Source organism: Dendropsophus ebraccatus, unplaced genomic scaffold (assembly GCF_027789765.1).
Source record: "Dendropsophus ebraccatus isolate aDenEbr1 unplaced genomic scaffold, aDenEbr1.pat pat_scaffold_188_ctg1, whole genome shotgun sequence".
NCBI classification, from domain to species: domain Eukaryota; kingdom Metazoa; phylum Chordata; class Amphibia; order Anura; family Hylidae; genus Dendropsophus; species Dendropsophus ebraccatus.
Genome location: NW_027209324.1, coordinates 9,165 through 81,253, shown reverse-complemented (window position 1 = coordinate 81,253; position 72,089 = coordinate 9,165).

Genomic DNA, 72,089 nt, shown 5'->3' with positions numbered 1-72,089 from the left:
TCCCCAGGGTGCCTGTCATCCAATCCGCACTGAATTTCATTTCTAGCACATAGCCAAAAAATCGCCCCATTGACTTACATTGGAGTGCAGAAAAGGTCATTTTTTCTCGGTCCCTTTAAGAGGTAGGAGTTAAACAAGCTTAGGTCTGCGGTGCCCAGGGGGACCCCATCCAGCCCGCACTGAGTTTCATTCCTACCACCTTAGGAAAAAAAGTCATTATTTTGAGGCTTAGAAGTCATTTCTGCAATTCCCATAGAAAATCAACGGCGTCTCTATTCAATTGTGTGGAGCGCATATCAGGTGGGTTTTCTCTGCCGGCTTAAGAGATACACATGAAACTAAAGCCGATCCTGGGTCCCCAGGGTGCCTGTCATCCAATCCGCACTGAATTTCATTTCTAGCACATAGCCAAAAAATCGCCCCATTGACTTACATTGGAGTGCAGAAAAGGTCATTTTTTCTCGGTCCCTTTAAGAGGTAGGAGTTAAACAAGCTTAGGTCTGCGGTGCCCAGGGGGAACCCCATCCAGCCCGCACTGAGTTTCATTCCTACCACCTTAGGAAAAAAAGTCATTATTTTGAGGCTTAGAAGTCATTTCTGCAATTCCCATAGAAAATCAACGGCGTCTCTATTCAATTGTGTGGAGCGCATATCAGGTGGGTTTTCTCTGCCGGCTTAAGTGATACACTTGAAACTAAAGCCGATCCTGGGTCCCCAGGGTGCCTGTCATCCAATCCGCACTGAATTTCATTTCTAGCACATAGCCAAAAAATCGCCCCATTGACTTACATTGGAGTGCAGAAAAGGTCATTTTTTCTCGGTCCCTTTAAGAGGTAGGAGTTAAACAAGCTTAGGTCTGCGGTGCCCAGGGGGGACCCCATCCAGCCCGCACTGAGTTTCATTCCTACCACCTTAGGAAAAAAAGTCATTATTTTGAGGCTTAGAAGTCATTTCTGCAATTCCCATAGAAAATCAACGGCGTCTCTATTCAATTGTGTGGAGCGCATATCAGGTGGGTTTTCTCTGCCGGCTTAAGAGATACACATGAAACTAAAGCCGATCCTGGGTCCCCAGGGTGCCTGTCATCCAATCCGCACTGAATTTCATTTCTAGCACATAGCCAAAAAATCGCCCCATTGACTTACATTGGAGTGCAGAAAAGGTCATTTTTTCTCGGTCCCTTTAAGAGGTAGGAGTTAAACAAGCTTAGGTCTGCGGTGCCCAGGGGGGACCCCATCCAGCCCGCACTGAGTTTCATTCCTACCACCTTAGGAAAAAAAGTCATTATTTTGAGGCTTAGAAGTCATTTCTGCAATTCCCATAGAAAATCAACGGCGTCTCTATTCAATTGTGTGGAGCGCATATCAGGTGGGTTTTCTCTGCCGGCTTAAGAGATACACATGAAACTAAAGCCGATCCTGGGTCCCCAGGGTGCCTGTCATCCAATCCGCACTGAATTTCATTTCTAGCACATAGCCAAAAAATCGCCCCATTGACTTACATTGGAGTGCAGAAAAGGTCATTTTTTCTCGGTCCCTTTAAGAGGTAGGAGTTAAACAAGCTTAGGTCTGCGGTGCCCAGGGGGGACCCCATCCAGCCCGCACTGAGTTTCATTCCTACCACCTTAGGAAAAAAAGTCATTATTTTGAGGCTTAGAAGTCATTTCTGCAATTCCCATAGAAAATCAACGGCGTCTCTATTCAATTGTGTGGAGCGCATATCAGGTGGGTTTTCTCTGCCGGCTTAAGAGATACACATGAAACTAAAGCCGATCCTGGGTCCCCAGGGTGCCTGTCATCCAATCCGCACTGAATTTCATTTCTAGCACATAGCCAAAAAATCGCCCCATTGACTTACATTGGAGTGCAGAAAAGGTCATTTTTTCTCGGTCCCTTTAAGAGGTAGGAGTTAAACAAGCTTAGGTCTGCGGTGCCCAGGGGGGACCCCATCCAGCCCGCACTGAGTTTCATTCCTACCACCTTAGGAAAAAAAGTCATTATTTTGAGGCTTAGAAGTCATTTCTGCAATTCCCATAGAAAATCAACGGCGTCTCTATTCAATTGTGTGGAGCGCATATTCAGGTGGGTTTTCTCTGCCGGCTTAAGAGATACACATGAAACTAAAGCCGATCCTGGGTCCCCAGGGTGCCTGTCATCCAATCCGCACTGAATTTCATTTCTAGCACATAGCCAAAAAATCGCCCCATTGACTTACATTGGAGTGCAGAAAAGGTCATTTTTTCTCGGTCCCTTTAAGAGGTAGGAGTTAAACAAGCTTAGGTCTGCGGTGCCCAGGGGGGACCCCATCCAGCCCGCACTGAGTTTCATTCCTACCACCTTAGGAAAAAAAGTCATTATTTTGAGGCTTAGAAGTCATTTCTGCAATTCCCATAGAAAATCAACGGCGTCTCTATTCAATTGTGTGGAGCGCATATCAGGTGGGTTTTCTCTGCCGGCTTAAGAGATACACATGAAACTAAAGCCGATCCTGGGTCCCCAGGGTGCCTGTCATCCAATCCGCACTGAATTTCATTTCTAGCACATAGCCAAAAAATCGCCCCATTGACTTACATTGGAGTGCAGAAAAGGTCATTTTTTCTCGGTCCCTTTAAGAGGTAGGAGTTAAACAAGCTTAGGTCTGCGGTGCCCAGGGGGAACCCCATCCAGCCCGCACTGAGTTTCATTCCTACCACCTTAGGAAAAAAAGTCATTATTTTGAGGCTTAGAAGTCATTTCTGCAATTCCCATAGAAAATCAACGGCGTCTCTATTCAATTGTGTGGAGCGCATTTCAGGTGGGTTTTCTCTGCCGGCTTAAGAGATACACATGAAACTAAAGCCGATCCTGGGTCCCCAGGGTGCCTGTCATCCAATCCGCACTGAATTTCATTTCTAGCACATAGCCAAAAAATCGCCCCATTGACTTACATTGGAGTGCAGAAAAGGTCATTTTTTCTCGGTCCCTTTAAGAGGTAGGAGTTAAACAAGCTTAGGTCTGCGGTGCCCAGGGGGGACCCCATCCAGCCCGCACTGAGTTTCATTCCTACCACCTTAGGAAAAAAAGTCATTATTTTGAGGCTTAGAAGTCATTTCTGCAATTCCCATAGAAAATCAACGGCGTCTCTATTCAATTGTGTGGAGCGCATATCAGGTGGGTTTTCTCTGCCGGCTTAAGAGATACACTGAAACTAAAGCCGATCCTGGGTCCCCAGGGTGCCTGTCATCCAATCCGCACTGAATTTCATTTCTAGCACATAGCCAAAAAATCGCCCCATTGACTTACATTGGAGTGCAGAAAAGGTCATTTTTTCTCGGTCCCTTTAAGAGGTAGGAGTTAAACAAGCTTAGGTCTGCGGTGCCCAGGGGGGACCCCATCCAGCCCGCACTGAGTTTCATTCCTACCACCTTAGGAAAAAAAGTCATTATTTTGAGGCTTAGAAGTCATTTCTGCAATTCCCATAGAAAATCAACGGCGTCTCTATTCAATTGTGTGGAGCGCATATCAGGTGGGTTTTCTCTGCCGGCTTAAGAGATACACTTGAAACTAAAGCCGATCCTGGGTCCCCAGGGTGCCTGTCATCCAATCCGCACTGAATTTCATTTCTAGCACATAGCCAAAAAATCGCCCCATTGACTTACATTGGAGTGCAGAAAAGGTCATTTTTTCTCGGTCCCTTTAAGAGGTAGGAGTTAAACAAGCTTAGGTCTGCGGTGCCCAGGGGGGACCCCATCCAGCCCACACTGAGTTTCATTCCTACCACCTTAGGAAAAAAAGTCATTATTTTGAGGCTTAGAAGTCATTTCTGCAATTCCCATAGAAAATCAACGGCGTCTCTATTCAATTGTGTGGAGCGCATATCAGGTGGGTTTTCTCTGCCGGCTTAAGAGATACACGTGAAACTAAAGCCGATCCTGGGTGCCTAGGGTGCCTGTCATCCAATCCGCACTGAATTTCATTTCTAGCACATAGCCAAAAAATCGCCCCATTGACTTACATTGGAGTGCAGAAAAGGTCATTTTTTCTCGTCCCTTTAAGAGGTAGGAGTTAAACAAGCTTAGGTCTGCGGTGCCCAGGGGGGACCCCATCCAGCCCGCACTGAGTTTCATTCCTACCACCTTAGGAAAAAAAGTCATTATTTTGAGGCTTAGAAGTCATTTCTGCAATTCCCATAGAAAATTCAACGGCGTCTCTAATTCAATTGTGTGGAGCGCATATCAGGTGGGTTTTCTCTGCCGGCTTAAGAGATACACGTGAAACTAAAGCCGATCCTGGGTGCCTAGGGTGCCTGTCATCCAATCCGCACTGAATTTCATTTCTAGCACATAGCCAAAAAATCGCCCCATTGACTTACATTGGAGTGGCGGAAAAGGTCATTTTTTCTCGGTCCCTTTAAGAGGTAAGGAGTTAAACAAGCTTAGGTCTGCGGTGCCCAGGGGGGACCCCATCCAGCCCCACACTGAGTTTCATTCCTACCACCTTAGGAAAAAAAGTCCTATTTTGAGGCTTAGAAGTCATTTCTGCAATTCCCATAGAAAATCAACGGCGTCTCTATTCAATTGTGTGGAGCGCATATCAGGTGGGTTTTCTCTGCCGGCTTAAAGAGATACACGTGAAACTAAAGCCGATCCTGGGTGCCTAGGGTGCCTGTCATCCAATCCGGCACTGAATTTCATTTCTAGCACATAGCAAAAAAATCGCCCCATTGACTTACATTGGAGTGCAGAAAAGGGTCATTTTTTCTCGGTCCCTTTAAGAGGTAGGAGTTAAACAAGCTTAGGTCTGCGGTGCCCAGGGGGGACCCCATCCAGCCCGCACTGAGATTCATTCCTACCACCTTAGGAAAAAAAAGTCATTATTTTGAGGCTTAGAAGTCATTTCTGCAATTCCCATAGAAAATCAACGGCGTCTCTAATTCAATTGTGTGGAGCGCATATCAGGTGGGTTTTCTCTGCCGGCTTAAGAGATACACGTGAAACTAAAGCCGATCCTGGGTGCCTAGGGTGCCTGTCATCCAATCCGCACTGAATTTCATTTCTAGCACATAGCCAAAAAAATCGCCCCATTGACTTACATTGGAGTGCAGAAAAGGTCATTTTTTCTCGGTCCCTTTAAGAGGTAGGAGTTAAACAAGCTTAGGTCTGCGGTGCCCAGGGGGGACCCCATCCAGCCCGCACTGAGTTTCATTCCTACCACCTTAGGAAAAAAAGTCATTATTTTGAGGCTTAGAAGTCATTTTCTGCAATTCCCATAGAAAATCAACGGCGTCTCTAATTCAATTGTGTGGAGCGCATATCAGGTGGGGTTTTCTCTGCCGGCTTAAGAGATACACGTGAAACTAAAGCCGATCCTGGGTGCCTAGGGTGCCTGTCATCCAATCCGCACTGAATTTCATTTCTAGCACATAGCCAAAAAATCGCCCCATTGACTTACATTGGAGTGCAGAAAAGGTCATTTTTTTCCCGGTCCCTTTAAGAGGTAGGAGTTAAACAAGCTTAGGTCTGCTGGTGCCCAGGGGGGACCCCATCCAGCCCACACTGAGTTTCATTCCTACCACCTTAGGAAAAAAAGTCATTATTTTGAGGCTTAGAAGTCATTTCTGCAATTCCCATAGAAAATCAACTGGCGTCTCTATTCAATTGTGTGGAGCGCATATCAGGTGGAGTTTTCTCTGCCGGCTTAAGAGATACACCGTGAAACTAAAGCCGATCCTGGGTGCCTAGGGTGCCTGTCATCCAATCCGCACTGAATTTCATTTTCTAGCACATAGCCAAAAAATCGCCCCATTGACTTACATTGGAGTGCAGAAAAGGTCATTTTTTCTCGGTCCCTTTTAAGAGGTAGGAGTTAAACAAGCTTAGGTCTGCGGTGCCCAGGGGGGACCCCATCCAGCCCGCACTGAGTTTCATTCCTACCACCTTAGAAAAAAAAGTCATTATTTTGAGGCTTAGAAGTCATTTCTGCAATTCCCATAGAAAATCAACGGCGTCTCTAATTCAATTGTGTGGAGCGCATATCAGGTGGGTTTCTCTGCCGGCTTAAGAGATACACGTGAAACTAAAGCCGATCCTGGGTGCCTAGGGTGCCTGTCATCCAATCCGCACTGAATTTCATTTCTAGCACATAGCCAAAAAATCGCCCCATTGACTTACATTGGAGTGCAGAAAAGGTCATTTTTTTCTCGGTCCCTTTAAGAGGTAGGAGTTAAACAAGCTTAGGTCTGCGGTGCCCAGGGGGACCCCATCCAGCCCGCACTGAGTTTCATTCCTACCACCTTAGGAAAAAAAGTCATTATTTTGAGGCTTAGAAGTCATTTCTGCAATTCCCATAGAAAATCATTGGCGTCTCTAATTCAATTGTGTGGAGCGCATATCAGGTGGGTTTTCTCTGCCGGCTTAAGAGATACACGTGAAACTAAAGCCGATCCTGGGTGCCTAGGGTGCCTGTCATCCAATCCGCACTGAATTTCATTTCTAGCACATAGCCAAAAATCGCCCCCATTGACTTACATTGGAGTGCAGAAAAGGTCATTTTTTTCCTCGGTCCCTTTAAGAGGTAGGAGTTAAACAAAGCTTAGGTCTGCGGTGCCCAGGGGGGACCCCATCCAGCCCGCACTGAGTTTCATTCCTACCACCTTAGGAAAAAAGTCATTATTTTGCTGCTTAGCAGTCATTTCTGCAATTCCCATAGAAAATCAACGGCGTTCCTAATTCAATTGTGTGGAGCGCATATCAGGTGGGTTTTCTCTGCCGGCTTAAGAGATACAAGGTGAAACTAAAGCCGATCCTGGGTGCCTAGGGTGCCTGTCATCCAATCCGCACTGAATTTCATTTCTAGCACATAGCCAAAAAATCGCCCCATTGACTTACATTGGAGTGCAGAAAAGGTCATTTTTTCTCGGTCCCTTTAAGAGGTAGGAGTTAAACAAGCTTAGGTCTGCGGTGCCCAGGGGGGACCCCATCCAGCCCGCACTGAGTTTCATTCCTACCACCTTAGGAAAAAAAAGTCATTATTTTGAGGCTTAGAAGTCATTTCTGCAAGTTCCCATAGAAAATCAACGGCGTCTCTAATTCAATTGTGTGGAGCGCATATCAGGTGGGCTTTTCTCTGCGGCTTAAGAGATACACGTGAAACTAAAAGCCGATTACTAGGGTGCCTAGGGTGCCTGTCATCAATCCGCACTGAATTTCATTTCTAGCACATAGCCAAAAAGTCGCCCCATTGACTTACATTGGAGTGCAGAAAAGGTCATTTTTTCTCTCGGTCCTTTAAGAGGTAGAGTTAAACAAGCTTAGGTCTGCGGTGCCCAGGGGGGACCCCATCCAGCCCGCACTGAGTTTCACTTCCTACCACCTTAGGAAAAAAAGTCATTATTTTGAGGCTTAGAAGTCATTTCTGCAATTCCCATAGAAATTCAACGGCGTCTCTAATTCAATTGTGTGGAGCGCATATCAGGTGGGTTTTCTCTGCCGGCTTAAGAGATACACGTGAAACTAAAGCCGATCCTGGGTGCCTAGGGTGCCTGTCATCCAATCCGCACTGAATTTCATTTCTAGCACATAGCCAAAAAATCGCCCCATTGACTTACATTGGAGTGCAGAAAAGGTCATTTTTTCTCGGTCCCTTTAAGAGGTAGGAGTTAAACAAGCTTAGGTCTGCGGTGCCCAGGGGGGACCCCATCCAGCCCGCACTGAGTTTCATTCCTACCACCTTAGGAAAAAAAGTCATTATTTTGAGGCTTAGAAGTCATTTCTGCAATTCCCATAGAAAATCAACGGCGTCTCTATTCAATTGTGTGGAGCGCATATCAGGTGGGTTTTCTCTGCCGGCTTAAGAGATACACGTGAAACTAAAGCCGATCCTGGGTGCCTAGGGTGCCTGTCATCCAATCCGCACTGAATTTCATTTCTAGCACATAGCCAAAAAATCGCCCCATTGACTTACATTGGAGTGCAGAAAAGGTCATTTTTTCTCGGTCCCTTTAAGAGGTAGGAGTTAAACAAGCTTAGGTCTGCGGTGCCCAGGGGGGACCCCATCCAGCCCGCACTGAGTTTCATTCCTACCACCTTAGGAAAAAAAGTCATTATTTTGAGGCTTAGAAGTCATTTCTGCAATTCCCATAGAAAATCAACGGCGTCTCTATTCAATTGTGTGGAGCGCATATCAGGTGGGTTTTCTCTGCCGGCTTAAGAGATACACGTGAAACTAAAGCCGATCCTGGGTGCCTAGGGTGCCTGTCATCCAATCCGCACTGAATTTCATTTCTAGCACATAGCCAAAAAATCGCCCCATTGACTTACATTGGAGTGCAGAAAAGGTCATTTTTTCTCGGTCCCTTTAAGAGGTAGGAGTTAAACAAGCTTAGGTCTGCGGTGCCCAGGGGGGACCCCATCCAGCCCGCACTGAGTTTCATTCCTACCACCTTAGGAAAAAAAGTCATTATTTTGAGGCTTAGAAGTCATTTCTGCAATTCCCATAGAAAATCAACGGCGTCTCTATTCAATTGTGTGGAGCGCATATCAGGTGGGTTTTCTCTGCCGGCTTAAGAGATACACGTGAAACTAAAGCCGATCCTGGGTGCCTAGGGTGCCTGTCATCCAATCCGCACTGAATTTCATTTCTAGCACATAGCCAAAAAATCGCCCCATTGACTTACATTGGAGTGCAGAAAAGGTCATTTTTTCTCGGTCCCTTTAAGAGGTAGGAGTTAAACAAGCTTAGGTCTGCGGTGCCCAGGGGGGACCCCATCCAGCCCGCACTGAGTTTCATTCCTACCACCTTAGGAAAAAAAGTCATTATTTTGAGGCTTAGAAGTCATTTCTGCAATTCCCATAGAAAATCAACGGCGTCTCTATTCAATTGTGTGGAGCGCATATCAGGTGGGTTTTCTCTGCCGGCTTAAGAGATACACGTGAAACTAAAGCCGATCCTGGGTGCCTAGGGTGCCTGTCATCCAATCCGCACTGAATTTCATTTCTAGCACATAGCCAAAAAATCGCCCCATTGACTTACATTGGAGTGCAGAAAAGGTCATTTTTTCTCGGTCCCTTTAAGAGGTAGGAGTTAAACAAGCTTAGGTCTGCGGTGCCCAGGGGGACCCCATCCAGCCCGCACTGAGTTTCATTCCTACCACCTTAGGAAAAAAAGTCATTATTTTGAGGCTTAGAAGTCATTTCTGCAATTCCCATAGAAAATCAACGGCGTCTCTATTCAATTGTGTGGAGCGCATATCAGGTGGGTTTTCTCTGCCGGCTTAAGAGATACACGTGAAACTAAAGCCGATCCTGGGTGCCTAGGGTGCCTGTCATCCAATCCGCACTGAATTTCATTTCTAGCACATAGCCAAAAAATCGCCCCATTGACTTACATTGGAGTGCAGAAAAGGTCATTTTTTCTCGGTCCCTTTAAGAGGTAGGAGTTAAACAAGCTTAGGTCTGCGGTGCCCAGGGGGGACCCCATCCAGCCCGCACTGAGTTTCATTCCTACCACCTTAGGAAAAAAAGTCATTATTTTGAGGCTTAGAAGTCATTTCTGCAATTCCCATAGAAAATCAACGGCGTCTCTATTCAATTGTGTGGAGCGCATATCAGGTGGGTTTTCTCTGCCGGCTTAAGAGATACACGTGAAACTAAAGCCGATCCTGGGTGCCTAGGGTGCCTGTCATCCAATCCGCACTGAATTTCATTTCTAGCACATAGCCAAAAAATCGCCCCATTGACTTACATTGGAGTGCAGAAAAGGTCATTTTTTCTCGGTCCCTTTAAGAGGTAGGAGTTAAACAAGCTTAGGTCTGCGGTGCCCAGGGGGACCCCATCCAGCCCGCACTGAGTTTCATTCCTACCACCTTAGGAAAAAAAGTCATTATTTTGAGGCTTAGAAGTCATTTCTGCAATTCCCATAGAAAATCAACGGCGTCTCTATTCAATTGTGTGGAGCGCATATCAGGTGGGTTTTCTCTGCCGGCTTAAGAGATACACGTGAAACTAAAGCCGATCCTGGGTGCCTAGGGTGCCTGTCATCCAATCCGCACTGAATTTCATTTCTAGCACATAGCCAAAAAATCGCCCCATTGACTTACATTGGAGTGCAGAAAAGGTCATTTTTTCTCGGTCCCTTTAAGAGGTAGGAGTTAAACAAGCTTAGGTCTGCGGTGCCCAGGGGGGACCCCATCCAGCCCGCACTGAGTTTCATTCCTACCACCTTAGGAAAAAAAGTCATTATTTTGAGGCTTAGAAGTCATTTCTGCAATTCCCATAGAAAATCAACGGCGTCTCTATTCAATTGTGTGGAGCGCATATCAGGTGGGTTTTCTCTGCCGGCTTAAGAGATACACGTGAAACTAAAGCCGATCCTGGGTGCCTAGGGTGCCTGTCATCCAATCCGCACTGAATTTCATTTCTAGCACATAGCCAAAAAATCGCCCCATTGACTTACATTGGAGTGCAGAAAAGGTCATTTTTTCTCGGTCCCTTTAAGAGGTAGGAGTTAAACAAGCTTAGGTCTGCGGTGCCCAGGGGGACCCCATCCAGCCCGCACTGAGTTTCATTCCTACCACCTTAGGAAAAAAAGTCATTATTTTGAGGCTTAGAAGTCATTTCTGCAATTCCCATAGAAAATCAACGGCGTCTCTATTCAATTGTGTGGAGCGCATATCAGGTGGGTTTTCTCTGCCGGCTTAAGAGATACACGTGAAACTAAAGCCGATCCTGGGTGCCTAGGGTGCCTGTCATCCAATCCGCACTGAATTTCATTTCTAGCACATAGCCAAAAAATCGCCCCATTGACTTACATTGGAGTGCAGAAAAGGTCATTTTTTCTCGGTCCCTTTAAGAGGTAGGAGTTAAACAAGCTTAGGTCTGCGGTGCCCAGGGGGGACCCCATCCAGCCCGCACTGAGTTTCATTCCTACCACCTTAGGAAAAAAAGTCATTATTTTGAGGCTTAGAAGTCATTTCTGCAATTCCCATAGAAAATCAACGGCGTCTCTATTCAATTGTGTGGAGCGCATATCAGGTGGGTTTTCTCTGCCGGCTTAAGAGATACACGTGAAACTAAAGCCGATCCTGGGTGCCTAGGGTGCCTGTCATCCAATCCGCACTGAATTTCATTTCTAGCACATAGCCAAAAAATCGCCCCATTGACTTACATTGGAGTGCAGAAAAGGTCATTTTTTCTCGGTCCCTTTAAGAGGTAGGAGTTAAACAAGCTTAGGTCTGCGGTGCCCAGGGGGGACCCCATCCAGCCCGCACTGAGTTTCATTCCTACCACCTTAGGAAAAAAAGTCATTATTTTGAGGCTTAGAAGTCATTTCTGCAATTCCCATAGAAAATCAACGGCGTCTCTATTCAATTGTGTGGAGCGCATATCAGGTGGGTTTTCTCTGCCGGCTTAAGAGATACACGTGAAACTAAAGCCGATCCTGGGTGCCTAGGGTGCCTGTCATCCAATCCGCACTGAATTTCATTTCTAGCACATAGCCAAAAAATCGCCCCATTGACTTACATTGGAGTGCAGAAAAGGTCATTTTTTCTCGGTCCCTTTAAGAGGTAGGAGTTAAACAAGCTTAGGTCTGCGGTGCCCAGGGGGGACCCCATCCAGCCCGCACTGAGTTTCATTCCTACCACCTTAGGAAAAAAAGTCATTATTTTGAGGCTTAGAAGTCATTTCTGCAATTCCCATAGAAAATCAACGGCGTCTCTATTCAATTGTGTGGAGCGCATATCAGGTGGGTTTTCTCTGCCGGCTTAAGAGATACACGTGAAACTAAAGCCGATCCTGGGTGCCTAGGGTGCCTGTCATCCAATCCGCACTGAATTTCATTTCTAGCACATAGCCAAAAAATCGCCCCATTGACTTACATTGGAGTGCAGAAAAGGTCATTTTTTCTCGGTCCCTTTAAGAGGTAGGAGTTAAACAAGCTTAGGTCTGCGGTGCCCAGGGGGACCCCATCCAGCCCGCACTGAGTTTCATTCCTACCACCTTAGGAAAAAAAGTCATTATTTTGAGGCTTAGAAGTCATTTCTGCAATTCCCATAGAAAATCAACGGCGTCTCTATTCAATTGTGTGGAGCGCATATCAGGTGGGTTTTCTCTGCCGGCTTAAGAGATACACGTGAAACTAAAGCCGATCCTGGGTGCCTAGGGTGCCTGTCATCCAATCCGCACTGAATTTCATTTCTAGCACATAGCCAAAAAATCGCCCCATTGACTTACATTGGAGTGCAGAAAAGGTCATTTTTTCTCGGTCCCTTTAAGAGGTAGGAGTTAAACAAGCTTAGGTCTGCGGTGCCCAGGGGGGACCCCATCCAGCCCGCACTGAGTTTCATTCCTACCACCTTAGGAAAAAAAGTCATTATTTTGAGGCTTAGAAGTCATTTCTGCAATTCCCATAGAAAATCAACGGCGTCTCTATTCAATTGTGTGGAGCGCATATCAGGTGGGTTTTCTCTGCCGGCTTAAGAGATACACGTGAAACTAAAGCCGATCCTGGGTGCCTAGGGTGCCTGTCATCCAATCCGCACTGAATTTCATTTCTAGCACATAGCCAAAAAATCGCCCCATTGACTTCCATTGGAGTGCAGAAAAGGTCATTTTTTCTCGGTCCCTTTAAGAGGTAGGAGTTAAACAAGCTTAGGTCTGCGGTGCCCAGGGGGGACCCCATCCAGCCCGCACTGAGTTTCATTCCTACCACCTTAGGAAAAAAAGTCATTATTTTGAGGCTTAGAAGTCATTTCTGCAATTCCCATAGAAAATCAACGGCGTCTCTATTCAATTGTGTGGAGCGCATATCAGGTGGGTTTTCTCTGCCGGCTTAAGAGATACACGTGAAACTAAAGCCGATCCTGGGTGCCTAGGGTGCCTGTCATCCAATCCGCACTGAATTTCATTTCTAGCACATAGCCAAAAAATCGCCCCATTGACTTACATTGGAGTGCAGAAAAGGTCATTTTTTCTCGGTCCCTTTAAGAGGTAGGAGTTAAACAAGCTTAGGTCTGCGGTGCCCAGGGGGGACCCCATCCAGCCCGCACTGAGTTTCATTCCTACCACCTTAGGAAAAAAAGTCATTATTTTGAGGCTTAGAAGTCATTTCTGCAATTCCCATAGAAAATCAACGGCGTCTCTATTCAATTGTGTGGAGCGCATATCTGGTGGGTTTTCTCTGCCGGCTTAAGAGATACACGTGAAACTAAAGCCGATCCTGGGTGCCTAGGGTGCCTGTCATCCAATCCGCACTGAATTTCATTTCTAGCACATAGCCAAAAAATCGCCCCATTGACTTACATTGGAGTGCAGAAAAGGTCATTTTTTCTCGGTCCCTTTAAGAGGTAGGAGTTAAACAAGCTTAGGTCTGCGGTGCCCAGGGGGGACCCCATCCAGCCCGCACTGAGTTTCATTCCTACCACCTTAGGAAAAAAAGTCATTATTTTGAGGCTTAGAAGTCATTTCTGCAATTCCCATAGAAAATCAACGGCGTCTCTATTCAATTGTGTGGAGCGCATATCAGGTGGGTTTTCTCTGCCGGCTTAAGAGATACACGTGAAACTAAAGCCGATCCTGGGTGCCTAGGGTGCCTGTCATCCAATCCGCACTGAATTTCATTTCTAGCACATAGCCAAAAAATCGCCCCATTGACTTACATTGGAGTGCAGAAAAGGTCATTTTTTCTCGGTCCCTTTAAGAGGTAGGAGTTAAACAAGCTTAGGTCTGCGGTGCCCAGGGGGGACCCCATCCAGCCCGCACTGAGTTTCATTCCTACCACCTTAGGAAAAAAAGTCATTATTTTGAGGCTTAGAAGTCATTTCTGCAATTCCCATAGAAAATCAACGGCGTCTCTATTCAATTGTGTGGAGCGCATATCAGGTGGGTTTTCTCTGCCGGCTTAAGAGATACACGTGAAACTAAAGCCGATCCTGGGTGCCTAGGGTGCCTGTCATCCAATCCGCACTGAATTTCATTTCTAGCACATAGCCAAAAAATCGCCCCATTGACTTACATTGGAGTGCAGAAAAGGTCATTTTTTCTCGGTCCCTTTAAGAGGTAGGAGTTAAACAAGCTTAGGTCTGCGGTGCCCAGGGGGGACCCCATCCAGCCCGCACTGAGTTTCATTCCTACCACCTTAGGAAAAAAAGTCATTATTTTGAGGCTTAGAAGTCATTTCTGCAATTCCCATAGAAAATCAACGGCGTCTCTATTCAATTGTGTGGAGCGCATATCAGGTGGGTTTTCTCTGCCGGCTTAAGAGATACACGTGAAACTAAAGCCGATCCTGGGTGCCTAGGGTGCCTGTCATCCAATCCGCACTGAATTTCATTACTAGCACATAGCCAAAAAATCGCCCCATTGACTTACATTGGAGTGCAGAAAAGGTCATTTTTTCTCGGTCCCTTTAAGAGGTAGGAGTTAAACAAGCTTAGGTCTGCGGTGCCCAGGGGGGACCCCATCCAGCCCGCACTGAGTTTCATTCCTACCACCTTAGGAAAAAAAGTCATTATTTTGAGGCTTAGAAGTCATTTCTGCAATTCCCATAGAAAATCAATGGCGTCTCTATTCAATTGTGTGGAGCGCATATCAGGTGGGTTTTCTCTGCCGGCTTAAGAGATACACGTGAAACTAAAGCCGATCCTGGGTGCCTAGGGTGCCTGTCATCCAATCCGCACTGCATTTCATTTCTAGCACATAGCCAAAAAATCGCCCCATTGACTTACATTGGAGTGCAGAAAAGGTCATTTTTTCTCGGTCCCTTTAAGAGGTAGGAGTTAAACAAGCTTAGGTCTGCGGTGCCCAGGGGGGACCCCATCCAGCCCGCACTGAGTTTCATTCCTACCACCTTAGGAAAAAAAGTCATTATTTTGAGGCTTAGAAGTCATTTCTGCAATTCCCATAGAAAATCAACGGCGTCTCTATTCAATTGTGTGGAGCGCATATCAGGTGGGTTTTCTCTGCCGGCTTAAGAGATACACGTGAAACTAAAGCCGATCCTGGGTGCCTAGGGTGCCTGTCATCCAATCCGCACTGAATTTCATTTCTAGCACATAGCCAAAAAATCGCCCCATTGACTTACATTGGAGTGCAGAAAAGGTCATTTTTTCTCGGTCCCTTTAAGAGGTAGGAGTTAAACAAGCTTAGGTCTGCGGTGCCCAGGGGGGACCCCATCCAGCCCGCACTGAGTTTCATTCCTACCACCTTAGGAAAAAAAGTCATTATTTTGAGGCTTAGAAGTCATTTCTGCAATTCCCATAGAAAATCAACGGCGTCTCTATTCAATTGTGTGGAGCGCATATCAGGTGGGTTTTCTCTGCCGGCTTAAGAGATACACGTGAAACTAAAGCCGATCCTGGGTGCCTAGGGTGCCTGTCATCCAATCCGCACTGAATTTCATTTCTAGCACATAGCCAAAAAATCGCCCCATTGACTTACATTGGAGTGCAGAAAAGGTCATTTTTTCTCGGTCCCTTTAAGAGGTAGGAGTTAAACAAGCTTAGGTCTGCGGTGCCCAGGGGGGACCCCATCCAGCCCGCACTGAGTTTCATTCCTACCACCTTAGGAAAAAAAGTCATTATTTTGAGGCTTAGAAGTCATTTCTGCAATTCCCATAGAAAATCAACGGCGTCTCTATTCAATTGTGTGGAGCGCATATCAGGTGGGTTTTCTCTGCCGGCTTAAGAGATACACGTGAAACTAAAGCCGATCCTGGGTGCCTAGGGTGCCTGTCATCCAATCCGCACTGAATTTCATTTCTAGCACATAGCCAAAAAATCGCCCCATTGACTTACATTGGAGTGCAGAAAAGGTCATTTTTTCTCGGTCCCTTTAAGAGGTAGGAGTTAAACAAGCTTAGGTCTGCGGTGCCCAGGGGGACCCCATCCAGCCCGCACTGAGTTTCATTCCTACCACCTTAGGAAAAAAAGTCATTATTTTGAGGCTTAGAAGTCATTTCTGCAATTCCCATAGAAAATCAACGGCGTCTCTATTCAATTGTGTGGAGCGCATATCAGGTGGGTTTTCTCTGCCGGCTTAAGAGATACACGTGAAACTAAAGCCGATCCTGGGTGCCTAGGGTGCCTGTCATCCAATCCGCACTGAATTTCATTTCTAGCACATAGCCAAAAAATCGCCCCATTGACTTACATTGGAGTGCAGAAAAGGTCATTTTTTCTCGGTCCCTTTAAGAGGTAGGAGTTAAACAAGCTTAGGTCTGCGGTGCCCAGGGGGACCCCATCCAGCCCGCACTGAGTTTCATTCCTACCACCTTAGGAAAAAAAGTCATTATTTTGAGGCTTAGAAGTCATTTCTGCAATTCCCATAGAAAATCAACGGCGTCTCTATTCAATTGTGTGGAGCGCATATCAGGTGGGTTTTCTCTGCCGGCTTAAGAGATACACGTGAAACTAAAGCCGATCCTGGGTGCCTAGGGTGCCTGTCATCCAATCCGCACTGAATTTCATTTCTAGCACATAGCCAAAAAATCTCCCCATTGACTTACATTGGAGTGCAGAAAAGGTCATTTTTTCTCGGTCCCTTTAAGAGGTAGGAGTTAAACAAGCTTAGGTCTGCGGTGCCCAGGGGGGACCCCATCCAGCCCGCACTGAGTTTCATTCCTACCACCTTAGGAAAAAAAGTCATTATTTTGAGGCTTAGAAGTCATTTCTGCAATTCCCATAGAAAATCAACGGCGTCTCTATTCAATTGTGTGGAGCGCATATCAGGTGGGTTTTCTCTGCCGGCTTAAGAGATACACGTGAAACTAAAGCCGATCCTGGGTGCCTAGGGTGCCTGTCATCCAATCCGCACTGAATTTCATTTCTAGCACATAGCCAAAAAATCGCCCCATTGACTTACATTGGAGTGCAGAAAAGGTCATTTTTTCTCGGTCCCTTTAAGAGGTAGGAGTTAAACAAGCTTAGGTCTGCGGTGCCCAGGGGGGACCCCATCCAGCCCGCACTGAGTTTCATTCCTACCACCTTAGGAAAAAAAGTCATTATTTTGAGGCTTAGAAGTCATTTCTGCAATTCCCATAGAAAATCAACGGCGTCTCTATTCAATTGTGTGGAGCGCATATCAGGTGGGTTTTCTCTGCCGGCTTAAGAGATACACGTGAAACTAAAGCCGATCCTGGGTGCCTAGGGTGCCTGTCATCCAATCCGCACTGAATTTCATTTCTAGCACATAGCCAAAAAATCGCCCCATTGACTTACATTGGAGTGCAGAAAAGGTCATTTTTTCTCGGTCCCTTTAAGAGGTAGGAGTTAAACAAGCTTAGGTCTGCGGTGCCCAGGGGGGACCCCATCCAGCCCGCACTGAGTTTCATTCCTACCACCTTAGGAAAAAAAGTCATTATTTTGAGGCTTAGAAGTCATTTCTGCAATTCCCATAGAAAATCAACGGCGTCTCTATTCAATTGTGTGGAGCGCATATCAGGTGGGTTTTCTCTGCCGGCTTAAGAGATACACGTGAAACTAAAGCCGATCCTGGGTGCCTAGGGTGCCTGTCATCCAATCCGCACTGAATTTCATTTCTAGCACATAGCCAAAAAATCGCCCCATTGACTTACATTGGAGTGCAGAAAAGGTCATTTTTTCTCGGTCCCTTTAAGAGGTAGGAGTTAAACAAGCTTAGGTCTGCGGTGCCCAGGGGGGACCCCATCCAGCCCGCACTGAGTTTCATTCCTACCACCTTAGGAAAAAAAGTCATTATTTTGAGGCTTAGAAGTCATTTCTGCAATTCCCATAGAAAATCAACGGCGTCTCTATTCAATTGTGTGGAGCGCATATCAGGTGGGTTTTCTCTGCCGGCTTAAGAGATACACGTGAAACTAAAGCCGATCCTGGGTGCCTAGGGTGCCTGTCATCCAATCCGCACTGAATTTCATTTCTAGCACATAGCCAAAAAATCGCCCCATTGACTTACATTGGAGTGCAGAAAAGGTCATTTTATCTCGGTCCCTTTAAGAGGTAGGAGTTAAACAAGCTTAGGTCTGCGGTGCCCAGGGGGGACCCCATCCAGCCCGCACTGAGTTTCATTCCTACCACCTTAGGAAAAAAAGTCATTATTTTGAGGCTTAGAAGTCATTTCTGCAATTCCCATAGAAAATCAACGGCGTCTCTATTCAATTGTGTGGAGCGCATATCAGGTGGGTTTTCTCTGCCGGCTTAAGAGATACACGTGAAACTAAAGCCGATCCTGGGTGCCTAGGGTGCCTGTCATCCAATCCGCACTGAATTTCATTTCTAGCACATAGCCAAAAAATCGCCCCATTGACTTACATTGGAGTGCAGAAAAGGTCATTTTTTCTCGGTCCCTTTAAGAGGTAGGAGTTAAACAAGCTTAGGTCTGCGGTGCCCAGGGGGGACCCCATCCAGCCCGCACTGAGTTTCATTCCTACCACCTTAGGAAAAAAAGTCATTATTTTGAGGCTTAGAAGTCATTTCTGCAATTCCCATAGAAAATCAACGGCGTCTCTATTCAATTGTGTGGAGCGCATATCAGGTGGGTTTTCTCTGCCGGCTTAAGAGATACACGTGAAACTAAAGCCGATCCTGGGTGCCTAGGGTGCCTGTCATCCAATCCGCACTGAATTTCATTTCTAGCACATAGCCAAAAAATCGCCCCATTGACTTACATTGGAGTGCAGAAAAGGTCATTTTTTCTCGGTCCCTTTAAGAGGTAGGAGTTAAACAAGCTTAGGTCTGCGGTGCCCAGGGGGGACCCCATCCAGCCCGCACTGAGTTTCATTCCTACCACCTTAGGAAAAAAAGTCATTATTTTGAGGCTTAGAAGTCATTTCTGCAATTCCCATAGAAAATCAACGGCGTCTCTATTCAATTGTGTGGAGCGCATATCAGGTGGGTTTTCTCTGCCGGCTTAAGAGATACACGTGAAACTAAAGCCGATCCTGGGTGCCTAGGGTGCCTGTCATCCAATCCGCACTGAATTTCATTTCTAGCACATAGCCAAAAAATCGCCCCATTGACTTACATTGGAGTGCAGAAAAGGTCATTTTTTCTCGGTCCCTTTAAGAGGTAGGAGTTAAACAAGCTTAGGTCTGCGGTGCCCAGGGGGGACCCCATCCAGCCCGCACTGAGTTTCATTCCTACCACCTTAGGAAAAAAAGTCATTATTTTGAGGCTTAGAAGTCATTTCTGCAATTCCCATAGAAAATCAACGGCGTCTCTATTCAATTGTGTGGAGCGCATATCAGGTGGGTTTTCTCTGCCGGCTTAAGAGATACACGTGAAACTAAAGCCGATCCTGGGTGCCTAGGGTGCCTGTCATCCAATCCGCACTGAATTTCATTTCTAGCACATAGCCAAAAAATCGCCCCATTGACTTACATTGGAGTGCAGAAAAGGTCATTTTTTCTCGGTCCCTTTAAGAGGTAGGAGTTAAACAAGCTTAGGTCTGCGGTGCCCAGGGGGGACCCCATCCAGCCCGCACTGAGTTTCATTCCTACCACCTTAGGAAAAAAAGTCATTATTTTGAGGCTTAGAAGTCATTTCTGCAATTCCCATAGAAAATCAACGGCGTCTCTATTCAATTGTGTGGAGCGCATATCAGGTGGGTTTTCTCTGCCGGCTTAAGAGATACACGTGAAACTAAAGCCGATCCTGGGTGCCTAGGGTGCCTGTCATCCAATCCGCACTGAATTTCATTTCTAGCACATAGCCAAAAAATCGCCCCATTGACTTACATTGGAGTGCAGAAAAGGTCATTTTTTCTCGGTCCCTTTAAGAGGTAGGAGTTAAACAAGCTTAGGTCTGCGGTGCCCAGGGGGGACCCCATCCAGCCCGCACTGAGTTTCATTCCTACCACCTTAGGAAAAAAAGTCATTATTTTGAGGCTTAGAAGTCATTTCTGCAATTCCCATAGAAAATCAACGGCGTCTCTATTCAATTGTGTGGAGCGCATATCAGGTGGGTTTTCTCTGCCGGCTTAAGAGATACACGTGAAACTAAAGCCGATCCTGGGTGCCTAGGGTGCCTGTCATCCAATCCGCACTGAATTTCATTTCTAGCACATAGCCAAAAAATCGCCCCATTGACTTACATTGGAGTGCAGAAAAGGTCATTTTTTCTCGGTCCCTTTAAGAGGTAGGAGTTAAACAAGCTTAGGTCTGCGGTGCCCAGGGGGGACCCCATCCAGCCCGCACTGAGTTTCATTCCTACCACCTTAGGAAAAAAAGTCATTATTTTGAGGCTTAGAAGTCATTTCTGCAATTCCCATAGAAAATCAACGGCGTCTCTATTCAATTGTGTGGAGCGCATATCAGGTGGGTTTTCTCTGCCGGCTTAAGAGATACACGTGAAACTAAAGCCGATCCTGGGTGCCTAGGGTGCCTGTCATCCAATCCGCACTGAATTTCATTTCTAGCACATAGCCAAAAAATCGCCCCATTGACTTACATTGGAGTGCAGAAAAGGTCATTTTTTCTCGGTCCCTTTAAGAGGTAGGAGTTAAACAAGCTTAGGTCTGCGGTGCCCAGGGGGGACCCCATCCAGCCCGCACTGAGTTTCATTCCTACCACCTTAGGAAAAAAAGTCATTATTTTGAGGCTTAGAAGTCATTTCTGCAATTCCCATAGAAAATCAACGGCGTCTCTATTCAATTGTGTGGAGCGCATATCAGGTGGGTTTTCTCTGCCGGCTTAAGAGATACACGTGAAACTAAAGCCGATCCTGGGTGCCTAGGGTGCCTGTCATCCAATCCGCACTGAATTTCATTTCTAGCACATAGCCAAAAAATCGCCCCATTGACTTACATTGGAGTGCAGAAAAGGTCATTTTTTCTCGGTCCCTTTAAGAGGTAGGAGTTAAACAAGCTTAGGTCTGCGGTGCCCAGGGGGGACCCCATCCAGCCCGCACTGAGTTTCATTCCTACCACCTTAGGAAAAAAAGTCATTATTTTGAGGCTTAGAAGTCATTTCTGCAATTCCCATAGAAAATCAACGGCGTCTCTATTCAATTGTGTGGAGCGCATATCAGGTGGGTTTTCTCTGCCGGCTTAAGAGATACACGTGAAACTAAAGCCGATCCTGGGTGCCTAGGGTGCCTGTCATCCAATCCGCACTGAATTTCATTTCTAGCACATAGCCAAAAAATCGCCCCATTGACTTACATTGGAGTGCAGAAAAGGTCATTTTTTCTCGGTCCCTTTAAGAGGTAGGAGTTAAACAAGCTTAGGTCTGCGGTGCCCAGGGGGGACCCCATCCAGCCCGCACTGAGTTTCATTCCTACCACCTTAGGAAAAAAAGTCATTATTTTGAGGCTTAGAAGTCATTTCTGCAATTCCCATAGAAAATCAACGGCGTCTCTATTCAATTGTGTGGAGCGCATATCAGGTGGGTTTTCTCTGCCGGCTTAAGAGATACACGTGAAACTAAAGCCGATCCTGGGTGCCTAGGGTGCCTGTCATCCAATCCGCACTGAATTTCATTTCTAGCACATAGCCAAAAAATCGCCCCATTGACTTACATTGGAGTGCAGAAAAGGTCATTTTTTCTCGGTCCCTTTAAGAGGTAGGAGTTAAACAAGCTTAGGTCTGCGGTGCCCAGGGGGGACCCCATCCAGCCCGCACTGAGTTTCATTCCTACCACCTTAGGAAAAAAAGTCATTATTTTGAGGCTTAGAAGTCATTTCTGCAATTCCCATAGAAAATCAACGGCGTCTCTATTCAATTGTGTGGAGCGCATATCAGGTGGGTTTTCTCTGCCGGCTTAAGAGATACACGTGAAACTAAAGCCGATCCTGGGTGCCTAGGGTGCCTGTCATCCAATCCGCACTGAATTTCATTTCTAGCACATAGCCAAAAAATCGCCCCATTGACTTACATTGGAGTGCAGAAAAGGTCATTTTTTCTCGGTCCCTTTAAGAGGTAGGAGTTAAACAAGCTTAGGTCTGCGGTGCCCAGGGGGGACCCCATCCAGCCCGCACTGAGTTTCATTCCTACCACCTTAGGAAAAAAAGTCATTATTTTGAGGCTTAGAAGTCATTTCTGCAATTCCCATAGAAAATCAACGGCGTCTCTATTCAATTGTGTGGAGCGCATATCAGGTGGGTTTTCTCTGCCGGCTTAAGAGATACACGTGAAACTAAAGCCGATCCTGGGTGCCTAGGGTGCCTGTCATCCAATCCGCACTGAATTTCATTTCTAGCACATAGCCAAAAAATCGCCCCATTGACTTACATTGGAGTGCAGAAAAGGTCATTTTTTCTCGGTCCCTTTAAGAGGTAGGAGTTAAACAAGCTTAGGTCTGCGGTGCCCAGGGGGGACCCCATCCAGCCCGCACTGAGTTTCATTCCTACCACCTTAGGAAAAAAAGTCATTATTTTGAGGCTTAGAAGTCATTTCTGCAATTCCCATAGAAAATCAACGGCGTCTCTATTCAATTGTGTGGAGCGCATATCAGGTGGGTTTTCTCTGCCGGCTTAAGAGATACACGTGAAACTAAAGCCGATCCTGGGTGCCTAGGGTGCCTGTCATCCAATCCGCACTGAATTTCATTTCTAGCACATAGCCAAAAAATCGCCCCATTGACTTACATTGGAGTGCAGAAAAGGTCATTTTTTCTCGGTCCCTTTAAGAGGTAGGAGTTAAACAAGCTTAGGTCTGCGGTGCCCAGGGGGGACCCCATCCAGCCCGCACTGAGTTTCATTCCTACCACCTTAGGAAAAAAAGTCATTATTTTGAGGCTTAGAAGTCATTTCTGCAATTCCCATAGAAAATCAACGGCGTCTCTATTCAATTGTGTGGAGCGCATATCAGGTGGGTTTTCTCTGCCGGCTTAAGAGATACACGTGAAACTAAAGCCGATCCTGGGTGCCTAGGGTGCCTGTCATCCAATCCGCACTGAATTTCATTTCTAGCACATAGCCAAAAAATCGCCCCATTGACTTACATTGGAGTGCAGAAAAGGTCATTTTTTCTCGGTCCCTTTAAGAGGTAGGAGTTAAACAAGCTTAGGTCTGCGGTGCCCAGGGGGGACCCCATCCAGCCCGCACTGAGTTTCATTCCTACCACCTTAGGAAAAAAAGTCATTATTTTGAGGCTTAGAAGTCATTTCTGCAATTCCCATAGAAAATCAACGGCGTCTCTATTCAATTGTGTGGAGCGCATATCAGGTGGGTTTTCTCTGCCGGCTTAAGAGATACACGTGAAACTAAAGCCGATCCTGGGTGCCTAGGGTGCCTGTCATCCAATCCGCACTGAATTTCATTTCTAGCACATAGCCAAAAAATCGCCCCATTGACTTACATTGGAGTGCAGAAAAGGTCATTTTTTCTCGGTCCCTTTAAGAGGTAGGAGTTAAACAAGCTTAGGTCTGCGGTGCCCAGGGGGGACCCCATCCAGCCCGCACTGAGTTTCATTCCTACCACCTTAGGAAAAAAAGTCATTATTTTGAGGCTTAGAAGTCATTTCTGCAATTCCCATAGAAAATCAACGGCGTCTCTATTCAATTGTGTGGAGCGCATATCAGGTGGGTTTTCTCTGCCGGCTTAAGAGATACACGTGAAACTAAAGCCGATCCTGGGTGCCTAGGGTGCCTGTCATCCAATCCGCACTGAATTTCATTTCTAGCACATAGCCAAAAAATCGCCCCATTGACTTACATTGGAGTGCAGAAAAGGTCATTTTTTCTCGGTCCCTTTAAGAGGTAGGAGTTAAACAAGCTTAGGTCTGCGGTGCCCAGGGGGACCCCATCCAGCCCGCACTGAGTTTCATTCCTACCACCTTAGGAAAAAAAGTCATTATTTTGAGGCTTAGAAGTCATTTCTGCAATTCCCATAGAAAATCAACGGCGTCTCTATTCAATTGTGTGGAGCGCATATCAGGTGGGTTTTCTCTGCCGGCTTAAGAGATACACGTGAAACTAAAGCCGATCCTGGGTGCCTAGGGTGCCTGTCATCCAATCCGCACTGAATTTCATTTCTAGCACATAGCCAAAAAATCGCCCCATTGACTTACATTGGAGTGCAGAAAAGGTCATTTTTTCTCGGTCCCTTTAAGAGGTAGGAGTTAAACAAGCTTAGGTCTGCGGTGCCCAGGGGGACCCCATCCAGCCCGCACTGAGTTTCATTCCTACCACCTTAGGAAAAAAAGTCATTATTTTGAGGCTTAGAAGTCATTTCTGCAATTCCCATAGAAAATCAACGGCGTCTCTATTCAATTGTGTGGAGCGCATATCAGGTGGGTTTTCTCTGCCGGCTTAAGAGATACACGTGAAACTAAAGCCGATCCTGGGTGCCTAGGGTGCCTGTCATCCAATCCGCACTGAATTTCATTTCTAGCACATAGCCAAAAAATCGCCCCATTGACTTACATTGGAGTGCAGAAAAGGTCATTTTTTCTCGGTCCCTTTAAGAGGTAGGAGTTAAACAAGCTTAGGTCTGCGGTGCCCAGGGGGGACCCCATCCAGCCCGCACTGAGTTTCATTCCTACCACCTTAGGAAAAAAAGTCATTATTTTGAGGCTTAGAAGTCATTTCTGCAATTCCCATAGAAAATCAACGGCGTCTCTATTCAATTGTGTGGAGCGCATATCAGGTGGGTTTTCTCTGCCGGCTTAAGAGATACACGTGAAACTAAAGCCGATCCTGGGTGCCTAGGGTGCCTGTCATCCAATCCGCACTGAATTTCATTTCTAGCACATAGCCAAAAAATCGCCCCATTGACTTACATTGGAGTGCAGAAAAGGTCATTTTTTCTCGGTCCCTTTAAGAGGTAGGAGTTAAACAAGCTTAGGTCTGCGGTGCCCAGGGGGGACCCCATCCAGCCCGCACTGAGTTTCATTCCTACCACCTTAGGAAAAAAAGTCATTATTTTGAGGCTTAGAAGTCATTTCTGCAATTCCCATAGAAAATCAACGGCGTCTCTATTCAATTGTGTGGAGCGCATATCAGGTGGGTTTTCTCTGCCGGCTTAAGAGATACACGTGAAACTAAAGCCGATCCTGGGTGCCTAGGGTGCCTGTCATCCAATCCGCACTGAATTTCATTTCTAGCACATAGCCAAAAAATCGCCCCATTGACTTACATTGGAGTGCAGAAAAGGTCATTTTTTCTCGGTCCCTTTAAGAGGTAGGAGTTAAACAAGCTTAGGTCTGCGGTGCCCAGGGGGGACCCCATCCAGCCCGCACTGAGTTTCATTCCTACCACCTTAGGAAAAAAAGTCATTATTTTGAGGCTTAGAAGTCATTTCTGCAATTCCCATAGAAAATCAACGGCGTCTCTATTCAATTGTGTGGAGCGCATATCAGGTGGGTTTTCTCTGCCGGCTTAAGAGATACACGTGAAACTAAAGCCGATCCTGGGTGCCTAGGGTGCCTGTCATCCAATCCGCACTGAATTTCATTTCTAGCACATAGCCAAAAAATCGCCCCATTGACTTACATTGGAGTGCAGAAAAGGTCATTTTTTCTCGGTCCCTTTAAGAGGTAGGAGTTAAACAAGCTTAGGTCTGCGGTGCCCAGGGGGACCCCATCCAGCCCGCACTGAGTTTCATTCCTACCACCTTAGGAAAAAAAGTCATTATTTTGAGGCTTAGAAGTCATTTCTGCAATTCCCATAGAAAATCAACGGCGTCTCTATTCAATTGTGTGGAGCGCATATCAGGTGGGTTTTCTCTGCCGGCTTAAGAGATACACGTGAAACTAAAGCCGATCCTGGGTGCCTAGGGTGCCTGTCATCCAATCCGCACTGAATTTCATTTCTAGCACATAGCCAAAAAATCGCCCCATTGACTTACATTGGAGTGCAGAAAAGGTCATTTTTTCTCGGTCCCTTTAAGAGGTAGGAGTTAAACAAGCTTAGGTCTGCGGTGCCCAGGGGGGACCCCATCCAGCCCGCACTGAGTTTCATTCCTACCACCTTAGGAAAAAAAGTCATTATTTTGAGGCTTAGAAGTCATTTCTGCAATTCCCATAGAAAATCAACGGCGTCTCTATTCAATTGTGTGGAGCGCATATCAGGTGGGTTTTCTCTGCCGGCTTAAGAGATACACGTGAAACTAAAGCCGATCCTGGGTGCCTAGGGTGCCTGTCATCCAATCCGCACTGAATTTCATTTCTAGCACATAGCCAAAAAATCGCCCCATTGACTTACATTGGAGTGCAGAAAAGGTCATTTTTTCTCGGTCCCTTTAAGAGGTAGGAGTTAAACAAGCTTAGGTCTGCGGTGCCCAGGGGGGACCCCATCCAGCCCGCACTGAGTTTCATTCCTACCACCTTAGGAAAAAAAGTCATTATTTTGAGGCTTAGAAGTCATTTCTGCAATTCCCATAGAAAATCAACGGCGTCTCTATTCAATTGTGTGGAGCGCATATCAGGTGGGTTTTCTCTGCCGGCTTAAGAGATACACGTGAAACTAAAGCCGATCCTGGGTGCCTAGGGTGCCTGTCATCCAATCCGCACTGAATTTCATTTCTAGCACATAGCCAAAAAATCGCCCCATTGACTTACATTGGAGTGCAGAAAAGGTCATTTTTTCTCGGTCCCTTTAAGAGGTAGGAGTTAAACAAGCTTAGGTCTGCGGTGCCCAGGGGGGACCCCATCCAGCCCGCACTGAGTTTCATTCCTACCACCTTAGGAAAAAAAGTCATTATTTTGAGGCTTAGAAGTCATTTCTGCAATTCCCATAGAAAATCAACGGCGTCTCTATTCAATTGTGTGGAGCGCATATCAGGTGGGTTTTCTCTGCCGGCTTAAGAGATACACGTGAAACTAAAGCCGATCCTGGGTGCCTAGGGTGCCTGTCATCCAATCCGCACTGAATTTCATTTCTAGCACATAGCCAAAAAATCGCCCCATTGACTTACATTGGAGTGCAGAAAAGGTCATTTTTTCTCGGTCCCTTTAAGAGGTAGGAGTTAAACAAGCTTAGGTCTGCGGTGCCCAGGGGGGACCCCATCCAGCCCGCACTGAGTTTCATTCCTACCACCTTAGGAAAAAAAGTCATTATTTTGAGGCTTAGAAGTCATTTCTGCAATTCCCATAGAAAATCAACGGCGTCTCTATTCAATTGTGTGGAGCGCATATCAGGTGGGTTTTCTCTGCCGGCTTAAGAGATACACGTGAAACTAAAGCCGATCCTGGGTGCCTAGGGTGCCTGTCATCCAATCCGCACTGAATTTCATTTCTAGCACATAGCCAAAAAATCGCCCCATTGACTTACATTGGAGTGCAGAAAAGGTCATTTTTTCTCGGTCCCTTTAAGAGGTAGGAGTTAAACAAGCTTAGGTCTGCGGTGCCCAGGGGGGACCCCATCCAGCCCGCACTGAGTTTCATTCCTACCACCTTAGGAAAAAAAGTCATTATTTTGAGGCTTAGAAGTCATTTCTGCAATTCCCATAGAAAATCAACGGCGTCTCTATTCAATTGTGTGGAGCGCATATCAGGTGGGTTTTCTCTGCCGGCTTAAGAGATACACGTGAAACTAAAGCCGATCCTGGGTGCCTAGGGTGCCTGTCATCCAATCCGCACTGAATTTCATTTCTAGCACATAGCCAAAAAATCGCCCCATTGACTTACATTGGAGTGCAGAAAAGGTCATTTTTTCTCGGTCCCTTTAAGAGGTAGGAGTTAAACAAGCTTAGGTCTGCGGTGCCCAGGGGGGACCCCATCCAGCCCGCACTGAGTTTCATTCCTACCACCTTAGGAAAAAAAGTCATTATTTTGAGGCTTAGAAGTCATTTCTGCAATTCCCATAGAAAATCAACGGCGTCTCTATTCAATTGTGTGGAGCGCATATCAGGTGGGTTTTCTCTGCCGGCTTAAGAGATACACGTGAAACTAAAGCCGATCCTGGGTGCCTAGGGTGCCTGTCATCCAATCCGCACTGAATTTCATTTCTAGCACATAGCCAAAAAATCGCCCCATTGACTTACATTGGAGTGCAGAAAAGGTCATTTTTTCTCGGTCCCTTTAAGAGGTAGGAGTTAAACAAGCTTAGGTCTGCGGTGCCCAGGGGGGACCCCATCCAGCCCGCACTGAGTTTCATTCCTACCACCTTAGGAAAAAAAGTCATTATTTTGAGGCTTAGAAGTCATTTCTGCAATTCCCATAGAAAATCAACGGCGTCTCTATTCAATTGTGTGGAGCGCATATCAGGTGGGTTTTCTCTGCCGGCTTAAGAGATACAGGTGAAACTAAAGCCGATCCTGGGTGCCTAGGGTGCCTGTCATCCAATCCGCACTGAATTTCATTTCTAGCACATAGCCAAAAAATCGCCCCATTGACTTACATTGGAGTGCAGAAAAGGTCATTTTTTCTCGGTCCCTTTAAGAGGTAGGAGTTAAACAAGCTTAGGTCTGCGGTGCCCAGGGGGGACCCCATCCAGCCCGCACTGAGTTTCATTCCTACCACCTTAGGAAAAAAAGTCATTATTTTGAGGCTTAGAAGTCATTTCTGCAATTCCCATAGAAAATCAACGGCGTCTCTATTCAATTGTGTGGAGCGCATATCAGGTGGGTTTTCTCTGCCGGCTTAAGAGATACACGTGAAACTAAAGCCGATCCTGGGTGCCTAGGGTGCCTGTCATCCAATCCGCACTGAATTTCATTTCTAGCACATAGCCAAACAATCGCCCCATTGACTTACATTGGAGTGCAGAAAAGGTCATTTTTTCTCGGTCCCTTTAAGAGGTAGGAGTTAAACAAGCTTAGGTCTGCGGTGCCCAGGGGGGACCCCATCCAGCCCGCACTGAGTTTCATTCCTACCACCTTAGGAAAAAAAGTCATTATTTTGAGGCTTAGAAGTCATTTCTGCAATTCCCATAGAAAATCAATGGCGTCTCTATTCAATTGTGTGGAGCGCATATCAGGTGGGTTTTCTCTGCCGGCTTAAGAGATACACGTGAAACTAAAGCCGATCCTGGGTGCCTAGGGTGCCTGTCATCCAATCCGCACTGCATTTCATTTCTAGCACATAGCCAAAAAATCGCCCCATTGACTTACATTGGAGTGCAGAAAAGGTCATTTTTTCTCGGTCCCTTTAAGAGGTAGGAGTTAAACAAGCTTAGGTCTGCGGTGCCCAGGGGGGACCCCATCCAGCCCGCACTGAGTTTCATTCCTACCACCTTAGGAAAAAAAGTCATTATTTTGAGGCTTAGAAGTCATTTCTGCAATTCCCATAGAAAATCAACGGCGTCTCTATTCAATTGTGTGGAGCGCATATCAGGTGGGTTTTCTCTGCCGGCTTAAGAGATACACGTGAAACTAAAGCCGATCCTGGGTGCCTAGGGTGCCTGTCATCCAATCCGCACTGAATTTCATTTCTAGCACATAGCCAAAAAATCGCCCCATTGACTTACATTGGAGTGCAGAAAAGGTCATTTTTTCTCGGTCCCTTTAAGAGGTAGGAGTTAAACAAGCTTAGGTCTGCGGTGCCCAGGGGGGACCCCATCCAGCCCGCACTGAGTTTCATTCCTACCACCTTAGGAAAAAAAGTCATTATTTTGAGGCTTAGAAGTCATTTCTGCAATTCCCATAGAAAATCAACGGCGTCTCTATTCAATTGTGTGGAGCGCATATCAGGTGGGTTTTCTCTGCCGGCTTAAGAGATACACGTGAAACTAAAGCCGATCCTGGGTGCCTAGGGTGCCTGTCATCCAATCCGCACTCAATTTCATTTCTAGCACATAGCCAAAAAATCGCCCCATTGACTTACATTGGAGTGCAGAAAAGGTCATTTTTTCACGGTCCCTTTAAGAGGTAGGAGTTAAACAAGCTTAGGTCTGCGGTGCCCAGGGGGGACCCCATCCAGCCCGCACTGAGTTTCATTCCTACCACCTTAGGAAAAAAAGTCATTATTTTGAGGCTTAGAAGTCATTTCTGCAATTCCCATAGAAAATCAACGGCGTCTCTATTCAATTGTGTGGAGCGCATATCAGGTGGGTTTTCTCTGCCGGCTTAAGAGATACACGTGAAACTAAAGCCGATCCTGGGTGCCTAGGGTGCCTGTCATCCAATCCGCACTGAATTTCATTTCTAGCACATAGCCAAAAAATCGCCCCATTGACTTACATTGGAGTGCAGAAAAGGTCATTTTTTCTCGGTCCCTTTAAGAGGTAGGAGTTAAACAAGCTTAGGTCTGCGGTGCCCAGGGGGGACCCCATCCAGCCCGCACTGAGTTTCATTCCTACCACCTTAGGAAAAAAAGTCATTATTTTGAGGCTTAGAAGTCATTTCTGCAATTCCCATAGAAAATCAACGGCGTCTCTATTCAATTGTGTGGAGCGCATATCAGGTGGGTTTTCTCTGCCGGCTTAAGAGATACACGTGAAACTAAAGCCGATCCTGGGTGCCTAGGGTGCCTGTCATCCAATCCGCACTGAATTTCATTTCTAGCACATAGCCAAAAAATCGCCCCATTGACTTACATTGGAGTGCAGAAAAGGTCATTTTTTCTCGGTCCCTTTAAGAGGTAGGAGTTAAACAAGCTTAGGTCTGCGGTGCCCAGGGGGGACCCCATCCAGCCCGCACTGAGTTTCATTCCTACCACCTTAGGAAAAAAAGTCATTATTTTGAGGCTTAGAAGTCATTTCTGCAATTCCCATAGAAAATCAACGGCGTCTCTATTCAATTGTGTGGAGCGCATATCAGGTGGGTTTTCTCTGCCGGCTTAAGAGATACACGTGAAACTAAAGCCGATCCTGGGTGCCTAGGGTGCCTGTCATCCAATCCGCACTGAATTTCATTTCTAGCACATAGCCAAAAAATCGCCCCATTGACTTACATTGGAGTGCAGAAAAGGTCATTTTTTCTCGGTCCCTTTAAGAGGTAGGAGTTAAACAAGCTTAGGTCTGCGGTGCCCAGGGGGGACCCCATCCAGCCCGCACTGAGTTTCATTCCTACCACCTTAGGAAAAAAAGTCATTATTTTGAGGCTTAGAAGTCATTTCTGCAATTCCCATAGAAAATCAACGGCGTCTCTATTCAATTGTGTGGAGCGCATATTAGGTGGGTTTTCTCTGCCGGCTTAAGAGATACACGTGAAACTAAAGCCGATCCTGGGTGCCTAGGGTGCCTGTCATCCAATCCGCACTGAATTTCATTTCTAGCACATAGCCAAAAAATCGCCCCATTGACTTACATTGGAGTGCAGAAAAGGTCATTTTTTCTCGGTCCCTTTAAGAGGTAGGAGTTAAACAAGCTTAGGTCTGCGGTGCCCAGGGGGGACCCCATCCAGCCCGCACTGAGTTTCATTCCTACCACCTTAGGAAAAAAAGTCATTATTTTGAGGCTTAGAAGTCATTTCTGCAATTCCCATAGAAAATCAACGGCGTCTCTATTCAATTGTGTGGAGCGCATATTTGGTGGGTTTTCTCTGCCGGCTTAAGAGATACACGTGAAACTAAAGCCGATCCTGGGTGCCTAGGGTGCCTGTCATCCAATCCGCACTGAATTTCATTTCTAGCACATAGCCAAAAAATCGCCCCATTGACTTACATTGGAGTGCAGAAAAGGTCATTTTTTCTCGGTCCCTTTAAGAGGTAGGAGTTAAACAAGCTTAGGTCTGCGGTGCCCAGGGGGGACCCCATCCAGCCCACACTGAGTTTCATTCCTACCACCTTAGGAAAAAAAGTCATTATTTTGAGGCTTAGAAGTCATTTCTGCAATTCCCATAGAAAATCAACGGCGTCTCTATTCAATTGTGTGGAGCGCATATCAGGTGGGTTTTCTCTGCCGGCTTAAGAGATACACGTGAAACTAAAGCCGATCCTGGGTGCCTAGGGTGCCTGTCATCCAATCCGCACTGAATTTCATTTCTAGCACATAGCCAAAAAATCGCCCCATTGACTTACATTGGAGTGCAGAAAAGGTCATTTTTTCTCGGTCCCTTTAAGAGGTAGGAGTTAAACAAGCTTAGGTCTGCGGTGCCCAGGGGGACCCCATCCAGCCCGCACTGAGTTTCATTCCTACCACCTTAGGAAAAAAAGTCATTATTTTGAGGCTTAGAAGTCATTTCTGCAATTCCCATAGAAAATCAACGGCGTCTCTATTCAATTGTGTGGAGCGCATATCAGGTGGGTTTTCTCTGCCGGCTTAAGAGATACACGTGAAACTAAAGCCGATCCTGGGTGCCTAGGGTGCCTGTCATCCAATCCGCACTGAATTTCATTTCTAGCACATAGCCAAAAAATCGCCCCATTGACTTACATTGGAGTGCAGAAAAGGTCATTTTTTCTCGGTCCCTTTAAGAGGTAGGAGTTAAACAAGCTTAGGTCTGCGGTGCCCAGGGGGGACCCCATCCAGCCCGCACTGAGTTTCATTCCTACCACCTTAGGAAAAAAAGTCATTATTTTGAGGCTTAGAAGTCATTTCTGCAATTCCCATAGAAAATCAACGGCGTCTCTATTCAATTGTGTGGAGCGCATATCAGGTGGGTTTTCTCTGCCGGCTTAAGAGATACACGTGAAACTAAAGCCGATCCTGGGTGCCTAGGGTGCCTGTCATCCAATCCGCACTGAATTTCATTTCTAGCACATAGCCAAAAAATCGCCCCATTGACTTACATTGGAGTGCAGAAAAGGTCATTTTTTCTCGGTCCCTTTAAGAGGTAGGAGTTAAACAAGCTTAGGTCTGCGGTGCCCAGGGGGGACCCCATCCAGCCCGCACTGAGTTTCATTCCTACCACCTTAGGAAAAAAAGTCATTATTTTGAGGCTTAGAAGTCATTTCTGCAATTCCCATAGAAAATCAACGGCGTCTCTATTCAATTGTGTGGAGCGCATATCAGGTGGGTTTTCTCTGCCGGCTTAAGAGATACACGTGAAACTAAAGCCGATCCTGGGTGCCTAGGGTGCCTGTCATCCAATCCGCACTGAATTTCATTTCTAGCACATAGCCAAAAAATCGCCCCATTGACTTACATTGGAGTGCAGAAAAGGTCATTTTTTCTCGGTCCCTTTAAGAGGTAGGAGTTAAACAAGCTTAGGTCTGCGGTGCCCAGGGGGGACCCCATCCAGCCCGCACTGAGTTTCATTCCTACCACCTTAGGAAAAAAAGTCATTATTTTGAGGCTTAGAAGTCATTTCTGCAATTCCCATAGAAAATCAACGGCGTCTCTATTCAATTGTGTGGAGCGCATATCAGGTGGGTTTTCTCTGCCGGCTTAAGAGATACACGTGAAACTAAAGCCGATCCTGGGTGCCTAGGGTGCCTGTCATCCAATCCGCACTGAATTTCATTTCTAGCACATAGCCAAAAAATCGCCCCATTGACTTACATTGGAGTGCAGAAAAGGTCATTTTTTCTCGGTCCCTTTAAGAGGTAGGAGTTAAACAAGCTTAGGTCTGCGGTGCCCAGGGGGGACCCCATCCAGCCCGCACTGAGTTTCATTCCTACCACCTTAGGAAAAAAAGTCATTATTTTGAGGCTTAGAAGTCATTTCTGCAATTCCCATAGAAAATCAACGGCGTCTCTATTCAATTGTGTGGAGCGCATATCAGGTGGGTTTTCTCTGCCGGCTTAAGAGATACACGTGAAACTAAAGCCGATCCTGGGTGCCTAGGGTGCCTGTCATCCAATCCGCACTGAATTTCATTTCTAGCACATAGCCAAAAAATCGCCCCATTGACTTACATTGGAGTGCAGAAAAGGTCATTTTTTCTCGGTCCCTTTAAGAGGTAGGAGTTAAACAAGCTTAGGTCTGCGGTGCCCAGGGGGGACCCCATCCAGCCCGCACTGAGTTTCATTCCTACCACCTTAGGAAAAAAAGTCATTATTTTGAGGCTTAGAAGTCATTTCTGCAATTCCCATAGAAAATCAACGGCGTCTCTATTCAATTGTGTGGAGCGCATATCAGGTGGGTTTTCTCTGCCGGCTTAAGAGATACACGTGAAACTAAAGCCGATCCTGGGTGCCTAGGGTGCCTGTCATCCAATCCGCACTGCAATGTAAGTCAATGGGGCGATTTTTTGGCTATGTGCTAGAAATGAAATTCAGTGAGGATTGGATGACAGGCACCCTAGGCACCCAGGATCGGCTTTAGTTTCACGTGTATCTCTTAAGCCGGCAGAGAAAACCCACCTGATATGCGCTCCACACAATTGAATAGAGACGCCGTTGATTTTCTATGGGAATTGCAGAAATGACTTCTAAGCCTCAAAATAATGACTTTTTTTCCTAAGGTGGTAGGAATGAAACTCAGTGCGGGCTGGATGGGGTCCCCCCTGGGCACCGCAGACCTAAGCTTGTTTAACTCCTACCTCTTAAAGGGACCGAGAAAAAATGACCTTTTCTGCACTCCAATGTAAGTCAATGGGGCGATTTTTTGGCTATGTGCTAGAAATGAAATTCAGTGCGGATTGGATGACAGGCACCCTAGGCACCCAGGATCGGCTTTAGTTTCACGTGTATCTCTTAAGCCGGCAGAGAAAACCCACCTGATATGCGCTCCACACAATTGAATAGAGACGCCGTTGATTTTCTATGGGAATTGCAGAAATGACTTCTAAGCCTCAAAATAATGACTTTTTTTCCTAAGGTGGTAGGAATGAAACTCAGTGCGGGCTGGATGGGGTCCCCCCTGGGCACCGCAGACCTAAGCTTGTTTAACTCCTACCTCTTAAAGGGACCGAGAAAAAATGACCTTTTCTGCACTCCAATGTAAGTCAATGGGGCGATTTTTTGGCTATGTGCTAGAAATGAAATTCAGTGCGGATTGGATGACAGGCACCCTAGGCACCCAGGATCGGCTTTAGTTTCACGTGTATCTCTTAAGCCGGCAGAGAAAACCCACCTGATATGCGCTCCACACAATTGAATAGAGACGCCGTTGATTTTCTATGGGAATTGCAGAAATGACTTCTAAGCCTCAAAATAATGACTTTTTTTCCTAAGGTGGTAGGAATGAAACTCAGTGCGGGCTGGATGGGGTCCCCCCTGGGCACCGCAGACCTAAGCTTGTTTAACTCCTACCTCTTAAAGGGACCGAGAAAAAATGACCTTTTCTGCACTCCAATGTAAGTCAATGGGGCGATTTTTTGGCTATGTGCTAGAAATGAAATTCAGTGCGGATTGGATGACAGGCACCCTAGGCACCCAGGATCGGCTTTAGTTTCACGTGTATCTCTTAAGCCGGCAGAGAAAACCCACCTGATATGCGCTCCACACAATTGAATAGAGACGCCGTTGATTTTCTATGGGAATTGCAGAAATGACTTCTAAGCCTCAAAATAATGACTTTTTTTCCTAAGGTGGTAGGAATGAAACTCAGTGCGGGCTGGATGGGGTCCCCCCTGGGCACCGCAGACCTAAGCTTGTTTAACTCCTACCTCTTAAAGGGACCGAGAAAAAATGACCTTTTCTGCACTCCAATGTAAGTCAATGGGGCGATTTTTTGGCTATGTGCTAGAAATGAAATTCAGTGCGGATTGGATGACAGGCACCCTAGGCACCCAGGATCGGCTTTAGTTTCACGTGTATCTCTTAAGCCGGCAGAGAAAACCCACCTGATATGCGCTCCACACAATTGAATAGAGACGCCGTTGATTTTCTATGGGAATTGCAGAAATGACTTCTAAGCCTCAAAATAATGACTTTTTTTCCTAAGGTGGTAGGAATGAAACTCAGTGCGGGCTGGATGGGGTCCCCCCTGGGCACCGCAGACCTAAGCTTGTTTAACTCCTACCTCTTAAAGGGACCGAGAAAAAATGACCTTTTCTGCACTCCAATGTAAGTCAATGGGGCGATTTTTTGGCTATGTGCTAGAAATGAAATTCAGTGCGGATTGGATGACAGGCACCCTAGGCACCCAGGATCGGCTTTAGTTTCACGTGTATCTCTTAAGCCGGCAGAGAAAACCCACCTGATATGCGCTCCACACAATTGAATAGAGACGCCGTTGATTTTCTATGGGAATTGCAGAAATGACTTCTAAGCCTCAAAATAATGACTTTTTTTCCTAAGGTGGTAGGAATGAAACTCAGTGCGGGCTGGATGGGGTCCCCCCTGGGCACCGCAGACCTAAGCTTGTTTAACTCCTACCTCTTAAAGGGACCGAGAAAAAATGACCTTTTCTGCACTCCAATGTAAGTCAATGGGGCGATTTTTTGGCTATGTGCTAGAAATGAAATTCAGTGCGGATTGGATGACAGGCACCCTAGGCACCCAGGATCGGCTTTAGTTTCACGTGTATCTCTTAAGCCGGCAGAGAAAACCCACCTGATATGCGCTCCACACAATTGAATAGAGACGCCGTTGATTTTCTATGGGAATTGCAGAAATGACTTCTAAGCCTCAAAATAATGACTTTTTTTCCTAAGGTGGTAGGAATGAAACTCAGTGCGGGCTGGATGGGGTCCCCCCTGGGCACCGCAGACCTAAGCTTGTTTAACTCCTACCTCTTAAAGGGACCGAGAAAAAATGACCTTTTCTGCACTCCAATGTAAGTCAATGGGGCGATTTTTTGGCTATGTGCTAGAAATGAAATTCAGTGCGGATTGGATGACAGGCACCCTAGGCACCCAGGATCGGCTTTAGTTTCACGTGTATCTCTTAAGCCGGCAGAGAAAACCCACCTGATATGCGCTCCACACAATTGAATAGAGACGCCGTTGATTTTCTATGGGAATTGCAGAAATGACTTCTAAGCCTCAAAATAATGACTTTTTTTCCTAAGGTGGTAGGAATGAAACTCAGTGCGGGCTGGATGGGGTCCCCCCTGGGCACCGCAGACCTAAGCTTGTTTAACTCCTACCTCTTAAAGGGACCGAGAAAAAATGACCTTTTCTGCACTCCAATGTAAGTCAATGGGGCGATTTTTTGGCTATGTGCTAGAAATGAAATTCAGTGCGGATTGGATGACAGGCACCCTAGGCACCCAGGATCGGCTTTAGTTTCACGTGTATCTCTTAAGCCGGCAGAGAAAACCCACCTGATATGCGCTCCACACAATTGAATAGAGACGCCGTTGATTTTCTATGGGAATTGCAGAAATGACTTCTAAGCCTCAAAATAATGACTTTTTTTCCTAAGGTGGTAGGAATGAAACTCAGTGCGGGCTGGATGGGGTCCCCCCTGGGCACCGCAGACCTAAGCTTGTTTAACTCCTACCTCTTAAAGGGACCGAGAAAAAATGACCTTTTCTGCACTCCAATGTAAGTCAATGGGGCGATTTTTTGGCTATGTGCTAGAAATGAAATTCAGTGCGGATTGGATGACAGGCACCCTAGGCACCCAGGATCGGCTTTAGTTTCACGTGTATCTCTTAAGCCGGCAGAGAAAACCCACCTGATATGCGCTCCACACAATTGAATAGAGACGCCGTTGATTTTCTATGGGAATTGCAGAAATGACTTCTAAGCCTCAAAATAATGACTTTTTTTCCTAAGGTGGTAGGAATGAAACTCAGTGCGGGCTGGATGGGGTCCCCCCTGGGCACCGCAGACCTAAGCTTGTTTAACTCCTACCTCTTAAAGGGACCGAGAAAAAATGACCTTTTCTGCACTCCAATGTAAGTCAATGGGGCGATTTTTTGGCTATGTGCTAGAAATGAAATTCAGTGCGGATTGGATGACAGGCACCCTAGGCACCCAGGATCGGCTTTAGTTTCACGTGTATCTCTTAAGCCGGCAGAGAAAACCCACCTGATATGCGCTCCACACAATTGAATAGAGACGCCGTTGATTTTCTATGGGAATTGCAGAAATGACTTCTAAGCCTCAAAATAATGACTTTTTTTCCTAAGGTGGTAGGAATGAAACTCAGTGCGGGCTGGATGGGGTCCCCCCTGGGCACCGCAGACCTAAGCTTGTTTAACTCCTACCTCTTAAAGGGACCGAGAAAAAATGACCTTTTCTGCACTCCAATGTAAGTCAATGGGGCGATTTTTTGGCTATGTGCTAGAAATGAAATTCAGTGCGGATTGGATGACAGGCACCCTAGGCACCCAGGATCGGCTTTAGTTTCACGTGTATCTCTTAAGCCGGCAGAGAAAACCCACCTGATATGCGCTCCACACAATTGAATAGAGACGCCGTTGATTTTCTATGGGAATTGCAGAAATGACTTCTAAGCCTCAAAATAATGACTTTTTTTCCTAAGGTGGTAGGAATGAAACTCAGTGCGGGCTGGATGGGGTCCCCCCTGGGCACCGCAGACCTAAGCTTGTTTAACTCCTACCTCTTAAAGGGACCGAGAAAAAATGACCTTTTCTGCACTCCAATGTAAGTCAATGGGGCGATTTTTTGGCTATGTGCTAGAAATGAAATTCAGTGCGGATTGGATGACAGGCACCCTAGGCACCCAGGATCGGCTTTAGTTTCACGTGTATCTCTTAAGCCGGCAGAGAAAACCCACCTGATATGCGCTCCACACAATTGAATAGAGACGCCGTTGATTTTCTATGGGAATTGCAGAAATGACTTCTAAGCCTCAAAATAATGACTTTTTTTCCTAAGGTGGTAGGAATGAAACTCAGTGCGGGCTGGATGGGGTCCCCCCTGGGCACCGCAGACCTAAGCTTGTTTAACTCCTACCTCTTAAAGGGACCGAGAAAAAATGACCTTTTCTGCACTCCAATGTAAGTCAATGGGGCGATTTTTTGGCTATGTGCTAGAAATGAAATTCAGTGCGGATTGGATGACAGGCACCCTAGGCACCCAGGATCGGCTTTAGTTTCACGTGTATCTCTTAAGCCGGCAGAGAAAACCCACCTGATATGCGCTCCACACAATTGAATAGAGACGCCGTTGATTTTCTATGGGAATTGCAGAAATGACTTCTAAGCCTCAAAATAATGACTTTTTTTCCTAAGGTGGTAGGAATGAAACTCAGTGCGGGCTGGATGGGGTCCCCCCTGGGCACCGCAGACCTAAGCTTGTTTAACTCCTACCTCTTAAAGGGACCGAGAAAAAATGACCTTTTCTGCACTCCAATGTAAGTCAATGGGGCGATTTTTTGGCTATGTGCTAGAAATGAAATTCAGTGCGGATTGGATGACAGGCACCCTAGGCACCCAGGATCGGCTTTAGTTTCACGTGTATCTCTTAAGCCGGCAGAGAAAACCCACCTGATATGCGCTCCACACAATTGAATAGAGACGCCGTTGATTTTCTATGGGAATTGCAGAAATGACTTCTAAGCCTCAAAATAATGACTTTTTTTCCTAAGGTGGTAGGAATGAAACTCAGTGCGGGCTGGATGGGGTCCCCCCTGGGCACCGCAGACCTAAGCTTGTTTAACTCCTACCTCTTAAAGGGACCGAGAAAAAATGACCTTTTCTGCACTCCAATGTAAGTCAATGGGGCGATTTTTTGGCTATGTGCTAGAAATGAAATTCAGTGCGGATTGGATGACAGGCACCCTAGGCACCCAGGATCGGCTTTAGTTTCACGTGTATCTCTTAAGCCGGCAGAGAAAACCCACCTGATATGCGCTCCACACAATTGAATAGAGACGCCGTTGATTTTCTATGGGAATTGCAGAAATGACTTCTAAGCCTCAAAATAATGACTTTTTTTCCTAAGGTGGTAGGAATGAAACTCAGTGCGGGCTGGATGGGGTCCCCCCTGGGCACCGCAGACCTAAGCTTGTTTAACTCCTACCTCTTAAAGGGACCGAGAAAAAATGACCTTTTCTGCACTCCAATGTAAGTCAATGGGGCGATTTTTTGGCTATGTGCTAGAAATGAAATTCAGTGCGGATTGGATGACAGGCACCCTAGGCACCCAGGATCGGCTTTAGTTTCACGTGTATCTCTTAAGCCGGCAGAGAAAACCCACCTGATATGCGCTCCACACAATTGAATAGAGACGCCGTTGATTTTCTATGGGAATTGCAGAAATGACTTCTAAGCCTCAAAATAATGACTTTTTTTCCTAAGGTGGTAGGAATGAAACTCAGTGCGGGCTGGATGGGGTCCCCCCTGGGCACCGCAGACCTAAGCTTGTTTAACTCCTACCTCTTAAAGGGACCGAGAAAAAATGACCTTTTCTGCACTCCAATGTAAGTCAATGGGGCGATTTTTTGGCTATGTGCTAGAAATGAAATTCAGTGCGGATTGGATGACAGGCACCCTAGGCACCCAGGATCGGCTTTAGTTTCACGTGTATCTCTTAAGCCGGCAGAGAAAACCCACCTGATATGCGCTCCACACAATTGAATAGAGACGCCGTTGATTTTCTATGGGAATTGCAGAAATGACTTCTAAGCCTCAAAATAATGACTTTTTTTCCTAAGGTGGTAGGAATGAAACTCAGTGCGGGCTGGATGGGGTCCCCCCTGGGCACCGCAGACCTAAGCTTGTTTAACTCCTACCTCTTAAAGGGACCGAGAAAAAATGACCTTTTCTGCACTCCAATGTAAGTCAATGGGGCGATTTTTTGGCTATGTGCTAGAAATGAAATTCAGTGCGGATTGGATGACAGGCACCCTAGGCACCCAGGATCGGCTTTAGTTTCACGTGTATCTCTTAAGCCGGCAGAGAAAACCCACCTGATATGCGCTCCACACAATTGAATAGAGACGCCGTTGATTTTCTATGGGAATTGCAGAAATGACTTCTAAGCCTCAAAATAATGACTTTTTTTCCTAAGGTGGTAGGAATGAAACTCAGTGCGGGCTGGATGGGGTCCCCCCTGGGCACCGCAGACCTAAGCTTGTTTAACTCCTACCTCTTAAAGGGACCGAGAAAAAATGACCTTTTCTGCACTCCAATGTAAGTCAATGGGGCGATTTTTTGGCTATGTGCTAGAAATGAAATTCAGTGCGGATTGGATGACAGGCACCCTAGGCACCCAGGATCGGCTTTAGTTTCACGTGTATCTCTTAAGCCGGCAGAGAAAACCCACCTGATATGCGCTCCACACAATTGAATAGAGACGCCGTTGATTTTATATGGGAATTGCAGAAATGACTTCTAAGCCTCAAAATAATGACTTTTTTTCCTAAGGTGGTAGGAATGAAACTCAGTGCGGGCTGGATGGGGTCCCCCCTGGGCACCGCAGACCTAAGCTTGTTTAACTCCTACCTCTTAAAGGGACCGAGAAAAAATGACCTTTTCTGCACTCCAATGTAAGTCAATGGGGCGATTTTTTGGCTATGTGCTAGAAATGAAATTCAGTGCGGATTGGATGACAGGCACCCTAGGCACCCAGGATCGGCTTTAGTTTCACGTGTATCTCTTAAGCCGGCAGAGAAAACCCACCTGATATGCGCTCCACACAATTGAATAGAGACGCCGTTGATTTTCTATGGGAATTGCAGAAATGACTTCTAAGCCTCAAAATAATGACTTTTTTTCCTAAGGTGGTAGGAATGAAACTCAGTGCGGGCTGGATGGGGTCCCCCCTGGGCACCGCAGACCTAAGCTTGTTTAACTCCTACCTCTTAAAGGGACCGAGAAAAAATGACCTTTTCTGCACTCCAATGTAAGTCAATGGGGCGATTTTTTGGCTATGTGCTAGAAATGAAATTCAGTGCGGATTGGATGACAGGCACCCTAGGCACCCAGGATCGGCTTTAGTTTCACGTGTATCTCTTAAGCCGGCAGAGAAAACCCACCTGATATGCGCTCCACACAATTGAATAGAGACGCCGTTGATTTTCTATGGGAATTGCAGAAATGACTTCTAAGCCTCAAAATAATGACTTTTTTTCCTAAGGTGGTAGGAATGAAACTCAGTGCGGGCTGGATGGGGTCCCCCCTGGGCACCGCAGACCTAAGCTTGTTTAACTCCTACCTCTTAAAGGGACCGAGAAAAAATGACCTTTTCTGCACTCCAATGTAAGTCAATGGGGCGATTTTTTGGCTATGTGCTAGAAATGAAATTCAGTGCGGATTGGATGACAGGCACCCTAGGCACCCAGGATCGGCTTTAGTTTCACGTGTATCTCTTAAGCCGGCAGAGAAAACCCACCTGATATGCGCTCCACACAATTGAATAGAGACGCCGTTGATTTTCTATGGGAATTGCAGAAATGACTTCTAAGCCTCAAAATAATGACTTTTTTTCCTAAGGTGGTAGGAATGAAACTCAGTGCGGGCTGGATGGGGTCCCCCCTGGGCACCGCAGACCTAAGCTTGTTTAACTCCTACCTCTTAAAGGGACCGAGAAAAAATGACCTTTTCTGCACTCCAATGTAAGTCAATGGGGCGATTTTTTGGCTATGTGCTAGAAATGAAATTCAGTGCGGATTGGATGACAGGCACCCTAGGCACCCAGGATCGGCTTTAGTTTCACGTGTATCTCTTAAGCCGGCAGAGAAAACCCACCTGATATGCGCTCCACACAATTGAATAGAGACGCCGTTGATTTTCTATGGGAATTGCAGAAATGACTTCTAAGCCTCAAAATAATGACTTTTTTTCCTAAGGTGGTAGGAATGAAACTCAGTGCGGGCTGGATGGGGTCCCCCCTGGGCACCGCAGACCTAAGCTTGTTTAACTCCTACCTCTTAAAGGGACCGAGAAAAAATGACCTTTTCTGCACTCCAATGTAAGTCAATGGGGCGATTTTTTGGCTATGTGCTAGAAATGAAATTCAGTGCGGATTGGATGACAGGCACCCTAGGCACCCAGGATCGGCTTTAGTTTCACGTGTATCTCTTAAGCCGGCAGAGAAAACCCACCTGATATGCGCTCCACACAATTGAATAGAGACGCCGTTGATTTTCTATGGGAATTGCAGAAATGACTTCTAAGCCTCAAAATAATGACTTTTTTTCCTAAGGTGGTAGGAATGAAACTCAGTGCGGGCTGGATGGGGTCCCCCCTGGGCACCGCAGACCTAAGCTTGTTTAACTCCTACCTCTTAAAGGGACCGAGAAAAAATGACCTTTTCTGCACTCCAATGTAAGTCAATGGGGCGATTTTTTGGCTATGTGCTAGAAATGAAATTCAGTGCGGATTGGATGACAGGCACCCTAGGCACCCAGGATCGGCTTTAGTTTCACGTGTATCTCTTAAGCCGGCAGAGAAAACCCACCTGATATGCGCTCCACACAATTGAATAGAGACGCCGTTGATTTTCTATGGGAATTGCAGAAATGACTTCTAAGCCTCAAAATAATGACTTTTTTTCCTAAGGTGGTAGGAATGAAACTCAGTGCGGGCTGGATGGGGTCCCCCCTGGGCACCGCAGACCTAAGCTTGTTTAACTCCTACCTCTTAAAGGGACCGATAAAAAATGACCTTTTCTGCACTCCAATGTAAGTCAATGGGGCGATTTTTTGGCTATGTGCTAGAAATGAAATTCAGTGCGGATTGGATGACAGGCACCCTAGGCACCCAGGATCGGCTTTAGTTTCACGTGTATCTCTTAAGCCGGCAGAGAAAACCCACCTGATATGCGCTCCACACAATTGAATAGAGACGCCGTTGATTTTCTATGGGAATTGCAGAAATGACTTCTAAGCCTCAAAATAATGACTTTTTTTCCTAAGGTGGTAGGAATGAAACTCAGTGCGGGCTGGATGGGGTCCCCCCTGGGCACCGCAGACCTAAGCTTGTTTAACTCCTACCTCTTAAAGGGACCGAGAAAAAATGACCTTTTCTGCACTCCAATGTAAGTCAATGGGGCGATTTTTTGGCTATGTGCTAGAAATGAAATTCAGTGCGGATTGGATGACAGGCACCCTAGGCACCCAGGATCGGCTTTAGTTTCACGTGTATCTCTTAAGCCGGCAGAGAAAACCCACCTGATATGCGCTCCACACAATTGAATAGAGACGCCGTTGATTTTCTATGGGAATTGCAGAAATGACTTCTAAGCCTCAAAATAATGACTTTTTTTCCTAAGGTGGTAGGAATGAAACTCAGTGCGGGCTGGATGGGGTCCCCCCTGGGCACCGCAGACCTAAGCTTGTTTAACTCCTACCTCTTAAAGGGACCGAGAAAAAATGACCTTTTCTGCACTCCAATGTAAGTCAATGGGGCGATTTTTTGGCTATGTGCTAGAAATGAAATTCAGTGCGGATTGGATGACAGGCACCCTAGGCACCCAGGATCGGCTTTAGTTTCACGTGTATCTCTTAAGCCGGCAGAGAAAACCCACCTGATATGCGCTCCACACAATTGAATAGAGACGCCGTTGATTTTCTATGGGAATTGCAGAAATGACTTCTAAGCCTCAAAATAATGACTTTTTTTCCTAAGGTGGTAGGAATGAAACTCAGTGCGGGCTGGATGGGGTCCCCCCTGGGCACCGCAGACCTAAGCTTGTTTAACTCCTACCTCTTAAAGGGACCGAGAAAAAATGACCTTTTCTGCACTCCAATGTAAGTCAATGGGGCGATTTTTTGGCTATGTGCTAGAAATGAAATTCAGTGCGGATTGGATGACAGGCACCCTAGGCACCCAGGATCGGCTTTAGTTTCACGTGTATCTCTTAAGCCGGCAGAGAAAACCCACCTGATATGCGCTCCACACAATTGAATAGAGACGCCGTTGATTTTCTATGGGAATTGCAGAAATGACTTCTAAGCCTCAAAATAATGACTTTTTTTCCTAAGGTGGTAGGAATGAAACTCAGTGCGGGCTGGATGGGGTCCCCCCTGGGCACCGCAGACCTAAGCTTGTTTAACTCCTACCTCTTAAAGGGACCGAGAAAAAATGACCTTTTCTGCACTCCAATGTAAGTCAATGGGGCGATTTTTTGGCTATGTGCTAGAAATGAAATTCAGTGCGGATTGGATGACAGGCACCCTAGGCACCCAGGATCGGCTTTAGTTTCACGTGTATCTCTTAAGCCGGCAGAGAAAACCCACCTGATATGCGCTCCACACAATTGAATAGAGACGCCGTTGATTTTCTATGGGAATTGCAGAAATGACTTCTAAGCCTCAAAATAATGACTTTTTTTCCTAAGGTGGTAGGAATGAAACTCAGTGCGGGCTGGATGGGGTCCCCCCTGGGCACCGCAGACCTGAGCTTGTTTAACTCCTACCTCTTAAAGGGACCGAGAAAAAATGACCTTTTCTGCACTCCAATGTAAGTCAATGGGGCGATTTTTTGGCTATGTGCTAGAAATGAAATTCAGTGCGGATTGGATGACAGGCACCCTAGGCACCCAGGATCGGCTTTAGTTTCACGTGTATCTCTTAAGCCGGCAGAGAAAACCCACCTGATATGCGCTCCACACAATTGAATAGAGACGCCGTTGATTTTCTATGGGAATTGCAGAAATGACTTCTAAGCCTCAAAATAATGACTTTTTTTCCTAAGGTGGTAGGAATGAAACTCAGTGTGGGCTGGATGGGGTCCCCCCTGGGCACCGCAGACCTAAGCTTGTTTAACTCCTACCTCTTAAAGGGACCGAGAAAAAATGACCTTTTCTGCACTCCAATGTAAGTCAATGGGGCGATTTTTTGGCTATGTGCTAGAAATGAAATTCAGTGCGGATTGGATGACAGGCACCCTAGGCACCCAGGATCGGCTTTAGTTTCACGTGTATCTCTTAAGCCGGCAGAGAAAACCCACCTGATATGCGCTCCACACAATTGAATAGAGACGCCGTTGATTTTCTATGGGAATTGCAGAAATGACTTCTAAGCCTCAAAATAATGACTTTTTTTCCTAAGGTGGTAGGAATGAAACTCAGTGCGGGCTGGATGGGGTCCCCCCTGGGCACCGCAGACCTAAGCTTGTTTAACTCCTACCTCTTAAAGGGACCGAGAAAAAATGACCTTTTCTGCACTCCAATGTAAGTCAATGGGGCGATTTTTTGGCTATGTGCTAGAAATGAAATTCAGTGCGGATTGGATGACAGGCACCCTAGGCACCCAGGATCGGCTTTAGTTTCACGTGTATCTCTTAAGCCGGCAGAGAAAACCCACCTGATATGCGCTCCACACAATTGAATAGAGACGCCGTTGATTTTCTATGGGAATTGCAGAAATGACTTCTAAGCCTCAAAATAATGACTTTTTTTCCTAAGGTGGTAGGAATGAAACTCAGTGCGGGCTGGATGGGGTCCCCCCTGGGCACCGCAGACCTAAGCTTGTTTAACTCCTACCTCTTAAAGGGACCGAGAAAAAATGACCTTTTCTGCACTCCAATGTAAGTCAATGGGGCGATTTTTTGGCTATGTGCTAGAAATGAAATTCAGTGCGGATTGGATGACAGGCACCCTAGGCACCCAGGATCGGCTTTAGTTTCACGTGTATCTCTTAAGCCGGCAGAGAAAACCCACCTGATATGCGCTCCACACAATTGAATAGAGACGCCGTTGATTTTCTATGGGAATTGCAGAAATGACTTCTAAGCCTCAAAATAATGACTTTTTTTCCTAAGGTGGTAGGAATGAAACTCAGTGCGGGCTGGATGGGGTCCCCCCTGGGCACCGCAGACCTAAGCTTGTTTAACTCCTACCTCTTAAAGGGACCGAGAAAAAATGACCTTTTCTGCACTCCAATGTAAGTCAATGGGGCGATTTTTTGGCTATGTGCTAGAAATGAAATTCAGTGCGGATTGGATGACAGGCACCCTAGGCACCCAGGATCGGCTTTAGTTTCACGTGTATCTCTTAAGCCGGCAGAGAAAACCCACCTGATATGCGCTCCACACAATTGAATAGAGACGCCGTTGATTTTCTATGGGAATTGCAGAAATGACTTCTAAGCCTCAAAATAATGACTTTTTTTCCTAAGGTGGTAGGAATGAAACTCAGTGCGGGCTGGATGGGGTCCCCCCTGGGCACCGCAGACCTAAGCTTGTTTAACTCCTACCTCTTAAAGGGACCGAGAAAAAATGACCTTTTCTGCACTCCAATGTAAGTCAATGGGGCGATTTTTTGGCTATGTGCTAGAAATGAAATTCAGTGCGGATTGGATGACAGGCACCCTAGGCACCCAGGATCGGCTTTAGTTTCACGTGTATCTCTTAAGCCGGCAGAGAAAACCCACCTGATATGCGCTCCACACAATTGAATAGAGACGCCGTTGATTTTCTATGGGAATTGCAGAAATGACTTCTAAGCCTCAAAATAATGACTTTTTTTCCTAAGGTGGTAGGAATGAAACTCAGTGCGGGCTGGATGGGGTCCCCCCTGGGCACCGCAGACCTAAGCTTGTTTAACTCCTACCTCTTAAAGGGACCGAGAAAAAATGACCTTTTCTGCACTCCAATGTAAGTCAATGGGGCGATTTTTTGGCTATGTGCTAGAAATGAAATTCAGTGCGGATTGGATGACAGGCACCCTAGGCACCCAGGATCGGCTTTAGTTTCACGTGTATCTCTTAAGCCGGCAGAGAAAACCCACCTGATATGCGCTCCACACAATTGAATAGAGACGCCGTTGATTTTCTATGGGAATTGCAGAAATGACTTCTAAGCCTCAAAATAATGACTTTTTTTCCTAAGGTGGTAGGAATGAAACTCAGTGCGGGCTGGATGGGGTCCCCCCTGGGCACCGCAGACCTAAGCTTGTTTAACTCCTACCTCTTAAAGGGACCGAGAAAAAATGACCTTTTCTGCACTCCAATGTAAGTCAATGGGGCGATTTTTTGGCTATGTGCTAGAAATGAAATTCAGTGCGGATTGGATGACAGGCACCCTAGGCACCCAGGATCGGCTTTAGTTTCACGTGTATCTCTTAAGCCGGCAGAGAAAACCCACCTGATATGCGCTCCACACAATTGAATAGAGACGCCGTTGATTTTCTATGGGAATTGCAGAAATGACTTCTAAGCCTCAAAATAATGACTTTTTTTCCTAAGGTGGTAGGAATGAAACTCAGTGCGGGCTGGATGGGGTCCCCCCTGGGCACCGCAGACCTAAGCTTGTTTAACTCCTACCTCTTAAAGGGACCGAGAAAAAATGACCTTTTCTGCACTCCAATGTAAGTCAATGGGGCGATTTTTTGGCTATGTGCTAGAAATGAAATTCAGTGCGGATTGGATGACAGGCACCCTAGGCACCCAGGATCGGCTTTAGTTTCACGTGTATCTCTTAAGCCGGCAGAGAAAACCCACCTGATATGCGCTCCACACAATTGAATAGAGACGCCGTTGATTTTCTATGGGAATTGCAGAAATGACTTCTAAGCCTCAAAATAATGACTTTTTTTCCTAAGGTGGTAGGAATGAAACTCAGTGCGGGCTGGATGGGGTCCCCCCTGGGCACCGCAGACCTAAGCTTGTTTAACTCCTACCTCTTAAAGGGACCGAGAAAAAATGACCTTTTCTGCACTCCAATGTAAGTCAATGGGGCGATTTTTTGGCTATGTGCTAGAAATGAAATGCAGTGCGGATTGGATGACAGGCACCCTAGGCACCCAGGATCGGCTTTAGTTTCACGTGTATCTCTTAAGCCGGCAGAGAAAACCCACCTGATATGCGCTCCACACAATTGAATAGAGACGCCGTTGATTTTCCATGGGAATTGCAGAAATGACTTCTAAGCCTCAAAATAATGACTTTTTTTCCTAAGGTGGTAGGAATGAAACTCAGTGCGGGCTGGATGGGGTCCCCCCTGGGCACCGCAGACCTAAGCTTGTTTAACTCCTACCTCTTAAAGGGACCGAGAAAAAATGACCTTTTCTGCACTCCAATGTAAGTCAATGGGGCGATTTTTTGGCTATGTGCTAGAAATGAAATTCAGTGCGGATTGGATGACAGGCACCCTAGGCACCCAGGATCGGCTTTAGTTTCACGTGTATCTCTTAAGCCGGCAGAGAAAACCCACCTGATATGCGCTCCACACAATTGAATAGAGACGCCGTTGATTTTCTATGGGAATTGCAGAAATGACTTCTAAGCCTCAAAATAATGACTTTTTTTCCTAAGGTGGTAGGAATGAAACTCAGTGCGGGCTGGATGGGGTCCCCCCTGGGCACCGCAGACCTAAGCTTGTTTAACTCCTACCTCTTAAAGGGACCGAGAAAAAATGACCTTTTCTGCACTCCAATGTAAGTCAATGGGGCGATTTTTTGGCTATGTGCTAGAAATGAAATTCAGTGCGGATTGGATGACAGGCACCCTAGGCACCCAGGATCGGCTTTAGTTTCACGTGTATCTCTTAAGCCGGCAGAGAAAACCCACCTGATATGCGCTCCACACAATTGAATAGAGACGCCGTTGATTTTCTATGGGAATTGCAGAAATGACTTCTAAGCCTCAAAATAATGACTTTTTTTCCTAAGGTGGTAGGAATGAAACTCAGTGCGGGCTGGATGGGGTCCCCCCTGGGCACCGCAGACCTAAGCTTGTTTAACTCCTACCTCTTAAAGGGACCGAGAAAAAATGACCTTTTCTGCACTCCAATGTAAGTCAATGGGGCGATTTTTTGGCTATGTGCTAGAAATGAAATTCAGTGCGGATTGGATGACAGGCACCCTAGGCACCCAGGATCGGCTTTAGTTTCACGTGTATCTCTTAAGCCGGCAGAGAAAACCCACCTGATATGCGCTCCACACAATTGAATAGAGACGCCGTTGATTTTCTATGGGAATTGCAGAAATGACTTCTAAGCCTCAAAATAATGACTTTTTTTCCTAAGGTGGTAGGAATGAAACTCAGTGCGGGCTGGATGGGGTCCCCCCTGGGCACCGCAGACCTAAGCTTGTTTAACTCCTACCTCTTAAAGGGACCGAGAAAAAATGACCTTTTCTGCACTCCAATGTAAGTCAATGGGGCGATTTTTTGGCTATGTGCTAGAAATGAAATTCAGTGCGGATTGGATGACAGGCACCCTAGGCACCCAGGATCGGCTTTAGTTTCACGTGTATCTCTTAAGCCGGCAGAGAAAACCCACCTGATATGCGCTCCACACAATTGAATAGAGACGCCGTTGATTTTCTATGGGAATTGCAGAAATGACTTCTAAGCCTCAAAATAATGACTTTTTTTCCTAAGGTGGTAGGAATGAAACTCAGTGCGGGCTGGATGGGGTCCCCCCTGGGCACCGCAGACCTAAGCTTGTTTAACTCCTACCTCTTAAAGGGACCGAGAAAAAATGACCTTTTCTGCACTCCAATGTAAGTCAATGGGGCGATTTTTTGGCTATGTGCTAGAAATGAAATTCAGTGCGGATTGGATGACAGGCACCCTAGGCACCCAGGATCGGCTTTAGTTTCACGTGTATCTCTTAAGCCGGCAGAGAAAACCCACCTGATATGCGCTCCACACAATTGAATAGAGACGCCGTTGATTTTCTATGGGAATTGCAGAAATGACTTCTAAGCCTCAAAATAATGACTTTTTTTCCTAAGGTGGTAGGAATGAAACTCAGTGCGGGCTGGATGGGGTCCCCCCTGGGCACCGCAGACCTAAGCTTGTTTAACTCCTACCTCTTAAAGGGACCGAGAAAAAATGACCTTTTCTGCACTCCAATGTAAGTCAATGGGGCGATTTTTTGGCTATGTGCTAGAAATGAAATTCAGTGCGGATTGGATGACAGGCACCCTAGGCACCCAGGATCGGCTTTAGTTTCACGTGTATCTCTTAAGCCGGCAGAGAAAACCCACCTGATATGCGCTCCACACAATTGAATAGAGACGCCGTTGATTTTCTATGGGAATTGCAGAAATGACTTCTAAGCCTCAAAATAATGACTTTTTTTCCTAAGGTGGTAGGAATGAAACTCAGTGCGGGCTGGATGGGGTCCCCCCTGGGCACCGCAGACCTAAGCTTGTTTAACTCCTACCTCTTAAAGGGACCGAGAAAAAATGACCTTTTCTGCACTCCAATGTAAGTCAATGGGGCGATTTTTTGGCTATGTGCTAGAAATGAAATTCAGTGCGGATTGGATGACAGGCACCCTAGGCACCCAGGATCGGCTTTAGTTTCACGTGTATCTCTTAAGCCGGCAGAGAAAACCCACCTGATATGCGCTCCACACAATTGAATAGAGACGCCGTTGATTTTCTATGGGAATTGCAGAAATGACTTCTAAGCCTCAAAATAATGACTTTTTTTCCTAAGGTGGTAGGAATGAAACTCAGTGCGGGCTGGATGGGGTCCCCCCTGGGCACCGCAGACCTAAGCTTGTTTAACTCCTACCTCTTAAAGGGACCGAGAAAAAATGACCTTTTCTGCACTCCAATGTAAGTCAATGGGGCGATTTTTTGGCTATGTGCTAGAAATGAAATTCAGTGCGGATTGGATGACAGGCACCCTAGGCACCCAGGATCGGCTTTAGTTTCACGTGTATCTCTTAAGCCGGCAGAGAAAACCCACCTGATATGCGCTCCACACAATTGAATAGAGACGCCGTTGATTTTCTATGGGAATTGCAGAAATGACTTCTAAGCCTCAAAATAATGACTTTTTTTCCTAAGGTGGTAGGAATGAAACTCAGTGCGGGCTGGATGGGGTCCCCCCTGGGCACCGCAGACCTCAGCTTGTTTAACTCCTACCTCTTAAAGGGACCGAGAAAAAATGACCTTTTCTGCACTCCAATGTAAGTCAATGGGGCGATTTTTTGGCTATGTGCTAGAAATGAAATTCAGTGCGGATTGGATGACAGGCACCCTAGGCACCCAGGATCTGCTTTAGTTTCACGTGTATCTCTTAAGCCGGCAGAGAAAACCCACCTGATATGCGCTCCACACAATTGAATAGAGACGCCGTTGATTTTCTATGGGAATTGCAGAAATGACTTCTAAGCCTCAAAATAATGACTTTTTTTCCTAAGGTGGTAGGAATGAAACTCAGTGCGGGCTGGATGGGGTCCCCCCTGGGCACCGCAGACCTAAGCTTGTTTAACTCCTACCTCTTAAAGGGACCGAGAAAAAATGACCTTTTCTGCACTCCAATGTAAGTCAATGGGGCGATTTTTTGGCTATGTGCTAGAAATGAAATTCAGTGCGGATTGGATGACAGGCACCCTAGGCACCCAGGATCGGCTTTAGTTTCACGTGTATCTCTTAAGCCGGCAGAGAAAACCCACCTGATATGCGCTCCACACAATTGAATAGAGACGCCGTTGATTTTCTATGGGAATTGCAGAAATGACTTCTAAGCCTCAAAATAATGACTTTTTTTCCTAAGGTGGTAGGAATGAAACTCAGTGCGGGCTGGATGGGGTCCCCCCTGGGCACCGCAGACCTAAGCTTGTTTAACTCCTACCTCTTAAAGGGACCGAGAAAAAATGACCTTTTCTGCACTCCAATGTAAGTCAATGGGGCGATTTTTTGGCTATGTGCTAGAAATGAAATTCAGTGCGGATTGGATGACAGGCACCCTAGGCACCCAGGATCGGCTTTAGTTTCACGTGTATCTCTTAAGCCGGCAGAGAAAACCCACCTGATATGCGCTCCACACAATTGAATAGAGACGCCGTTGATTTTCTATGGGAATTGCAGAAATGACTTCTAAGCCTCAAAATAATGACTTTTTTTCCTAAGGTGGTAGGAATGAAACTCAGTGCGGGCTGGATGGGGTCCCCCCTGGGCACCGCAGACCTAAGCTTGTTTAACTCCTACCTCTTAAAGGGACCGAGAAAAAATGACCTTTTCTGCACTCCAATGTAAGTCAATGGGGCGATTTTTTGGCTATGTGCTAGAAATGAAATTCAGTGCGGATTGGATGACAGGCACCCTAGGCACCCAGGATCGGCTTTAGTTTCACGTGTATCTCTTAAGCCGGCAGAGAAAACCCACCTGATATGCGCTCCACACAATTGAATAGAGACGCCGTTGATTTTCTATGGGAATTGCAGAAATGACTTCTAAGCCTCAAAATAATGACTTTTTTTCCTAAGGTGGTAGGAATGAAACTCAGTGCGGGCTGGATGGGGTCCCCCCTGGGCACCGCAGACCTAAGCTTGTTTAACTCCTACCTCTTAAAGGGACCGAGAAAAAATGACCTTTTCTGCACTCCAATGTAAGTCAATGGGGCGATTTTTTGGCTATGTGCTAGAAATGAAATTCAGTGCGGATTGGATGACAGGCACCCTAGGCACCCAGGATCGGCTTTAGTTTCACGTGTATCTCTTAAGCCGGCAGAGAAAACCCACCTGATATGCGCTCCACACAATTGAATAGAGACGCCGTTGATTTTCTATGGGAATTGCAGAAATGACTTCTAAGCCTCAAAATAATGACTTTTTTTCCTAAGGTGGTAGGAATGAAACTCAGTGCGGGCTGGATGGGGTCCCCCCTGGGCACCGCAGACCTAAGCTTGTTTAACTCCTACCTCTTAAAGGGACCGAGAAAAAATGACCTTTTCTGCACTCCAATGTAAGTCAATGGGGCGATTTTTTGGCTATGTGCTAGAAATGAAATTCAGTGCGGATTGGATGACAGGCACCCTAGGCACCCAGGATCGGCTTTAGTTTCACGTGTATCTCTTAAGCCGGCAGAGAAAACCCACCTGATATGCGCTCCACACAATTGAATAGAGACGCCGTTGATTTTCTATGGGAATTGCAGAAATGACTTCTAAGCCTCAAAATAATGACTTTTTTTCCTAAGGTGGTAGGAATGAAACTCAGTGCGGGCTGGATGGGGTCCCCCCTGGGCACCGCAGACCTAAGCTTGTTTAACTCCTACCTCTTAAAGGGACCGAGAAAAAATGACCTTTTCTGCACTCCAATGTAAGTCAATGGGGCGATTTTTTGGCTATGTGCTAGAAATGAAATTCAGTGCGGATTGGATGACAGGCACCCTAGGCACCCAGGATCGGCTTTAGTTTCACGTGTATCTCTTAAGCCGGCAGAGAAAACCCACCTGATATGCGCTCCACACAATTGAATAGAGACGCCGTTGATTTTCTATGGGAATTGCAGAAATGACTTCTAAGCCTCAAAATAATGACTTTTTTTCCTAAGGTGGTAGGAATGAAACTCAGTGCGGGCTGGATGGGGTCCCCCCTGGGCACCGCAGACCTAAGCTTGTTTAACTCCTACCTCTTAAAGGGACCGAGAAAAAATGACCTTTTCTGCACTCCAATGTAAGTCAATGGGGCGATTTTTTGGCTATGTGCTAGAAATGAAATTCAGTGCGGATTGGATGACAGGCACCCTAGGCACCCAGGATCGGCTTTAGTTTCACGTGTATCTCTTAAGCCGGCAGAGAAAACCCACCTGATATGCGCTCCACACAATTGAATAGAGACGCCGTTGATTTTCTATGGGAATTGCAGAAATGACTTCTAAGCCTCAAAATAATGACTTTTTTTCCTAAGGTGGTAGGAATGAAACTCAGTGCGGGCTGGATGGGGTCCCCCCTGGGCACCGCAGACCTAAGCTTGTTTAACTCCTACCTCTTAAAGGGACCGAGAAAAAATGACCTTTTCTGCACTCCAATGTAAGTCAATGGGGCGATTTTTTGGCTATGTGCTAGAAATGAAATTCAGTGCGGATTGGATGACAGGCACCCTAGGCACCCAGGATCGGCTTTAGTTTCACGTGTATCTCTTAAGCCGGCAGAGAAAACCCACCTGATATGCGCTCCACACAATTGAATAGAGACGCCGTTGATTTTCTATGGGAATTGCAGAAATGACTTCTAAGCCTCAAAATAATGACTTTTTTTCCTAAGGTGGTAGGAATGAAACTCAGTGCGGGCTGGATGGGGTCCCCCCTGGGCACCGCAGACCTAAGCTTGTTTAACTCCTACCTCTTAAAGGGACCGAGAAAAAATGACCTTTTCTGCACTCCAATGTAAGTCAATGGGGCGATTTTTTGGCTATGTGCTAGAAATGAAATTCAGTGCGGATTGGATGACAGGCACCCTAGGCACCCAGGATCGGCTTTAGTTTCACGTGTATCTCTTAAGCCGGCAGAGAAAACCCACCTGATATGCGCTCCACACAATTGAATAGAGACGCCGTTGATTTTCTATGGGAATTGCAGAAATGACTTCTAAGCCTCAAAATAATGACTTTTTTTCCTAAGGTGGTAGGAATGAAACTCAGTGCGGGCTGGATGGGGTCCCCCCTGGGCACCGCAGACCTAAGCTTGTTTAACTCCTACCTCTTAAAGGGACCGAGAAAAAATGACCTTTTCTGCACTCCAATGTAAGTCAATGGGGCGATTTTTTGGCTATGTGCTAGAAATGAAATTCAGTGCGGATTGGATGACAGGCACCCTAGGCACCCAGGATCGGCTTTAGTTTCACGTGTATCTCTTAAGCCGGCAGAGAAAACCCACCTGATATGCGCTCCACACAATTGAATAGAGACGCCGTTGATTTTCTATGGGAATTGCAGAAATGACTTCTAAGCCTCAAAATAATGACTTTTTTTCCTAAGGTGGTAGGAATGAAACTCAGTGCGGGCTGGATGGGGTCCCCCCTGGGCACCGCAGACCTAAGCTTGTTTAACTCCTACCTCTTAAAGGGACCGAGAAAAAATGACCTTTTCTGCACTCCAATGTAAGTCAATGGGGCGATTTTTTGGCTATGTTCTAGAAATGAAATTCAGTGCGGATTGGATGACAGGCACCCTAGGCACCCAGGATCGGCTTTAGTTTCACGTGTATCTCTTAAGCCGGCAGAGAAAACCCACCTGATATGCGCTCCACACAATTGAATAGAGACGCCGTTGATTTTCTATGGGAATTGCAGAAATGACTTCTAAGCCTCAAAATAATGACTTTTTTTCCTAAGGTGGTAGGAATGAAACTCAGTGCGGGCTGGATGGGGTCCCCCCTGGGCACCGCAGACCTAAGCTTGTTTAACTCCTACCTCTTAAAGGGACCGAGAAAAAATGACCTTTTCTGCACTCCAATGTAAGTCAATGGGGCGATTTTTTGGCTATGTGCTAGAAATGAAATTCAGTGCGGATTGGATGACAGGCACCCTAGGCACCCAGGATCGGCTTTAGTTTCACGTGTATCTCTTAAGCCGGCAGAGAAAACCCACCTGATATGCGCTCCACACAATTGAATAGAGACGCCGTTGATTTTCTATGGGAATTGCAGAAATGACTTCTAAGCCTCAAAATAATGACTTTTTTTCCTAAGGTGGTAGGAATGAAACTCAGTGCGGGCTGGATGGGGTCCCCCCTGGGCACCGCAGACCTAAGCTTGTTTAACTCCTACCTCTTAAAGGGACCGAGAAAAAATGACCTTTTCTGCACTCCAATGTAAGTCAATGGGGCGATTTTTTGGCTATGTGCTAGAAATGAAATTCAGTGCGGATTGGATGACAGGCACCCTAGGCACCCAGGATCGGCTTTAGTTTCACGTGTATCTCTTAAGCCGGCAGAGAAAACCCACCTGATATGCGCTCCACACAATTGAATAGAGACGCCGTTGATTTTCTATGGGAATTGCAGAAATGACTTCTAAGCCTCAAAATAATGACTTTTTTTCCTAAGGTGGTAGGAATGAAACTCAGTGCGGGCTGGATGGGGTCCCCCCTGGGCACCGCAGACCTAAGCTTGTTTAACTCCTACCTCTTAAAGGGACCGAGAAAAAATGACCTTTTCTGCACTCCAATGTAAGTCAATGGGGCGATTTTTTGGCTATGTGCTAGAAATGAAATTCAGTGCGGATTGGATGACAGGCACCCTAGGCACCCAGGATCGGCTTTAGTTTCACGTGTATCTCTTAAGCCGGCAGAGAAAACCCACCTGATATGCGCTCCACACAATTGAATAGAGACGCCGTTGATTTTCTATGGGAATTGCAGAAATGACTTCTAAGCCTCAAAATAATGACTTTTTTTCCTAAGGTGGTAGGAATGAAACTCAGTGCGGGCTGGATGGGGTCCCCCCTGGGCACCGCAGACCTAAGCTTGTTTAACTCCTACCTCTTAAAGGGACCGAGAAAAAATGACCTTTTCTGCACTCCAATGTAAGTCAATGGGGCGATTTTTTGGCTATGTGCTAGAAATGAAATTCAGTGCGGATTGGATGACAGGCACCCTAGGCACCCAGGATCGGCTTTAGTTTCACGTGTATCTCTTAAGCCGGCAGAGAAAACCCACCTGATATGCGCTCCACACAATTGAATAGAGACGCCGTTGATTTTCTATGGGAATTGCAGAAATGACTTCTAAGCCTCAAAATAATGACTTTTTTTCCTAAGGTGGTAGGAATGAAACTCAGTGCGGGCTGGATGGGGTCCCCCCTGGGCACCGCAGACCTAAGCTTGTTTAACTCCTACCTCTTAAAGGGACCGAGAAAAAATGACCTTTTCTGCACTCCAATGTAAGTCAATGGGGCGATTTTTTGGCTATGTGCTAGAAATGAAATTCAGTGCGGATTGGATGACAGGCACCCTAGGCACCCAGGATCGGCTTTAGTTTCACGTGTATCTCTTAAGCCGGCAGAGAAAACCCACCTGATATGCGCTCCACACAATTGAATAGAGACGCCGTTGATTTTCTATGGGAATTGCAGAAATGACTTCTAAGCCTCAAAATAATGACTTTTTTTCCTAAGGTGGTAGGAATGAAACTCAGTGCGGGCTGGATGGGGTCCCCCCTGGGCACCGCAGACCTAAGCTTGTTTAACTCCTACCTCTTAAAGGGACCGAGAAAAAATGACCTTTTCTGCACTCCAATGTAAGTCAATGGGGCGATTTTTTGGCTATGTGCTAGAAATGAAATTCAGTGCGGATTGGATGACAGGCACCCTAGGCACCCAGGATCGGCTTTAGTTTCACGTGTATCTCTTAAGCCGGCAGAGAAAACCCACCTGATATGCGCTCCACACAATTGAATAGAGACGCCGTTGATTTTCTATGGGAATTGCAGAAATGACTTCTAAGCCTCAAAATAATGACTTTTTTTCCTAAGGTGGTAGGAATGAAACTCAGTGCGGGCTGGATGGGGTCCCCCCTGGGCACCGCAGACCTAAGCTTGTTTAACTCCTACCTCTTAAAGGGACCGAGAAAAAATGACCTTTTCTGCACTCCAATGTAAGTCAATGGGGCGATTTTTTGGCTATGTGCTAGAAATGAAATTCAGTGCGGATTGGATGACAGGCACCCTAGGCACCCAGGATCGGCTTTAGTTTCACGTGTATCTCTTAAGCCGGCAGAGAAAACCCACCTGATATGCGCTCCACACAATTGAATAGAGACGCCGTTGATTTTCTATGGGAATTGCAGAAATGACTTCTAAGCCTCAAAATAATGACTTTTTTTCCTAAGGTGGTAGGAATGAAACTCAGTGCGGGCTGGATGGGGTCCCCCCTGGGCACCGCAGACCTAAGCTTGTTTAACTCCTACCTCTTAAAGGGACCGAGAAAAAATGACCTTTTCTGCACTCCAATGTAAGTCAATGGGGCGATTTTTTGGCTATGTGCTAGAAATGAAATTCAGTGCGGATTGGATGACAGGCACCCTAGGCACCCAGGATCGGCTTTAGTTTCACGTGTATCTCTTAAGCCGGCAGAGAAAACCCACCTGATATGCGCTCCACACAATTGAATAGAGACGCCGTTGATTTTCTATGGGAATTGCAGAAATGACTTCTAAGCCTCAAAATAATGACTTTTTTTCCTAAGGTGGTAGGAATGAAACTCAGTGCGGGCTGGATGGGGTCCCCCCTGGGCACCGCAGACCTAAGCTTGTTTAACTCCTACCTCTTAAAGGGACCGAGAAAAAATGACCTTTTCTGCACTCCAATGTAAGTCAATGGGGCGATTTTTTGGCTATGTGCTAGAAATGAAATTCAGTGCGGATTGGATGACAGGCACCCTAGGCACCCAGGATCGGCTTTAGTTTCACGTGTATCTCTTAAGCCGGCAGAGAAAACCCACCTGATATGCGCTCCACACAATTGAATAGAGACGCCGTTGATTTTCTATGGGAATTGCAGAAATGACTTCTAAGCCTCAAAATAATGACTTTTTTTCCTAAGGTGGTAGGAATGAAACTCAGTGCGGGCTGGATGGGGTCCCCCCTGGGCACCGCAGACCTAAGCTTGTTTAACTCCTACCTCTTAAAGGGACCGAGAAAAAATGACCTTTTCTGCACTCCAATGTAAGTCAATGGGGCGATTTTTTGGCTATGTGCTAGAAATGAAATTCAGTGCGGATTGGATGACAGGCACCCTAGGCACCCAGGATCGGCTTTAGTTTCACGTGTATCTCTTAAGCCGGCAGAGAAAACCCACCTGATATGCGCTCCACACAATTGAATAGAGACGCCGTTGATTTTCTATGGGAATTGCAGAAATGACTTCTAAGCCTCAAAATAATGACTTTTTTTCCTAAGGTGGTAGGAATGAAACTCAGTGCGGGCTGGATGGGGTCCCCCCTGGGCACCGCAGACCTAAGCTTGTTTAACTCCTACCTCTTAAAGGGACCGAGAAAAAATGACCTTTTCTGCACTCCAATGTAAGTCAATGGGGCGATTTTTTGGCTATGTGCTAGAAATGAAATTCAGTGCGGATTGGATGACAGGCACCCTAGGCACCCAGGATCGGCTTTAGTTTCACGTGTATCTCTTAAGCCGGCAGAGAAAACCCACCTGATATGCGCTCCACACAATTGAATAGAGACGCCGTTGATTTTCTATGGGAATTGCAGAAATGACTTCTAAGCCTCAAAATAATGACTTTTTTTCCTAAGGTGGTAGGAATGAAACTCAGTGCGGGCTGGATGGGGTCCCCCCTGGGCACCGCAGACCTAAGCTTGTTTAACTCCTACCTCTTAAAGGGACCGAGAAAAAATGACCTTTTCTGCACTCCAATGTAAGTCAATGGGGCGATTTTTTGGCTATGTGCTAGAAATGAAATTCAGTGCGGATTGGATGACAGGCACCCTAGGCACCCAGGATCGGCTTTAGTTTCACGTGTATCTCTTAAGCCGGCAGAGAAAACCCACCTGATATGCGCTCCACACAATTGAATAGAGACGCCGTTGATTTTCTATGGGAATTGCAGAAATGACTTCTAAGCCTCAAAATAATGACTTTTTTTCCTAAGGTGGTAGGAATGAAACTCAGTGCGGGCTGGATGGGGTCCCCCCTGGGCACCGCAGACCTAAGCTTGTTTAACTCCTACCTCTTAAAGGGACCGAGAAAAAATGACCTTTTCTGCACTCCAATGTAAGTCAATGGGGCGATTTTTTGGCTATGTGCTAGAAATGAAATTCAGTGCGGATTGGATGACAGGCACCCTAGGCACCCAGGATCGGCTTTAGTTTCACGTGTATCTCTTAAGCCGGCAGAGAAAACCCACCTGATATGCGCTCCACACAATTGAATAGAGACGCCGTTGATTTTCTATGGGAATTGCAGAAATGACTTCTAAGCCTCAAAATAATGACTTTTTTTCCTAAGGTGGTAGGAATGAAACTCAGTGCGGGCTGGATGGGGTCCCCCCTGGGCACCGCAGACCTAAGCTTGTTTAACTCCTACCTCTTAAAGGGACCGAGAAAAAATGACCTTTTCTGCACTCCAATGTAAGTCAATGGGGCGATTTTTTGGCTATGTGCTAGAAATGAAATTCAGTGCGGATTGGATGACAGGCACCCTAGGCACCCAGGATCGGCTTTAGTTTCACGTGTATCTCTTAAGCCGGCAGAGAAAACCCACCTGATATGCGCTCCACACAATTGAATAGAGACGCCGTTGATTTTCTATGGGAATTGCAGAAATGACTTCTAAGCCTCAAAATAATGACTTTTTTTCCTAAGGTGGTAGGAATGAAACTCAGTGCGGGCTGGATGGGGTCCCCCCTGGGCACCGCAGACCTAAGCTTGTTTAACTCCTACCTCTTAAAGGGACCGAGAAAAAATGACCTTTTCTGCACTCCAATGTAAGTCAATGGGGCGATTTTTTGGCTATGTGCTAGAAATGAAATTCAGTGCGGATTGGATGACAGGCACCCTAGGCACCCAGGATCGGCTTTAGTTTCACGTGTATCTCTTAAGCCGGCAGAGAAAACCCACCTGATATGCGCTCCACACAATTGAATAGAGACGCCGTTGATTTTCTATGGGAATTGCAGAAATGACTTCTAAGCCTCAAAATAATGACTTTTTTTCCTAAGGTGGTAGGAATGAAACTCAGTGCGGGCTGGATGGGGTCCCCCCTGGGCACCGCAGACCTAAGCTTGTTTAACTCCTACCTCTTAAAGGGACCGAGAAAAAATGACCTTTTCTGCACTCCAATGTAAGTCAATGGGGCGATTTTTTGGCTATGTGCTAGAAATGAAATTCAGTGCGGATTGGATGACAGGCACCCTAGGCACCCAGGATCGGCTTTAGTTTCACGTGTATCTCTTAAGCCGGCAGAGAAAACCCACCTGATATGCGCTCCACACAATTGAATAGAGACGCCGTTGATTTTCTATGGGAATTGCAGAAATGACTTCTAAGCCTCAAAATAATGACTTTTTTTCCTAAGGTGGTAGGAATGAAACTCAGTGCGGGCTGGATGGGGTCCCCCCTGGGCACCGCAGACCTAAGCTTGTTTAACTCCTACCTCTTAAAGGGACCGAGAAAAAATGACCTTTTCTGCACTCCAATGTAAGTCAATGGGGCGATTTTTTGGCTATGTGCTAGAAATGAAATTCAGTGCGGATTGGATGACAGGCACCCTAGGCACCCAGGATCGGCTTTAGTTTCACGTGTATCTCTTAAGCCGGCAGAGAAAACCCACCTGATATGCGCTCCACACAATTGAATAGAGACGCCGTTGATTTTCTATGGGAATTGCAGAAATGACTTCTAAGCCTCAAAATAATGACTTTTTTTCCTAAGGTGGTAGGAATGAAACTCAGTGCGGGCTGGATGGGGTCCCCCCTGGGCACCGCAGACCTAAGCTTGTTTAACTCCTACCTCTTAAAGGGACCGAGAAAAAATGACCTTTTCTGCACTCCAATGTAAGTCAATGGGGCGATTTTTTGGCTATGTGCTAGAAATGAAATTCAGTGCGGATTGGATGACAGGCACCCTAGGCACCCAGGATCGGCTTTAGTTTCACGTGTATCTCTTAAGCCGGCAGAGAAAACCCACCTGATATGCGCTCCACACAATTGAATAGAGACGCCGTTGATTTTCTATGGGAATTGCAGAAATGACTTCTAAGCCTCAAAATAATGACTTTTTTTCCTAAGGTGGTAGGAATGAAACTCAGTGCGGGCTGGATGGGGTCCCCCCTGGGCACCGCAGACCTAAGCTTGTTTAACTCCTACCTCTTAAAGGGACCGAGAAAAAATGACCTTTTCTGCACTCCAATGTAAGTCAATGGGGCGATTTTTTGGCTATGTGCTAGAAATGAAATTCAGTGCGGATTGGATGACAGGCACCCTAGGCACCCAGGATCGGCTTTAGTTTCACGTGTATCTCTTAAGCCGGCAGAGAAAACCCACCTGATATGCGCTCCACACAATTGAATAGAGACGCCGTTGATTTTCTATGGGAATTGCAGAAATGACTTCTAAGCCTCAAAATAATGACTTTTTTTCCTAAGGTGGTAGGAATGAAACTCAGTGCGGGCTGGATGGGGTCCCCCCTGGGCACCGCAGACCTAAGCTTGTTTAACTCCTACCTCTTAAAGGGACCGAGAAAAAATGACCTTTTCTGCACTCCAATGTAAGTCAATGGGGCGATTTTTTGGCTATGTGCTAGAAATGAAATTCAGTGCGGATTGGATGACAGGCACCCTAGGCACCCAGGATCGGCTTTAGTTTCACGTGTATCTCTTAAGCCGGCAGAGAAAACCCACCTGATATGCGCTCCACACAATTGAATAGAGACGCCGTTGATTTTCTATGGGAATTGCAGAAATGACTTCTAAGCCTCAAAATAATGACTTTTTTTCCTAAGGTGGTAGGAATGAAACTCAGTGCGGGCTGGATGGGGTCCCCCCTGGGCACCGCAGACCTAAGCTTGTTTAACTCCTACCTCTTAAAGGGACCGAGAAAAAATGACCTTTTCTGCACTCCAATGTAAGTCAATGGGGCGATTTTTTGGCTATGTGCTAGAAATGAAATTCAGTGCGGATTGGATGACAGGCACCCTAGGCACCCAGGATCGGCTTTAGTTTCACGTGTATCTCTTAAGCCGGCAGAGAAAACCCACCTGATATGCGCTCCACACAATTGAATAGAGACGCCGTTGATTTTCTATGGGAATTGCAGAAATGACTTCTAAGCCTCAAAATAATGACTTTTTTTCCTAAGGTGGTAGGAATGAAACTCAGTGCGGGCTGGATGGGGTCCCCCCTGGGCACCGCAGACCTAAGCTTGTTTAACTCCTACCTCTTAAAGGGACCGAGAAAAAATGACCTTTTCTGCACTCCAATGTAAGTCAATGGGGCGATTTTTTGGCTATGTGCTAGAAATGAAATTCAGTGCGGATTGGATGACAGGCACCCTAGGCACCCAGGATCGGCTTTAGTTTCACGTGTATCTCTTAAGCCGGCAGAGAAAACCCACCTGATATGCGCTCCACACAATTGAATAGAGACGCCGTTGATTTTCTATGGGAATTGCAGAAATGACTTCTAAGCCTCAAAATAATGACTTTTTTTCCTAAGGTGGTAGGAATGAAACTCAGTGCGGGCTGGATGGGGTCCCCCCTGGGCACCGCAGACCTAAGCTTGTTTAACTCCTACCTCTTAAAGGGACCGAGAAAAAATGACCTTTTCTGCACTCCAATGTAAGTCAATGGGGCGATTTTTTGGCTATGTGCTAGAAATGAAATTCAGTGCGGATTGGATGACAGGCACCCTAGGCACCCAGGATCGGCTTTAGTTTCACGTGTATCTCTTAAGCCGGCAGAGAAAACCCACCTGATATGCGCTCCACACAATTGAATAGAGACGCCGTTGATTTTCTATGGGAATTGCAGAAATGACTTCTAAGCCTCAAAATAATGACTTTTTTTCCTAAGGTGGTAGGAATGAAACTCAGTGCGGGCTGGATGGGGTCCCCCCTGGGCACCGCAGACCTAAGCTTGTTTAACTCCTACCTCTTAAAGGGACCGAGAAAAAATGACCTTTTCTGCACTCCAATGTAAGTCAATGGGGCGATTTTTTGGCTATGTGCTAGAAATGAAATTCTGTGCGGATTGGATGACAGGCACCCTAGGCACCCAGGATCGGCTTTAGTTTCACGTGTATCTCTTAAGCCGGCAGAGAAAACCCACCTGATATGCGCTCCACACAATTGAATAGAGACGCCGTTGATTTTCTATGGGAATTGCAGAAATGACTTCTAAGCCTCAAAATAATGACTTTTTTTCCTAAGGTGGTAGGAATGAAACTCAGTGCGGGCTGGATGGGGTCCCCCCTGGGCACCGCAGACCTAAGCTTGTTTAACTCCTACCTCTTAAAGGGACCGAGAAAAAATGACCTTTTCTGCACTACAATGTAAGTCAATGGGGCGATTTTTTGGCTATGTGCTAGAAATGAAATTCAGTGCGGATTGGATGACAGGCACCCTAGGCACCCAGGATCGGCTTTAGTTTCACGTGTATCTCTTAAGCCGGCAGAGAAAACCCACCTGATATGCGCTCCACACAATTGAATAGAGACGCCGTTGATTTTCTATGGGAATTGCAGAAATGACTTCTAAGCCTCAAAATAATGACTTTTTTTCCTAATGTGGTAGGAATGAAACTCAGTGCGGGCTGGATGGGGTCCCCCCTGGGCACCGCAGACCTAAGCTTGTTTAACTCCTACCTCTTAAAGGGACCGAGAAAAAATGACCTTTTCTGCACTCCAATGTAAGTCAATGGGGCGATTTTTTGGCTATGTGCTAGAAATGAAATTCAGTGCGGATTGGATGACAGGCACCCTAGGCACCCAGGATCTGCTTTAGTTTCACGTGTATCTCTTAAGCCGGCAGAGAAAACCCACCTGATATGCGCTCCACACAATTGAATAGAGACGCCGTTGATTTTCTATGGGAATTGCAGAAATGACTTCTAAGCCTCAAAATAATGACTTTTTTTCCTAAGGTGGTAGGAATGAAACTCAGTGCGGGCTGGATGGGGTCCCCCCTGGGCACCGCAGACCTAAGCTTGTTTAACTCCTACCTCTTAAAGGGACCGAGAAAAAATGACCTTTTCTGCACTCCAATGTAAGTCAATGGGGCGATTTTTTGGCTATGTGCTAGAAATGAAATTCAGTGCGGATTGGATGACAGGCACCCTAGGCTCCCAGGATCGGCTTTAGTTTCACGTGTATCTCTTAAGCCGGCAGAGAAAACCCACCTGATATGCGCTCCACACAATTGAATAGAGACGCCGTTGATTTTCTATGGGAATTGCAGAAATGACTTCTAAGCCTCAAAATAATGACTTTTTTTCCTAAGGTGGTAGGAATGAAACTCAGTGCGGGCTGGATGGGGTCCCCCCTGGGCACCGCAGACCTAAGCTTGTTTAACTCCTACCTCTTAAAGGGACCGAGAAAAAATGACCTTTTCTGCACTCCAATGTAAGTCAATGGGGCGATTTTTTGGCTATGTGCTAGAAATGAAATGCAGTGCGGATTGGATGACAGGCACCCTAGGCACCCAGGATCGGCTTTAGTTTCACGTGTATCTCTTAAGCCGGCAGAGAAAACCCACCTGATATGCGCTCCACACAATTGAATAGAGACGCCGTTGATTTTCTATGGGAATTGCAGAAATGACTTCTAAGCCTCAAAATAATGACTTTTTTTCCTAAGGTGGTAGGAATGAAACTCAGTGCGGGCTGGATGGGGTCCCCCCTGGGCACCGCAGACCTAAGCTTGTTTAACTCCTACCTCTTAAAGGGACCGAGAAAAAATGACCTTTTCTGCACTCCAATGTAAGTCAATGGGGCGATTTTTTGGCTATGTGCTAGAAATGAAATTCAGTGCGGATTGGATGACAGGCACCCTAGGCACCCAGGATCGGCTTTAGTTTCACGTGTATCTCTTAAGCCGGCAGAGAAAACCCACCTGATATGCGCTCCACACAATTGAATAGAGACGCCGTTGATTTTCTATGGGAATTGCAGAAATGACTTCTAAGCCTCAAAATAATGACTTTTTTTCCTAAGGTGGTAGGAATGAAACTCAGTGCGGGCTGGATGGGGTCCCCCCTGGGCACCGCAGACCTAAGCTTGTTTAACTCCTACCTCTTAAAGGGACCGAGAAAAAATGACCTTTTCTGCACTCCAATGTAAGTCAATGGGGCGATTTTTTGGCTATGTGCTAGAAATGAAATTCAGTGCGGATTGGATGACAGGCACCCTAGGCACCCAGGATCGGCTTTAGTTTCACGTGTATCTCTTAAGCCGGCAGAGAAAACCCACCTGATATGCGCTCCACACAATTGAATAGAGACGCCGTTGATTTTCTATGGGAATTGCAGAAATGACTTCTAAGCCTCAAAATAATGACTTTTTTTCCTAAGGTGGTAGGAATGAAACTCAGTGCGGGGTGGATGGGGTCCCCCCTGGGCACCGCAGACCTAAGCTTGTTTAACTCCTACCTCTTAAAGGGACCGAGAAAAAATGACCTTTTCTGCACTCCAATGTAAGTCAATGGGGCGATTTTTTGGCTATGTGCTAGAAATGAAATTCAGTGCGGATTGGATGACAGGCACCCTAGGCACCCAGGATCGGCTTTAGTTTCACGTGTATCTCTTAAGCCGGCAGAGAAAACCCACCTGATATGCGCTCCACACAATTGAATAGAGACGCCGTTGATTTTCTATGGGAATTGCAGAAATGACTTCTAAGCCTCAAAATAATGACTTTTTTTCTTAAGGTGGTAGGAATGAAACTCAGTGCGGGCTGGATGGGGTCCCCCCTGGGCACCGCAGACCTAAGCTTGTTTAACTCCTACCTCTTAAAGGGACCGAGAAAAAATGACCTTTTCTGCACTCCAATGTAAGTCAATGGGGCGATTTTTTGGCTATGTGCTAGAAATGAAATTCAGTGCGGATTGGATGACAGGCACCCTAGGCACCCAGGATCGGCTTTAGTTTCACGTGTATCTCTTAAGCCGGCAGAGAAAACCCACCTGATATGCGCTCCACACAATTGAATAGAGACGCCGTTGATTTTCTATGGGAATTGCAGAAATGACTTCTAAGCCTCAAAATAATGACTTTTTTTCCTAAGGTGGTAGGAATGAAACTCAGTGCGGGCTGGATGGGGTCCCCCCTGGGCACCGCAGACCTAAGCTTGTTTAACTCCTACCTCTTAAAGGGACCGAGAAAAAATGACCTTTTCTGCACTCCAATGTAAGTCAATGGGGCGATTTTTTGGCTATGTGCTAGAAATGAAATTCAGTGCGGATTGGATGACAGGCACCCTAGGCACCCAGGATCGGCTTTAGTTTCACGTGTATCTCTTAAGCCGGCAGAGAAAACCCACCTGATATGCGCTCCACAAAATTGAATAGAGACGCCGTTGATTTTCTATGGGAATTGCAGAAATGACTTCTAAGCCTCAAAATAATGACTTTTTTTCCTAAGGTGGTAGGAATGAAACTCAGTGCGGGCTGGATGGGGTCCCCCCTGGGCACCGCAGACCTAAGCTTGTTTAACTCCTACCTCTTAAAGGGACCGAGAAAAAATGACCTTTTCTGCACTCCAATGTAAGTCAATGGGGCGATTTTTTGGCTATGTGCTAGAAATGAAATTCAGTGCGGATTGGATGACAGGCACCCTAGGCACCCAGGATCGGCTTTAGTTTCACGTGTATCTCTTAAGCCGACAGAGAAAACCCACCTGATATGCGCTCCACACAATTGAATAGAGACGCCGTTGATTTTCTATGGGAATTGCAGAAATGACTTCTAAGCCTCAAAATAATGACTTTTTTTCCTAAGGTGGTAGGAATGAAACTCAGTGCGGGCTGGATGGGGTCCCCCCTGGGCACCGCAGACCTAAGCTTGTTTAACTCCTACCTCTTAAAGGGACCGAGAAAAAATGACCTTTTCTGCACTCCAATGTAAGTCAATGGGGCGATTTTTTGGCTATGTGCTAGAAATGAAATGCAGTGCGGATTGGATGACAGGCACCCTAGGCACCCAGGATCGGCTTTAGTTTCACGTGTATCTCTTAAGCCGGCAGAGAAAACCCACCTGATATGCGCTCCACACAATTGAATAGAGACGCCGTTGATTTTCTATGGGAATTGCAGAAATGACTTCTAAGCCTCAAAATAATGACTTTTTTTCCTAAGGTGGTAGGAATGAAACTCAGTGCGGGCTGGATGGGGTCCCCCCTGGGCACCGCAGACCTAAGCTTGTTTAACTCCTACCTCTTAAAGGGACCGAGAAAAAATGACCTTTTCTGCACTCCAATGTAAGTCAATGGGGCGATTTTTTGGCTATGTGCTAGAAATGAAATTCAGTGCGGATTGGATGACAGGCACCCTAGGCACCCAGGATCGGCTTTAGTTTCACGTGTATCTCTTAAGCCGGCAGAGAAAACCCACCTGATATGCGCTCCACACAATTGAATAGAGACGCCGTTGATTTTCTATGGGAATTGCAGAAATGACTTCTAAGCCTCAAAATAATGACTTTTTTTCCTAAGGTGGTAGGAATGAAACTCAGTGCGGGCTGGATGGGGTCCCCCCTGGGCACCGCAGACCTAAGCTTGTTTAACTCCTACCTCTTAAAGGGACCGAGAAAAAATGACCTTTTCTGCACTCCAATGTAAGTCAATGGGGCGATTTTTTGGCTATGTGCTAGAAATGAAATTCAGTGCGGATTGGATGACAGGCACCCTAGGCACCCAGGATCGGCTTTAGTTTCACGTGTATCTCTTAAGCCGGCAGAGAAAACCCACCTGATATGCGCTCCACACAATTGAATAGAGACGCCGTTGATTTTCTATGGGAATTGCAGAAATGACTTCTAAGCCTCAAAATAATGACTTTTTTTCCTAAGGTGGTAGGAATGAAACTCAGTGCGGGCTGGATGGGGTCCCCCCTGGGCACCGCAGACCTAAGCTTGTTTAACTCCTACCTCTTAAAGGGACCGAGAAAAAATGACCTTTTCTGCACTCCAATGTAAGTCAATGGGGCGATTTTTTGGCTATGTGCTAGAAATGAAATTCAGTGCGGATTGGATGACAGGCACCCTAGGCACCCAGGATCGGCTTTAGTTTCACGTGTATCTCTTAAGCCGGCAGAGAAAACCCACCTGATATGCGCTCCACACAATTGAATAGAGACGCCGTTGATTTTCTATGGGAATTGCAGAAATGACTTCTAAGCCTCAAAATAATGACTTTTTTTCCTAAGGTGGTAGGAATGAAACTCAGTGCGGGCTGGATGGGGTCCCCCCTGGGCACCGCAGACCTAAGCTTGTTTAACTCCTACCTCTTAAAGGGACCGAGAAAAAATGACCTTTTCTGCACTCCAATGTAAGTCAATGGGGCGATTTTTTGGCTATGTGCTAGAAATGAAATTCAGTGCGGATTGGATGACAGGCACCCTAGGCACCCAGGATCGGCTTTAGTTTCACGTGTATCTCTTAAGCCGGCAGAGAAAACCCACCTGATATGCGCTCCACACAATTGAATAGAGACGCCGTTGATTTTCTATGGGAATTGCAGAAATGACTTCTAAGCCTCAAAATAATGACTTTTTTTCCTAAGGTGGTAGGAATGAAACTCAGTGCGGGCTGGATGGGGTCCCCCCTGGGCACCGCAGACCTAAGCTTGTTTAACTCCTACCTCTTAAAGGGACCGAGAAAAAATGACCTTTTCTGCACTCCAATGTAAGTCAATGGGGCGATTTTTTGGCTATGTGCTAGAAATGAAATTCAGTGCGGATTGGATGACAGGCACCCTAGGCACCCAGGATCGGCTTTAGTTTCACGTGTATCTCTTAAGCCGGCAGAGAAAACCCACCTGATATGCGCTCCACACAATTGAATAGAGACGCCGTTGATTTTCTATGTGAATTGCAGAAATGACTTCTAAGCCTCAAAATAATGACTTTTTTTCCTAAGGTGGTAGGAATGAAACTCAGTGCGGGCTGGATGGGGTCCCCCCTGGGCACCGCAGACCTAAGCTTGTTTAACTCCTACCTCTTAAAGGGACCGAGAAAAAATGACCTTTTCTGCACTCCAATGTAAGTCAATGGGGCGATTTTTTGGCTATGTGCTAGAAATGAAATGCAGTGCGGATTGGATGACAGGCACCCTAGGCACCCAGGATCGGCTTTAGTTTCACGTGTATCTCTTAAGCCGGCAGAGAAAACCCACCTGATATGCGCTCCACACAATTGAATAGAGACGCCGTTGATTTTCTATGGGAATTGCAGAAATGACTTCTAAGCCTCAAAATAATGACTTTTTTTCCTAAGGTGGTAGGAATGAAACTCAGTGCGGGCTGGATGGGGTCCCCCCTGGGCACCGCAGACCTAAGCTTGTTTAACTCCTACCTCTTAAAGGGACCGATAAAAAATGACCTTTTCTGCACTCCAATGTAAGTCAATGGGGCGATTTTTTGGCTATGTGCTAGAAATGAAATTCAGTGCGGATTGGATGACAGGCACCCTAGGCACCCAGGATCGGCTTTAGTTTCACGTGTATCTCTTAAGCCGGCAGAGAAAACCCACCTGATATGCGCTCCACACAATTGAATAGAGACGCCGTTGATTTTCTATGGGAATTGCAGAAATGACTTCTAAGCCTCAAAATAATGACTTTTTTTCCTAAGGTGGTAGGAATGAAACTCAGTGCGGGCTGGATGGGGTCCCCCCTGGGCACCGCAGACCTAAGCTTGTTTAACTCCTACCTCTTAAAGGGACCGAGAAAAAATGACCTTTTCTGCACTCCAATGTAAGTCAATGGGGCGATTTTTTGGCTATGTGCTAGAAATGAAATTCAGTGCGGATTGGATGACAGGCACCCTAGGCACCCAGGATCGGCTTTAGTTTCACGTGTATCTCTTAAGCCGGCAGAGAAAACCCACCTGATATGCGCTCCACACAATTGAATAGAGACGCCGTTGATTTTCTATGGGAATTGCAGAAATGACTTCTAAGCCTCAAAATAATGACTTTTTTTCCTAAGGTGGTAGGAATGAAACTCAGTGCGGGCTGGATGGGGTCCCCCCTGGGCACCGCAGACCTAAGCTTGTTTAACTCCTACCTCTTAAAGGGACCGAGAAAAAATGACCTTTTCTGCACTCCAATGTAAGTCAATGGGGCGATTTTTTGGCTATGTGCTAGAAATGAAATTCAGTGCGGATTGGATGACAGGCACCCTAGGCACCCAGGATCGGCTTTAGTTTCACGTGTATCTCTTAAGCCGGCAGAGAAAACCCACCTGATATGCGCTCCACACAATTGAATAGAGACGCCGTTGATTTTCTATGGGAATTGCAGAAATGACTTCTAAGCCTCAAAATAATGACTTTTTTTCCTAAGGTGGTAGGAATGAAACTCAGTGCGGGCTGGATGGGGTCCCCCCTGGGCACCGCAGACCTAAGCTTGTTTAACTCCTACCTCTTAAAGGGACCGAGAAAAAATGACCTTTTCTGCACTCCAATGTAAGTCAATGGGGCGATTTTTTGGCTATGTGCTAGAAATGAAATTCAGTGCGGATTGGATGACAGGCACCCTAGGCACCCAGGATCGGCTTTAGTTTCACGTGTATCTCTTAAGCCGGCAGAGAAAACCCACCTGATATGCGCTCCACACAATTGAATAGAGACGCCGTTGATTTTCTATGGGAATTGCAGAAATGACTTCTAAGCCTCAAAATAATGACTTTTTTTCCTAAGGTGGTAGGAATGAAACTCAGTGCGGGCTGGATGGGGTCCCCCCTGGGCACCGCAGACCTAAGCTTGTTTAACTCCTACCTCTTAAAGGGACCGAGAAAAAATGACCTTTTCTGCACTCCAATGTAAGTCAATGGGGCGATTTTTTGGCTATGTGCTAGAAATGAAATTCAGTGCGGATTGGATGACAGGCACCCTAGGCACCCAGGATCGGCTTTAGTTTCACGTGTATCTCTTAAGCCGGCAGAGAAAACCCACCTGATATGCGCTCCACACAATTGAATAGAGACGCCGTTGATTTTCTATGGGAATTGCAGAAATGACTTCTAAGCCTCAAAATAATGACTTTTTTTCCTAAGGTGGTAGGAATGAAACTCAGTGCGGGCTGGATGGGGTCCCCCCTGGGCACCGCAGACCTAAGCTTGTTTAACTCCTACCTCTTAAAGGGACCGAGAAAAAATGACCTTTTCTGCACTCCAATGTAAGTCAATGGGGCGATTTTTTGGCTATGTGCTAGAAATGAAATTCAGTGCGGATTGGATGACAGGCACCCTAGGCACCCAGGATCGGCTTTAGTTTCACGTGTATCTCTTAAGCCGGCA